Genomic DNA, 71472 nt, shown 5'->3' with positions numbered 1-71472 from the left:
TGTTTCTCCTGCACCCCACCCTCTGTGGTCACCATCCCTGGTGAGGAATCCCAGCTCTCTGGTAGGAAAGGGAAGGGCTGGAGAAAGCCATCGTCCTCTGTGAGTCTGTCCTTATTTTTACTGGTAATAATTGCTATGGACTGAATGTTTGTGTCCCCCTCAAACTCATATTTTGAAGCCTGCACCCAGGGTGGTGGTGTTGGAGGTGGGGCTTGGAAAGGTGATTAGGTTGTGAGGGTGGAGCCCCGTGGATGGGGTTAGTGACTAGTGTCCCTATAAAGGCGGCCCTTCTGCCACGTGAGGACACACGCAGAGGCCAGCAAGCAGGAAGGGTCCTTACGGCCCCAGGCCAGCACCCTGGCCTTGGACTTCAGCCTCGGGCATGGAGAGAAATAAATGTCTGTCATTTATGAGTGGCCCAGTCTGTGGTAATCTGTTAAAGCAGCCCCAACAGACCGAGGCAATCATCTAAAGATCTGGTGTTCTTTGGGAGCAAGAAACACAGCACTGAGTGTCGTGTGACTGGTGCTCATTGACATGGCACTCGGTGACGTGATGAAGCTCCTGCTTCACTCCACGTGGATGTGGTTGATACTCAGCTGCAGATTCGCTATAAGTGGTGTTTCTGTCACGAAAACTGCCTGCAGCCCTGTGCCCTGTGTGGTTCGTAGCAGTCGCTGGATCTGCTTGTTCCTGCTCTTCGGTTGGCCTAAGATGCTTGAGGCCGCGTCTGAGCAAATATGGGGACGGAAGACACCCCTGTTTGACTCCGTGTGGGAACTGGTTCCCTTGCATGTGACTGAGGGGCGTCAAGGGACTCCTGTTTGGGGACGAGAGGAGGGAGGAGGTGAGGTGGGGCATCGGATGGGCTCACACACCTCACCTGGGCCTGGCCTCTTTTCCAGGTCCTAGGAGGACGGGAGCTTGGATGATTTGTCTGATAAGAATTCCAGGAGTCAAAGGCTGACCCCAGAGAGGTTATTTTTTCCTTGGGGATAAACGACCTCATGGTTATTCAGGCACAGTTGATGAAGGGAATTTGCAGAGATGCTCAGCTGCATTCCTGAAAACCTCTAGTTGTCAACGGGACAGGTGTACACCTCCATCATTAAAAGAAAGGAGGTGGTGGCATTTCTGCAGAATCTGCTGTTTGTAACGTGCCTGGTGCACCTTCCACGGCTGCTGTTATTGTCCCCACTGTTTTCTCAGGAGTAAACAGACTCGGTGGCCCCGCAGTAGGTGGTGCGTCCAAGGCACATACTGAGGTCATCAAAACTAAATCCACGTTAATTCCACCAGCCTCGCTGTTGGCTTTTGTCTGAGCCACACCCTCCCTGAGAAGACAATCCGGAGCGCAAGGTACCAGGACTCACTGAGAAGGCTCTTAGATTCAGGGTTCCCTGTATGTGACCATATCATAGCCTTTCTCAAGGGACCATATTGGCCTTTTGGGTGCTGTCCAGCAGACTCTGGCCCCACCCACTGAATGCCAGTGGTCTCTGATGAGGATCAAGCCTACCCCAGGGAGAAAACCCCAAGGCATCCTGCCCTACATACCAATCTACATCACCCTCCTGGAAGCATAGGACATCCTGATCTGATCCGACCTGATTCCTATCCAAAGTTATATGAATCAGTACCTTAAGCCTGAGGGTGATAGAGAACAAATTAATCCATTCCTTCCTATCCTAGCTCTAATATATAAATTTTACATGGGCGCTGGTTGACCACTTAAGTCATTAGCACGGTCGCCAAACTCCAAGACTCCCCTGACAGGTTTGTTTTCCTAAGACTGGCTTGGAATCCCTCCCTATGGCTCCTGACCACACTCTGAACCTCGGGAAAGTCCCAATTTGGACTCCGGTTCAAGGAAAGTACGAAACTCTAAACTTTGGTTGAGTAGGGGAACCCCTTCTTGGGAGAACGGCTCTAGGACACAATTGGGTAGAATGTCCCCCAGACTGGCGGAAAATTCCTCACTGTTTTTCTCTATTCTTTTATCTCTGGAACCATTCATCAGGCACCTGTTACTGCCAGGCATAACAGGGAAGGTATACAAGGGATGCAATGCAGGGGGACGCCCCCATCACCCCTTGCTATAGGAACCCCACAGGAGGAACAATGGGTAGGACGCTGCCCTAGGTTCAGGGGGGATTTTCAAGGTAATGGACCCTTTTCTTTCATCTCTCTTCATGTTACAGTGGCCATTTTGGGCTCCATTTGAGCTTTGCAACCAAGAAACAGAGAAATCTTTAAAGAGTCAAAACTTCCACCCCTGGGAACCCCTCCACTCTGGTTTCTGGGCCTGATCATCCTGGCGACCACAAGTGGGGTACCCGCTCTTGGCCGTTGACTTATTGAGTATTTGAGGCCCCTACTGAGTCGGTTATGAGGGTAGGAGACCTGTGACTCATTCTGTGAACTGTCCTGCCAGGGGTGTGTGCCCTGGCATGGGAACTGTTGTGTGACCCTCGTCTTGATCACCCTCGGGAAGAGGCTGTGAGGGCGAGGCTTGATCTCTTCTTCTCCTTTCTTTGTCTCTCTAGTTCATCACCTCCTCTGTTCTCACCAAGTCGGGGTTAAGTTCAGACTGGACCTGAGCAGAACCTGGACCTTCTGTAAAACTGAAAGCTTAAACCTTTTGCCATGGACTTAACTCTCAGCTCCAGCATTAGGAGCCCTGGCCCCCAGCCAGCTCCAGGCCTTTGCCTCCTGCTTCCTGGCTCGCCTTGTGCTGGCTCAGGGACTGAGTGCCCCAGCTGAGCGGGACTTGACTAAATCTTGTAACGGTATTGATGCCCTCAGTCAGGCTCTGAACCCTTCTCCAGCTGCTGTCAGGCAGACACTGGCTTTACTGGTATGGGGAACGCCCCAAGCATCCGCGAAGGCTCACCCCTGGGGTGCATTTTAATTAATTGGAAACACTTTCAACTGGATGGGTTATGCCCCGGAAACTCCATCTTGGAGAAAACTTGAGGGGTTTCTTTGTGCCTTTATGATGCAGTTGGACCTATAATGTCATTCGAGTCACAACCCAGTTTCTGAGAAACCAAGAGCAACTGTCCTTGGGAAATCCTCGTAAGACTGGAAAAGCAGCTCTGGAGGCCGTTCAGGTTCCACCCATTTCCCTCATCTCAAAGAGCTTGCAAACCTTCTGGGCAATATCTAGCCCATCACTAATTCCTAAGACTGGGGCGGGGGGGGGGGGGGGGGGGGGGGAAGAAAAAGCCAAAAAAACGGCCATAAGAGTATCTGCACCAAAAATCTACCATCTTGAGTGTCTTCTCCACAAATATTAGTAAAAGGCTCAAAGCAAAATTTGGATTCATAACTAGTGAGCTTTGTATCACTGTGCTTGATTCATGGCAGTAATTTTAAAACAACAGCTCTGGAGATTCTGTGTATGTGTGTCTGTAGGTATGTTATATGTGTGTGATATTTTACCTCTGGATGGTGTGGCCAAAATCAAGAGCTCTGTTTAATTGGCCTAAAGTAAACACTTAGGTAAATTCTAAATGTGATAAAAATTAACCCAATGTCTTTTAAGTTAACGTGAATGTGAGCTAACCTTTGATAAATGAAAGCTTGTTTAAATTGTTGGTTTGATTGAAATAGTCTTGTCCTCAGAGTTGTCGGTATTTGGACATGATGCAGACGTGCAGCCTGGGTTTACTAGTCAAATAAGCTTACGTTGTCTGTTAGAAATTCATCAGCAAAATAATAGCTTTAAATCATGGCTAATTTTGTCTAACCTCTTGTGAAGTTTTCGTGGGTAATATGAAGATAATTGCTGGAAACAAATGATTTAGATAGATGAGAATGGGTAAGAGTTTGTGGGTACAATAATTATGTTTTATGGTCTGTATACTTGGGGAAAAAACAGCTTCCAAATACTTTTCGGTAACTTAAAACTTTAGAATTTTGCCAAGTTAAGTTAAATGATAAAAATCTGTTGAGTATCTGGATCATTTTTTGATAGGATGGAACACTGAAACAATATTGCTAAGTGTATCTAAGTTTATCTACTTTTGGCTTTTTATTGCAGAGAGGCTAATGGTTGTCTGGGTCTATTAGCAAACATGCCTGTGTTTTATTACTGTGATGTAGCATGTTTCCTAGAAATTATGAAAAAAGTTTAGAATGCTGATATAAAAGGTGGTTCATAATTGCTTAGTTTTTAAGTTTTTACTAGGGTCTGTAAGGGTTTAAAAATTCCAATTAATATATGTAATTAAAGCTACTGGAAATTAATAAGGAAAACAGCTCTGTATTCAAGGAAAGTAAGAATGTATGTTTTCAGTAAAAAGGGTATAAAGAATGAAAGTATTTTTGTTTGCTGGGTTAGAAAAGATAAATTTGTCTTAAAGTACTAGAAGGGAAGAAAGAAATCAGGGGAAAAATTCTGAATGCAAAAAGAAAGTAGTAGAAGGTTTGTGAAAGAGAAATTCAGAAAGGTCAAGTTATGCCTGGTCAAGTTGGCTAAGATTAAAGTAAATCCAATTAAATAAATGAGTTTTTTTAAAAAGGATTTTAATTTTCCTTTTTCTCCCCAAAGCCCCCTGGTACATAGTTGTATATTTTTTAGTTGTGGGTCCTTCTAGTTGTGGCATATGGGACGCTGCCTCAACATGGCTTGAAGAGCAGTGCCATGTCCGCGCCCAGGATCCGAGCCAGTGAAACCCTGGGCCGCCAAAGTGGAGTGCATGAACTTAACCACTCGGCCACAGGGCTGGCCCTTAAATGAGTTTTGATATTAAAAATAAGCTGGTGCAAAAATTAAAATTTAGTTCTCTCTCAAAAGGATAATTTTCTTGAGCTTTTGGCCTGCTCTAACCCTACCTAAAACACAGAAAACCTGTGTTTTGCTAAAATAATTTCCTAGATTCAGAAAGAAAGAGGTCTCTTAAGACTTTTTTACCATTTTAACTGCTCTTGACTGGTTCTGTTGTCACTTTGAATAGATACCTGAGCAGTGTTTCACAGTGAGCATTGTTTGCTATTTGAACGAGTGTTTTAAAAGCTTTTGATATTTTTGACAAACTTCTCCCTCCAAAAAAAAATTCAAATCCTGAATGAAGACTTTCTTTTGACCTGGTAGAAGGAAGAAAATTTCTCTGAGGATTTTCAGAGGGACACTGAGACCTCTCAGAGAAATTTGCTCTCTCTTCCTATAAGGAGGAAAATACTAAACTAATTAGGCTTATTTGGTCTATTAACTTACATGGGAAGCATTGTCAAATAAGTGGTGATAAACTTTCTTAGGTGGTATTATGTGGGTGAATGCTATTGATATAAATGTTTTAAAATTATATAGCATTCCTAAAATTCTGATCTGTGCTGGTTGTCAACCATAATTTTAGTTATTGTCTAGAGGTGTTGTATGTTGCAGAAGTACCCAAGTTTCTTTGTCAATTGCCCTTTTGAGTTTTTTGTCATTTGCAGATAGTTGGTGTTTTACTCTGATGCTTTTTGCTTTTGCAAATATGTTTCGTCTTCAGAGAAATTCATGGAAAGAATTCTGACACAGGATTCTAGAATACAGGTTTCTGATAAACTTTCAGATGATAAAACTGAACTGGGTGAGAAATTACAGAATGCTAATGGAGAAACTGATGACCTCATAAAACTGCTAACAGAAGATTAAGATCAAGAACCAATTACACAGGACTGTATTAACTGATGAGGATGCTTATAATTTTTATGACTTTTGTTTGAAATAGTGTTGATTTTTTGATGTTTTGTTTTGTTTTCTCAGATTTAAGGAAATCTTTTTCTCTTTTCTCTTATGCTAACTACGACTTATAGCAATTTGGTGAAATTATACCTTTGTGAGCAGAACTGAAACATTTATCTTTTTCTCCCTACCTGATCCTTCCAAAATTTGGAAACTCTTTGTGAGTGAGTATGGTTATTTTGTGGCAATCTAGTTATTTGCATAAGTTCAATAAGAATCTGTTCTCCTTATAACAGGACACATTGGTTATCCTACCAAGGCTTTGACTGGAATGTCATATTTGAGAGAAACATACAGGCTCAGATATGACAAGACAGACTTTCAGGAACAAAGATTGGACTCTCCGGAATAAAGCCACTTGGAAATATGGGCCTGGTACCTTGTTTACAGAGATTCTGCCAATCTTACCTGGTAAGTAAGGAAGCTTGCTTATCTGGCAGGTGCAAGGAACCTCGAAATATTTTGGGGGACCTTGAGAAGAGAGGAATCCACCCAAATCTGGAGGTACTGCAGGCAGAATCTGATGGCAAGTCCTTGGCTTGGCTTTTCTGGCCTCAAGAGGCTTTCAAGTTCCATCTGAGATTCCTCACAAAAAGATTTCAGCAAAGAAGATTTAAAAGAGCGTGTATGATCAATTGTTATTCTTGCTGCACTTACGTAAATAATTGGACCAAGTTTTATTGAAACTACACTTATCTTGCAAACCAGTTAATCTTAATTTGACTATCTTTATAAAAACGAGGGTGATTTTAGAGAGAAAAATTATGTCTCAGTGGAAACTATAGTACACATTCATGGATATTAGATTCTAGCTCTTCTCTTCTACAAGATTCATTTATTACTAATAATAATGTCTTCTTGTGGCCATCTGTCTCTGACACCTGGGAGCTCCCTGGCTGCAATCAAAGCTTTTCCTTCAACTTTATTTCCCAAATAACAACTAGATTTGCCTTGTCACAGGTGGATCGTAAACAACAAGTTCCAAAGGTAAAGTCCCCAACGTATCAATACACACCAGATGGACTATATAAAATTTGGGATGAATATATTTGGCTCACTCTTACTAGTGGTCAACTCAGTCAAAAGGCCACTCCATGTTGGGGAACAAAGCGATCACACCTGTGATACGTGACCTAATAGCACCCAACCTATGGGACAAACTTCCCCTTACATGTGTTCTCATATCATAGCCTTAAAAATACTGATTGGTTTGGGACTGACTTGGATAGATGGCCCAGCATACGTTGGTTAGCCCCTAATGGCACTCAGTGGTTATGTGGCTCCAACTTATGGCCTTGGCTGCCACCTGGATGGATTGTACGATGCTCCCTAGGCTTCATCTAGATGCAAGGTAGAACAACATTTACTATATCTCCTCCTGCTAACCTACCCAACCTGCAACAGCGCTGGACCCGCTCTGTCTTCCACTGGTATGACCACCTTGCCTCAATTTTCCTTCCCCAATTAGGAATTGAAAGTGTCATCTGGCACATGGAAGCTCTAAACAAATTTACTATGAAGGCATTAAATGATACGCAGCATAGCCTTTCGCTGCTGGATTTAGAAGTGTCCCAAATGCGTAAGGCAGTCCTCCAAAACTGAATGGCACTGGATGTCCTGACGGCAGCACAGGGGGCACTTGTGCCATTATAAAAACTGAATGTGGTCAAAATATCTCTAGCTTCCTATCTGACATGAGCCACCAAATTAAATCCACGTCTGACTCTCCCCTATCCCTAAATGCTCAGTTGGACTCCTGGTCAGGTCCAGGTTTCTGGACTACTATCAAAGCCTTATTCATTGGGTTAGTCACATTGCTTGTATTTATTATAATTTGTTGTCTATTTCATAGTTTGTCTTCCGCATGTTAACAAAGTTTCGCCTCCTGGATCACTTCTCATCAAATGATTCTCTCATCTCTAGAGGGTCTGTACACCTTGTCAGCCTTCAACTCCACCGGCGCAGGCTTCCAGTCCACTGAACCTTCTATGTGTACCTCTATGGCCCCATTCAGGGACAGCTCCATGACCTAATACAGCCGGAATTAGTTACAGAAGATTGACCATCATCCATATCCCCAAAGGATTTTGGGGCCAAATGGGTTTGGGGGGGTTTATGATGAGGATCAAGGCTTTCCCAGGGAGAGAAGCCCAAGGCGTCCTGCCCTACATACTGATCTACATCATGGCATAGGACATCCTGACCTGATCTGACCTGATTCCTATCCAAAGTTATAGGACCACCCAATAACCAGACCCTACCTGCAATGATACCATTTTAACAATTTTTTTCCTGATCTTTCCTTTGTCTTGTGAAGAAATAACTCACATACCAACGCCTTATAAATTTAGCCCTGCCCTCAACCCATTGCAGCTCTTACTGCCCATGGGTCCTGTCCCCATGCTAGTCTCTGAATAAAGGAGCACTACTACCAGACCTTGAGAGTCCAAGAAATCTTTCTCTCAACTCCTCGGCTCGCCAAGCCCACATCAGTCTCCTCATCCTCAGCCTGATGATTACAAAAGTCCCCACTGATGCAGGCTCGGGGAGCCGAGGAGTCGAAAGAAAGATTTCTTGGACTCTCAAGGTCTGGCAGTAGTGCTCCTTTATTCAGAGAATAGTGTGGAATAGCATGGGGACAGGACCCATGGGCAGTCAGAGCTGCCGCAAACATGGGTTGAGGGTAGGGCTAAATTTAAGGCATAAGTATGTGAGTTATCTCTTTATGAGACAAAAGAAAGAATATATAAAAAGAGTTGTTAAAATGGTATCAGGGTAGGTGGGGTCTGGTTACTGGGTGGTCCTATAACTTTTAGATAAGAATCAAACCAGATTAAGTAAATGGCTAAAGCCACCACCTTAAATATTATCCTCAGCTAAAGACAAAGGAAGATGTTGCCGGGCGAGGGGGAGGGGGGTGGGTGTTAGTTACATGAGGTTACCAGACAGGAAGCAACTTAAGTCCTTGCCTTTCCCATTAAGAGTTTCCCGAGATAAGGCCATCCCCCTTCTTCCTGGTGCAGAGAGGGAGGCATGGAGACTTCCTTCACAAATGCAAATGTCTCTCATCAAAGGGCAAGCAAATCCCACTCCTCAGAGCCTCCTTCCTGTCTTCAGTTTTTAAAAGTAACCAGCCCAAAATAATCCTCATCACCCACTGTCACGAGTGGTCACTTAGCCCTCATCTCCACCTCAGATGCTGCAGGTAGTGAGCGTCCTTTGTCTGGAGGGAAATTTTTTCCCACTCCTGATTGCTTCCAGGTGGGTGGAGCCCCATCTTGCAGGCTCCCCCACCCTGGCCTCTTACGTCCATGCAAATAATCCATAACCAAGCTATAAATCAAAATTGGGGTGAGTTTATCATGAGCCAGAGTGAGGATCATAACCCTGGAAGGCCTTAGAAGGCCTCCAGAGAAGCACGAGTTTCACTACAGGCTTAAGGCTTAAGGCTAAAAAAGAACAAAGAACATACATTAAACACACCCAGGATGCATTTTCAAAGACGTATTCAGTTGCAAATTAGCATATCAACGTGACCCTGATGCCAGGAGAGAGACTAATCCAGGAGTCATGAATAGGGCGTCAGGAATAGGGCGTTACCAATAGGGCGTAGGAGGGGATGTCTGCATTCTTATCCTCGGAGAGGATTCTTTACTTTAGTGGTTAAGCAGATATCAAACGTGTGTTTGACAGGCTGTAAGTCAGCCTTTTTCGTTCAAGCTGAATCAGTTTTGAACCCAAATAGTTACCCCACATGCCTCAACTTGTGACAATCTCTTGCCACTTACTTCTTCCCCCTGGAGACCAGGAGAGGCTTAGCTGGTGGGTGAGTTTGGAAATGGTGCTTGCTCATCTGGCCTCTGCACCTCGTGCTCTTGGGAGGGGCCCTTCTCCAGGGAAAGTGAGCTCCCAGATCCCTCTCCTGGGAGGGCAGCTGGATCAGCACAGGCGTCCTGGAAGGTGAGTCTGTTGGATGCGGAGCCACCTCCTTCAACCCTGCTTTGTCAGTGACGGACGTGCTGTCCCGGTTCCATCTACGACTTGTTTCTAATTTGTCCAGAACCATGTGCAGAAAAGCATGTATTAAAAGATGTTTCTCAAAAAAGTATAAAGTATCAAAGAATTTATTTAACTCTTTGGTTAATAAGAGAGCCGTTAAGGTATTGAAAACTGGCTTGAAGGAGAATCCAATCAGGGATGTTGAAATACATTCATTAAAAGATGAAAGACTGGTCGATTGGCACCCAGAGGGCAAGGATCACTGCATCTTCGCCAGACAAATTCTTTTGCATTTCTACAGACGAGAGGCATTTGCATCACTATCAGTTTCTACAAGCAAAGGGATGCAAAATTGCTCAAATACAAGGAGAACTCCGGAGGGAAGTTAGACAGGGCACCAGTAACCTGTTTTACACCATTTTGAGTTCTTTCTCAACGTTCCCTGACAGATGTTTATTTTGGGGGGGTTGTCCCACACCTGGGACTGTGAGAGCCATGAGGGCTGTGGATGTGGAAGTCTGCCACCAATGAGACTCGGTTCTTTAGCAGGAGTCAGAGCCCGTGCTGCCCCTCTGGGGTGTCTTGAGCCCTGCCCCGCCCCTCTCCTGGATCACTCCCTGCTCTGCTGCTCTGCCCCCTCTCGCCTCGGGGGGCTTGGCCAAGGTCCTCCATGATGCGGGGTTGGTGAGCCGAGGAGTCGAAAGAAAGATTTCTTAGACTCTTAAGATCTGGCAGTAGTGCTCTTTTATTTAGAGAATAGTGTAGCATGGGGACAGGACCCATGGGCAGTCAGAGCTCCTGCTGCTGCCCCGAGTTGAGGGTTAGGGCTAAATTTAAGGCATAGGTATATGATTCATTTCTTTACAAGACAAAGGAAAGAACATGAAAAAAAGTTAAAATGGTATCAGTGCAGGTGGGGTCTGGTCATTGGGTGATCCCATGACTTTTAGACAAGAATCAAATCGGATTAAGTAAAGGTTGGAAAGGTTAGACACCACCACCCTAAACCAGTTACATGAGATTGCTAGACAGCAACCAACTTAAGTTCTTGCCTTCCCCATTAAGAGCTTCTAGGGACAAGGTCATCTCTCCTCTTCTTCCTGGTACAGAGAGGGAGGCACGTTTTACAGGTAGAGATTTACCTTACAAATGTAAATGTGTCCCAACAAGGGCAAGTTCCATTCCCCAGAGCCTCCTTCCCTGTCCCAGTTTATCAAAAGCAATCAGCCCAAAACAATCCCGATGCCAGAGACATATCCTGGGGTGGCCAATTTCGGGTCCCTACAAGGTCACCCCCCTTCCTTCACAAACGCAAATGTCTCTCAGAAGGGCAAGCAAAATTCCAGTCCTCGGAGCCTGCTTCTCATCTGTAGTTTTAAAAGTAACCAGCCTAAAATCCTCATCATAAACCATTTTAAAATTAAGCAGCCTAAAAATCCTCATCACTCCAGGTACTTTTCTTCTCTCTATGTCCACCACCTGCTCCTCCTGAGTTTAAGCCCCACTCCCCACCACTCCTGGACCTTGAGGCACGTGCTAGAAGGATGGGCAACGGGCTTTTCCACTCTGCCGTTTAATCTTCCTCAACAGGCTGACAAGTAAAAATGGCAAGCAATAGGATATATTGGAGTATATGAGGAAGCCATTTGGTATAAACCTAATTTGGCCTGACTTTGTTTTTCCTAAAGGGCCTGACTGTGGCCATTGAGCATGCATTGTATATCTGCTTAGACATTTTGATTTAAAGGTGCAACTTCCCTCCCCCTCCCAATGTTGGTATCGCCTTAAAGATTAAGCATCTTTCTTTAGGCTGGGAACTGATTGCACCACTCATCTGTGACCGCCCAGCTTGAGGCAACAGACTTGCCACCCTGCTGTGTTCACCGAGACTGCAGGCCTATCTGCTGTTTCCATCAATTGCTGTGCTGACAGAGCAGCCTCGAGACTATTGTAAAAGGGACATTTCAATCATATGTGAAACATACTCTTTGAGGGTATATAACCACCCTGTATACCCCCCCACTTCCTTGGAGTGCTCTGTTCCTTTGTGGAAAGACTCTCCCGGGTTATAATCCTCAGATTTAAGCTCAGAATAAACTCTCCTAAATTTTCATTTATAGTTTGGTTATGGATTATTTTCGTCGACACCTCCCATCTGGCTGCCACGGGGTTCCCTGAGGTTCCCAAGCTGGCTAGACACCCCCAACTCCCCTCTGGCTCCTGTGACCTCAGGAAGTTGGAGGACTCCATGCTGTCCTCATCCCAGGCCCCTGTCTCTTCCCCTGGGTTGGTTCTGCTTCACGAAGGCCCAGACCCCAAACCCGGCGCCACAACTTCTCCATGCCCAGGAGCTCACACACACACCGTTTTGTGAGGGTCGGTGACCCCACTGGAGGTGGGGGCGGGTGGGCAGACGGGGGCGTTCACATAGCAGAGCAGTGAGAAGCGGCAGGCTGTGTGAGGGACGCACCTGTGCCTGCCTAACCTTTGCTGCCGGCTCAGGGTTGGTTCTGTAAAGACACAGGGCTTCCAGACAAGGGGGCAAACCTTCGTCTCCTGCAAAATGCGGGCCACCAAATCTGGCTGTTGGCAGCTCTGCTCCCTCATCCTCCTCTCCTCCTCGGGGGAGATGCCCCGTGCTCTGGGTCCCTGTGCCCTGCAACAGGACCTCTACCGGCTGGGCCGTGACCCTTTGGAGGAGAAAGGTCGTTGGGTCCTCTGGGCACGCTAGTGGCAGAAACTGCGGTCCACAGGCCTGGCCACCAGACCCTCTAGGCTGATATGAGGTAAGCAGTTTTTTCTATTTTTTAACTGAAACAGTTAAAAAACAAGAAGGCAGGATTTCTACACCAGTAAGACGTTCTTGCAGAATTGTAAACATTACACAGCTTTGCTCCCTGCCCTTCTAGGAAAGGGCAGAGAACGAGGAAACAGCCCGCCAAGGACAGACCGCGGCAGATCCATCTGTTCTTCATGACACGGGGAGCCCCTCCTGATGTCACGGGACCCCAGAGATGGCTCCCGGGGCGTCTCCTGACCCCTCCACGAGGGCCTGCGAGGCCTCAGACTTCCCAGCTCCCCCTCTGGGTCCCAGTTCATGGGCTGAGCCGGGCTCCTGGTCTGTGTCCTCACATCTGGCCGCCTTGGCTCTTGGCTCTGTCAAGGCCCCCAAGGGCTCTTTTCCCCCAAACTGAGAAGGAATCCACGTGCAGTCACAGACTCCGTCTTACACTTGGAGCGAGAGTCCGACACCGTCCGCTGCGTCTTCCCAATGACTGCCCTGTCGTTTCATTCCGTGGGGTCTAGACACTAGTCCTCGCCTGACCCCACTTTCAGAGTCTCGGCAGTGTAGGGACTCCCATGATTTGGGGGCATCTGACTCAGTGTTTCCTGCCCCTTGAAACCCCTTCTGTGCCCCCAGGAAGCAGAAGGTGGGACTTCCCACTTCCCATTCTGTCCCATGGCGTATCCTTGTTGACTTTTATTGTTTTTGGATCCCTCTGAGTTATGGTCACGTTGGCTTTTTGAGCAGCCGGCACTCTCTGCCACACCCCTGTTGAGGATTTTGTTTAAAGAGTGGGAGAAGGAGGACCCTGCCACCTGGGCCTCCTAGGGACCCGTTGTCATGAAGTTGTGGATTCTGATTGTTTGTCCCTGGAAACCAGACTCAAAGTCAACTCAAAACAGACTTTTAAGGGGCTGGCCTGGTGGTGTAGTGGTTAATTTTGCTTGCTCTGCTTCAGTGGCCTGGCGTTCGCAGGTTCGGATCCCGGGTGCAGGCCTAGCACCACTCATCAAGCTGTGCTGTGGCAGCGTCCCACATAACGGAGAGGGAGATGGGCACAGATGTCAGCTCAGGGCCAATCTTCCTCACACACACACACACACACACACACAGACTTTTAAGGCAGCACACAGAAGTGTACGGAAAAGAGAGAGGGGGCCGCTGAGCTGCGTCAAGGCCTTCACACCCGGGACCTCTCTGCTGGGACCAGAACCGTCCTGGGGATGGACCACCTGGTGTGTGCCCACCTGATTGTCAGGTTGGCCTCCCTTTCGGTTTGCATTTCCCGTTGCCAGTGACATCAGGCAATTTTTCATCTGCTTGTTGGCCACTTGCATTTCCTTCTTTGAATTACATATTTATATCTTGTCTTGAGTTTGAAGTGTTTTCACTGGTTTGTAAGAGTTGTAAAAAATAGGTATGACTGACATCGCCCCTTCCCATGCTCCATAGGTATTGTTTCCAGTCTCTCACTTGTCTCTAATTTTGATTTTCTTTCCTTTTGCTGTGCCATATTTTTTTTTTTGATCTTCAGATGTAGTTAAATTCAGTCACTTTTTATGGGCTTTTTCATTTTCTTTTCATAGTTCTTAAATCTGTGAGAAAACACTTCTGGTTCAGCTTGGGGAGATTGCTGACCTTTGAGAAACCAAACCAGGGAGGGGCGACAGGCCCCAAGAAGTTCACAGCCAGACCGGAGCCTGCTCTACGCTCTATAGATAACCAGAGTGAGGGGGGGATGGGAGGCCTTGGGAGTCAGCCCCAGGCCCTGGGGAACCAGCCTCGCCTGCTGGGGGAGGCACCACCACTCCCCTGAGCTGCAAACCTGCCTCCAGGTTGGTCCCACTCTGCTGTACCATCTCAGACCAGCAGTGACTGTGGTAGGGGCACATGATCTCCCTGCTGGGAGGGGCTCAGCCGTAACCATGGGGCAGAATGAGCATGAGGGAGGGGATACCAGCCCCCTGGAAGCCCCCTGTGTGACTGGCCCACTCCACTTCCCAGAGCCCAGCCTCCCAGTGCCCTCTGTGCACGTCCCACCTGGATCCTGAGTGACCAGTGATGCCCACCACCGCCCGCTCCCCCTAGGCTGTGCATGCCTCCCCAGAGGGGGCAGGGGACGTCTGGGCAGCACGGAGGCAACCCCGAGACTTTGTGCCGCCCCTGCAGCACTGGGGATGCAGAGGGAATGGGCGCTGGGAACGGGACCCTAACATGCCACGTGCATCTGTCAGCTCGACAAGGAGGCTGTGAGGATGCTGTCGGGGAGCAGCTGCATATGGGAACCCAAACGCCACCACCAAAGGGAGGCACAGGGTGTCCCGGGGACATCTCACCTGGAGCACCTGGGTGGAGCCCAGCCCCCACAGATGTGAATGCAGGTCTGTGCTCTCGCATCGGCTCCTTGGCCACACGCATCCTTGGTGAAGCAGCTTCTGCTAGTGGTGGGTCTAAGACGGGGAGCCCACGGGTGGAGTGAAGATGACCGACTGGGCCACGGTCTCCAGCCCAGGACCCAGAGCCACTGTTCTGTCTCAAAGTCATGAGACCCCGCCCACAGCCCAGGGCCCCTGCTGCTGGGGGAATCGCTCCTGGGATGGGGGCAGCAGGGACCCCGAGATGCTGAGGGTCCCCCAGAGGTCCAGAGGGGCGGGATGGCGCTATCAGAGAGGCTGATGCGGCTCCGTCTCCACCCAGCCCCCGGCCTCGGAAGCTCCTGGTACCAGTGTTCTCTGCCCCACTGGCCGCGTCTGGACATTCCAGCCACTTTGTCATCAGGACCTTCCTCCCCTGGAGCTTCAGGGTAGCTCACGTCCACAGCCACCTCTTCTTACCTCCGTAGTCAACGGGAGCCGCTGCGAAGGGGCTTCTGGACTCACTGGCTGTGCCCTCGCCCTCGGCCCTCCCCTGGGTGCACGGGAGCTGACCCGGCGTCCTCTGGCCTCTTGGCACTGAGGTCGTTCTTCCCATGAAGGACCTGTGACGAATCCGCCCCTGGAGCTGCTCTGGGCGTTTGTGTCCCTGACGTGTCTGAGGTCTGAAGGCCCTTCCTGAGCAAGCTTTTCCCAAAATAAATAAGAGGAGGTGAGCCATCCAGCAGGCAGCAGAGAGGTGTGGCTCCCCCGCCACTGGGCCACGTGTCTGTGGACGGGGCTCTGCCCACCTCACGCCAACCGAGTCACGGGGAATGGAGTCCCCACGAAGGTGAGGATGCGACTTGCTGCCTGCTGGGTCTCCAGCACCTCCAGGAGGGCCGGCAAACAGGAGGCGCCTCACAGACCTTTGCTGACTAACTGTAAAGGCCTGGCGCACAGTAGGAGGTCAAGGAGGATAAGGTCTGGTGGTTCTGAATGCTTATTCTCCCATCACTCTGGCCAGGGCCCATTCTTCCCTCTTCTGTCACCTGCTCCCTGGGCTTGAGGACGCAGAGCCAGCAGGGACCCCTGGACCCGGCAGACGGCTCACAGGCCTCAGGCCTGATGCAGGCCCCGTTGGTTGGTGTGGCCATTGGTGTTGGTTTCTTCCTGCTCTGGCCTGACTCTGGCTCAGCAGTGGCCCCTCAGAGCAGCGGACCCCCGGGGCATAGGGGGTGCAGGCACGGCTTCTGGGGACTCAGCTGTGAGTGGACAGCCCCTTTGTTTACTTAGGCCAGGTTGTGGGCACTTGGCGCTGACCGTCCTCAGCAAATGTGGCCACACACCAGCTTCCCTGCTGCCGGCTGGTCCCCCCACAGCGCTGAGCGAGGGGACCGTCACATGGGTGAAAGATGACATCGCCTCTGCCGACCATCGCCAGGCACTGTCATGCGTTGCAGCCCCAGGAGGGGAGCACAGCTGCAGAAACGGCTCAGCAGAGGGAAGTGAGGGAAGCAATGGGGCTGTGGGGTGGCCCTCATGTGGAATGTGTTCTCTCTGGCCTCTGCCTCTTACCAGACAGGAGCCAGGCTTCCTGACACAGACACAGCAGGGAGACGAGGCAGGACTCAGGCGATGGGACGACCCCTCAGCTGCCAGCCCTGGTGTTGTCTCCCCCGCTCCCACCCCACCCTGGGCTTCGCCTGCAAAAGGTCCCTGCTCCCCCTTCCTGAATGACTTCCGGAAGAAGGAAAGAACAGGAGTGGTGACCCCTCCTCGAAGAGGCTCCTGAAGGGCTGCGTCACCGTGAGAGCATCCTTAAGGCACTCGGGCGGAGCACGGAAGCAGAGCAGGGGCTGCCCGAGTGCAAGGTCCTAGGGCGAGCACACGGCACCCTGCGCCATGCCCTGAGTGGGGGCAGCCCAGGAGAGGTGCCTGGGCCTCAGTGGCAGGAGCCTGCAGCTCAGGGAGGAAGGAAGCTGCTGGTGATGGAGTGTGGCCACATGGGGCCACATGGGCGAGGGTGGGCACTGCGAGGGGGACGCCACGCAGTGGGTGGGTCTCTGGAGCTGCAGACCAGCCTCGCCGTGCAGAGGGCCTGGAGTAGCCTCTTCCCATGTGCAGAAAGGAGCTGATCTGAGAGGCCGGTCAGCCAGGCCCTACCTCAGGTGTGGTCCTTCAGTCTGGCCGGATGGGCAGGTTCAAGCACTCGACGGGTGGGGAATATGCTTGAGGTCAGCCGCACAGCACGTGGGGAAGCTGCGCCGCCCCTCTGCATTCTCCCCACGGCCCACAGGCTCACCCCGTACCTCCCAGGGTCCCGCTGCAGCTCCGGCCTGGGTCAGCCAGGCTCCATCCTCCTGGGCCTCTGTCCTAGCGGGCGGCCATGGTGGGCTGTGTAAACTCTCCATCATTTCCTCTTCGTAAGAGGGGTGCCCCATGGCTCTGATCTCCAGAGCTGTAGTGGGGATTCACGGGGTACCCATGGCATCTTATGTGCTCAGGGGGATGTGGGCAGGCTTCTGGTGAGTGTGCAGACAACGTGGTTGCTGTTCCCACGTGAATTTCCTCACAGCACCTGGGGGACATCAGTGTCCTTCCCAGGAAGACCGAGGACATGCTGCCGTGTTGGACCCTGGAGAGCTGCAGTGGGAAGGAGAAGGTGCCGGCATTTCAATGCGCTCTCTCCCCACAGTGGGCTCAGACATCCACAGGACAACGTGATCCGTCTGCATGGTTGTTCCTCAGGGCTGTGCTCCTGCTCCAGGTGTGAGTCAGCATCTCACAGAGGATGGAGACCCCCACGCAGGGGACATCCACACTAGCAAAGTTCTTCAGGCCAGCCATTGGACGTGCCCGCTGCCGGGGGCCATGATCACAGCCTCGTGGGTCACGGAGCCGGCTGCCGGGAGCCCCTCACCAGGGGAGCACGCCACCAGCGTCTGTGTGCAGGCCAGCGAGGCGTCTCCACCACCACCGCCCCAGCCCTCCGTGGAGGCCGACAATCCCTAACGAGGGGTGAGGCTGGGACTCAAACCACGCTCACATCTTGGGGAGCTGGGGGTGCTGCCCCCTCGATTCCTGCCGGATATCAGAAACCTGAACAGGAGTCAGGAACCTCGAACACTCGGTGGGGTTGGGCCCCATGACAGGATGCTGATGGAAAGGCGGCCACAATGTGCCCACATGTGCAGGTCTGCTGCCCACTCCAGTGTGCAAGAGAGAGACCCAGGGGGCTGTCCATGCTCCTGCAGTGGACAGGACCGGGTGCAGAGTCTCAGGGCAGACCCTCGCAGAGGGCGGAGAGCAGATGAACGTGCTCTCAGTGTGCCCACCTGCCACCAGCTGGTTCCCTGTCAAGCCCCAGGTGGGGCATTCACGGCAAGGCTCTCTGTGCAGGCTCTGGGCCGGGTCTGGAGGTCAGGAGCTGGCTCAGTGGCAGCGTGCCCATTCCCTGTGGCTGAGCCTGACTCCCCAGAGTTAAGGAGCTTGAGACGGGAGGAAAGGCCCTGGGCCAAGGCCGTCGGGGAAGAGAACGCCGCCCTGGGCCTGCGCCTCCGGGACGCCTCTGCGCTCCCGGCTCCGCTGTCTGCTGCTCCTGTGTTTCTGGGAGGATGAATAAGGCTGGGAGTGTCCGGCCACAGCCACGGAAACACGACCCTGGCGGCCAGTGGGGCATTTGAGCCCCACCCTGCGCCTTCGCTCCAGCATACAGACCTGGTGCCCAGGTGGGCACGGCTTGGTCCCTGTCCTCGGGGAGCCGGGGTCTCGCAGGGCGGCAGGAGCGCGAGCATGGTACTAACGCTGCTGTGCCAAGTGCCCTCCTGTGAGGGCTCGCATAGGAGGCGGGCAGGTCAGTGGGCTGGGGCCATGGTGCTGGCCCCTTGGACTGGACGCTAGTCACCTGGCGTCCGCCGATGCACGGCTCTGGGGCTGGAGTCCAAGCTCAGTTGTCAGGCGCCAGGCTCCTCGGAGGAGGTGTGGGAGACTGTGCCAGCCTCTCTCCTTGGCGTGAGGACGGCCGTCTCCTGTGTCTTCACATCCCCTTGCCTCTGTGCACCCTTCTCTCTTCACGTGACGTTCTTTCTATAGGGACACCCGTCCTATAGCTTTAGGGCCACCCTAATGACCTCCTCGTAACTCGACCTCTGGAAAGACCCATCTCTGAACACAGTCACATTCATAGGAACTGGGGTTAGGACTCTGACATACAAGTTTGGGGTACACCATCCAACCCCTGACCCAGCTGGTGAGGAAACAGAGAAGGAGGCTCTAGGGTGAGTCATGGGGGGCAGGCCTGAGGAGCAGACGGTCAGCGCTGGCAGACCTGGGGGCGGCCTCCAGTGGCCTGAGTGCCATCAAGGAGTTCCTGAGGCCGGGGTGTCTCGCCGCCCCCAGTGTCCCCACAGGCGACTTCCCCAGGTCGCGCTGGAACACGCCTGACCAGCCCTCACAGGCTGGTCATGCTGCCCCAAGGACATGGGAATGGCACCCAGGGGAGCAGACCAGCCAGGGCGATTTCTCTCAGGCCCTCCACACCCCTTGGCCCTGAGGCCTGGAACTGACGCCTCCAAGGGAGGGATGAGGGCGGCGGTGTCAGGCAGAAAGGTCAAGGTGGGGGCCCTGAACTTCTGGGTTCCTGGTTGGATCTCACTTCAAAATAGCCGTGAACTCAGCATCTTTCAGATGCTGCAGGGAGCAGGAAGCAGGGGGCTGGGTGGGGTGTGAGGTCTGGTCCACAGAGGCCTCCAGTCAGGAAGCTGCCACCAGTTCACAGGGAGGGGATGTGTCACTTGGCCCTGTGAGGAGTACCCCAGCCAGGGCCCCTTACCAGCGTCCACGTGGCCCTGAGTCAACAGGGGCCATGCTAGAATTCGGGTTCTGACTCAGCCCTTGTGGGGTGAGCCGATGTGGGCCTTTCCCCAGGCTCCTGGGGACAAAGCTCACAGGTCAGGTACTGGGGCTTGTCAACCTCAACACTCCTCGGTGACACTGGGGTTGGGGGGTCCAGGCAGCCCAGGCAAATCAGCCACGAATGGAGAGGAAACACATGGCCTCCAGTAAGACACTGGGGTTCCCAGTCGCCCACCAGAGGACCCCTATGGGACAGTCAACCCTGGCAAGGGACAGCCTCCCTGGGGATGTCCCCTTGGCCCACGCCTGGGGGTCCATGACTCAGAGGAGAGTGGTTTTGCTAAAATCAGTCATCGTAAAAAACCCTGGAGAACATACATGCAAATTTCCAAAAATAATAAAATAAACCAAGCCATATTCCTCCACCCAGAGAACACTGCCAGCCACCGATTTTACTGGTTTTTAAGTAAAATCTTTGAACAAGATCCTGCTGTCCATTCTACTTTCCAACTTGCAGTTTCCTCCCCAAGATGAATGAGAGCGTCTCTCCGGGCCGTCAAACGTGGGTCTGCACACGGTGTTTACGGGCAGCTTTACAACATGGTGCTGGAAATGAAGCTCACGATTTGAGACAGAGCTTCAACTGTCGTTACTGGTCCTCACTCTTTGATTTTCCTTTTTCTCTGTTGGGGGGTCAACACGTCCTAACTGATCTCCACTTGAAACCATGTCTGAGAAAGAAACCTGCCCGGAATGCACCTTGAAATCTCGGGGAAAACCCTGCTTGCAGCGCCACCGCGTGGCATGTGGAGTCAAGGACGAGAAGCAAGCTTGGGTCTGCTGTTTCTAGAAAACCAGCCAACAGCGTGGCCAGGACCAGTAGCCACCTGTACCCCGAGCTTGTTCCCTCCTGTGGTCCCAACAAGGAGCTGATATTACCTGGGGGCTTGTTTTTCAATATGCTGGTTGCTGAAAGCCTGTCGTCTGGACGAGTCTTGGGTGCGCCCCCCCATCTCCTCCATGAGCCTCTGTTCCCTTGGCTCAGCCTCCATCACAAGGACCCACAAACAACCCCCGGGGTGGCCTCAGAGGCCCTCAAAGCTCAGCTCCTGGGTCGAGCAGAGGGAGGATAAAATGACTAGGTGAGTGCTTAGCGGCTGAAGAGAACCCTGGGACAGTGGGCAGAGCAAGAGCTTCTGCAGAATCTTCCAGAACCGCTGGCAAAAGAGAAGACAACCCACAGAAGGGGAAGTGTGACCGATAGGCAAAACTGCTCACCCGCCCTGGTCGGGAAATGACTGAAGGAGACCGTTTCTCACGCCCGCCGACAGGCTACACCGGATAGCAGGAGGAAGCCCAGCGTTGGGGTGCAGATCGAGGGGCCACTTAGCTCGGGTTTGTGTCAGTGTCCCCACATCACGTTTGGTTGAACGTAGATTTTACAGGAAATCATGTAAAAAAACAAGGCAACTTCTGACCCTGGAGTTTTGATGGGAAACGGGTGTTTGAGATTTTAATTGGTTTGTTCCTCTCTCTCCAACAGCCGGAAGGATCCTTGAACGTACAGGAATGAATTGCACCACCGCTGGCGCCAGGGCACCTCCCGCCCCGTCTCCCCCTGCTGGCCTCCCCCCGTCGGCTATCCCCACTCCTCTGGCCTGGGGGTGAATCATAATTAGCATGAATTAGTATAATTTTTCTAGAGAGGAATTTGGGAATATGTATCAAAAGTTTTAAAAGTGCATACCTTCCGGCCTAGAATAATTCCACTTTAGGACTCTGTGGGGAGGGATGGGCGGGGCAAGCTATTGGCCAGTCACCAAAATGCAGCCGCAGCCGGTTCCTGGGAGCTGGGAGGGCGTGCACAGCTTTAAATTGCAGAAGCGAGCCAACAAATAAAGAGGAGCGTGTGACAGAGACCCTTCCATCCTGGCTGTACACAAAGGGGTCCCCTTGAAACCAGGAACGAAGACGTTAAAAATCTCTCCTGGGCTGGGAAAAGGAAAGAACTCTGAGACGAGCTTTGCTAACGCAGCAGTGCACAATAGCTGTTGTTTACACGAGCCAGGTTTTCTGTCCTTCCTCTTGTGTGAGGGAGCCGTTCCCTGGAAAGTCAAGGTCCAGACGTCAAGATTCAGCCTCACAAGGCCAAAGGCAGGCTGAAGACGAGAACTACCGGTTAATCCAGACAGCAGAGGAAAAGGAAATGCGGCCTGGGCAGTGCTGGCCAGGGGAGTGGTGCCCCCAGCAAGGCCACATGCTCCCCAAACCCTACGACCACGCACAAGCTCCCCTCCACCTACCAGCATGCACACACTCCCCTCCCCCACCTACGACCCCAGATAAAAACCCCTACTTCCTTCCCTTGGGCAGGTGGATCTGAGTTCAAACTCCCATCTCTTTGTTCCTTTTGATGGTAGGCCTCTTGCCTTGCCACAAGCCTGGTGTTTCCGCTTTTTCTTTACTGGCCCTCCTGCGTGGAGGTAAAGGACCCTGTGTTTGGGCTGGTAGCAGCCTCAGGGGCTGTTGTCCTGGCCTCTGGCTCCAGGACAGTGCCCTGCCCGGCTGCCTCTTTGGGGCCAGCATGACTCTTTCCTCCATTCCTTGAAAGGAAGTCTTGCTGCTTTCACCTCTTGTCCTAATTATAAATTAATAAACGCAGTCTTTGGGATTTTGGGATGCATATAAATGTGAACAGAAAAGACTAAAACTTACCAGTAATGCCATCCCCCAGAAAGAGGAGGGTTAGGATCCGACTGGTCGAGTGGCCTCCCACAGCGCTGTCCACCGTCCCCTTGTGGAGCAAACCCTTGTGGTCTCCATTGTGTCCTTGTGGAGACTGGTAAGGCCCCGCCTTCTCTTTACCTGTTCTCCTTCTGGCACAGGCGTGATTTTGCAAATCCAGCCTCAGAAGTTGCCCTGGTGTCAAATGAGGAATACATATTTAACCCAGCCCACCCCCCCACCCCAACCCCGCAGTACCAACAGTGATCCCTCTGTAACAGTGCCAGCCAGCTTTCTGGAACTCTCTTTAAAACTTTCTATTTTTCCCCCAAAGTGAAATATATGAGCTTTCTCAGTGCCCCTTCCTTGTCTAAGGAGAAGCTCCCCGCACACACAGCCATGCATGGCTGGGCCCACAAGACCCTGTTCCCAGAGGACGCCCACTCTGTGCAATAAAACCCGACTATGAGACCACAAAAAAGAGTGAGATTTGTTTTGTTTATGACTGTAGAAGCAAAAATTCTAAATAATTCTGATATGAACGTTGACACAATAACTCTGAGCAGCGTTATTGCAAATCAGACCAGGCCCTGTGTTGAAAAGACTTCCCTTTCGCTTCCGACTGTTGTCAGCCGTGTTGTAACTGCAGCACAGACGGACCTTGCCCACCCCTCCCCGACTAGCAGTCCCCGTGTCCCTTGCCCCCCCAAACATGCCACCATGACGTCCCAGAGACATCTGTGTACAGCCGAGTTGGGGCGCGGTGGGCAGGGTGTGACACTGGGATGTGAGGTGTCGTGCTGACATACGTGTGAGCGCGTGTTTGCACAGATCTAGAGAAAGATGAGGTGGGACACAGCCATCTGCACAGATGCCTCAGCCGGGTGGCGCTGAGGGTGCCTCGCTCAAATGTGGCTCTGAATTGCTCGGCTGGTTACAATGTGTCTATAGTGCTTGTTTCATTTCGGAAAAATGCAATAAAATAGTTTTTTTCTAACAAGCAATAATCTCAGAGGGCTTTCCTTCTCTCTCCTGCCTCCATCCTTGTCTCCTTCCATCCGTCCCTCCCTTCCTGGTGATGCGCCTCACCTGGCATTAGTACTCTTCCCCCTTACATGAGTGTCAATAACCTAAAAAGCCACACGACCCAGCACAGACCAGATCGTGGAATGTGTCAGGGCTGGAATGGGAGGCTGGGCCTTTCTCGGCCTGGTCCTGGGATTCCTCGGGGGGTCCTGTCTTTGCCGCCTCAGTGTCCTCATCGGTGCACCCCTGGAGTCAGCCCCCACCTCTCCAGGATGTCCCCGTCCACTCTCCCAGGGGCCGCCTGTCAATCCTGACTCTGCTAGGGCCGGAGGGCCCTCTGTCCACGGCCTTCCTTGCTCGAGGCCCGGCCGGGAGCCCCCTTCTTGAAGCCATAGGGGAGGGAGCCTTTCCTCTGTCCTCTTGGGTCCCCCGCTGGGTCTGCAAGATAAACTGAGCACAGACAGATTCCCAGGAGAACAGGCTCACACGTTTGTTTGCGTTAGCTTTACCAGGCTGGGGGCGAGCACATCATGGAAAGAAGAGAAACCCCCAAAGTAACGGCCAGGTTTGCAGGATTTTTTTCCATTTGGACAAAGGAGGATAAATTTCCGGGATTTTAGGAGACGAGGAAAGGGATGGCGAATTGTGGGATGGTGGGTGCGGGGAACTGGCGGAGGGCGCGGGCGAGGGGCCAGGCTCATCAGCAGCCCCTCCCTTGCCTCCATGCCCAGGTCGCTCTCCTCTGCCTGGTACCTGAAGTGGGGGCACCTTCACAGGGGAATTGATGATTTGCCATCTGGCAGACAGGACGCAGGGAGATCCTCTGTGTCTGCTTTTCCCAATTGCCTTCAGTTCAAAACAGTCCTTAGACCAGAGCAGCGTGTTTTGAGGCCACGTGCCCTGACCTCCTGCAAAGCCCATCCTGACGGGCGTCATGACCTGCAGCAGCCACTGCTCAATCGTCCCGGGCCAGCCGCTTCCCTGTTGGCTCCTGGGGGCGTGTTAACTGTTTGTTCTCACGGGCTTGTAGGGCCCGTAAGGGAGGCTGTCAAGGCCCCAGCTTTTCCTGCAGGAGGAGAGGAGGCCACCTCCCATACTCTGTGGTCTGGCTGGGACAGACACAGGCCCAGAGGGGATCAGGGCAGAAGCCGGGGGACAGCAAGCCTGGGGACCCTGACCAGGGAACCTCTCACCCCGGCCTCTTTCCTGTGTCCACGGCTGGGGACTGTGCCATCGGAGGTCAGACACCCGTCCTCAGGATGAGGAGCCTGCCAGCAGGAGGTGGAGGGGGTGGTGCCAGGACAGGGAAGGGAGCCCCCTGTGCCAAGCCCACCCCCAACGCCCACCCAGGCTCCCTGTGGTCAAGGCAGGTTCCCAGGCCCGTCCCTGAGTCCCATTCAGTCAGCGGGGGCCCAGGAAGCTGGGTTTTAACCAGGCCCAGGGACCCTGGTGGGATGTGCAGGGACCACCCTTCCAATAACAGAGAATTAGGCTGCTATGGGGGGCAAGGCCTGGTGCACCAACCTTCCCAGGCAGGATGGTGGCTGTCCTGCCACGAAAGGCAGGTTCTGTTTCCCTAGTTCGGACAGCCACAGAGCAGGCAGTGACTCTGTGCCCAGCCAGAAGCCTGGCCTTGGACCCGGGCCCCGTGCCGCAGCCAACACCCCCCTCTAGTGGACAGTGTCTGCGCTCCGGCGTCCAGGCTGGCTCTCCGGAGGGCGGGGGGAGATGGGGGGCAGTGGGGAGGACTGAGGTGCCCCAGCGTGCAGGACATTCCTGGGGGCTGCTGCCCGCCCTCCCTGTGAAGACGCCAGTCAGCGCAGAGGGAGTGCAGTCTCTGATCTTCCTCCCTCAGGCTCCAGGAAAGGCTGCCCTGAAGCTGATGCCAGCCCCAAGGGGACAGGGACAGGGACAGGCCCTGGGGTGGGGTGTGGGGCTGCCTTTGCTGGCTTTCCTGGCTCAGCCTTTGTCCCTCTACCAGAGCCCAGTCCTCCAGGGTGAGGGTGTCTGCCCTTGGAGGGTGTTTGTATGAGAGAACGGGTGGGGGCGTGAGGCAGTGTGCACATGCCTGTGCATACATGTGTGCAAGAACATGTGTGACTCGTCTGTGCGTGCACGTGTGTGCATGTGTGCACGTGTATTCACAGGTGTGTGTATCTGCATGCCTGTGTGTTGGAGAGAGGAACACAGAGGAGAGAGATGATGTTTTCCCATGTGTCTGCCCTCCACCCATCTTCCGTGGACAGGACTCGGGAAGGCCAACCCTGAGGTACGGGGGGACAGGGTGTGAACACACGGGACCGGGACGGCGTGTGTGTGAGGCACGGGGACCACAGTAGGCTCTGTGTTCAGCTGAGGCTCTTGTTAGGCCCTGGGAGGTCTCCCAGAGTGGAGAGAGTGAGCAGTGCTGGTGCCGGGCAGCCCAGGTGCAGTGCAGAGGCTGCCCCCCAGGCACAGACTGCGCGGTTCCTGGATTTCTGACGCGCCCTCTGCTCTGGCTTCAGTTCCCAGTTCCCGGTCAGCGCTGGCTGTGACTGAGCCCACGGCGCCCTCTGGTGCCGCTTCACTTCTGCGCACGGAGGCTGCTGCCTTCTCAGAGCCCAGCCAGACAACAGAGCTGGAGGAAGCAGCTTATCTGCGTCGGAGGCCAAGAGGGGAGGAGAGGAACACGCATGCACTTAGAGACGCCCCCAGAAGGGAAACAGACTGACCCACCGAGGCAGCAAGAGGCAGATCAGTAGCTAGAGTTATCAACAAATAAGTTCTTCGGTTGCCTAAGAGAATTCCAGCTGGGTTTCTCTCGGCCTCCCAGACATCGGGCCTGCAGGGCAGCACAGCGGCCCCTGGGAGGACTGGCCAGAGGCTGCCCTGACCAGCAAGTCCCAATGTGTGATGGGCTGCCCAGCCCTGACCACAGAGCGATAAGACTGGCTTGGTTAACTGCAGTGAGTGCCGTCCCGGCCAGGATGTGCAAATGGCCATGTGCACTGTCACTAACGTCCCCCTTCCCTCCTGCCTGCTCCCACGATGGAGGCCAGAAGAACCGACCCAGAACAAGGCTGACACTTGGGTTTGCCAGGCACTCTCCCCTGACCGCTCCTGCCCCGTCCGCAGAAACAGGCTCTGTGTCCCTTCAGAGGGCCCTGCCACCCTGTGCTCCCTTCAGGGGGCCCCACCACCTGCTGTGGCCCCTGGAGGGCAAAGGAGAGACCATCTGGGCAGCCAGTGGGCAGCCCGTGGCCGCTCTGCCCACGGCCCGGCTGGCTCTGTGGGGACGGGGGGGGGGGGGTTGGGGGGTTTCCCTCCAGTAACAGGATCATAGACCATCCCTCCTAAAGAGGATTGGACCCAACACACACCTCATTTATGAGCTCCTTACCTAGGGCCCCAAAGATATGGGAGGAGGGAGGGAGAGAGAGAAAGAGAGTTAGAGGGAGGGAGGGAGGGGGATGGATGGGAGAGGGAGAGAGAGAGGTTGAGAGGGTTCGGCTCTCACCTCCATCCTTGTCCTTTGCTCCCCGCAGACATTGTCGGCTCAGAGAGCGTTCTCCAGCTTCCACCCCATCCACCCTCCCACGTTCGTGTCCGCTGCCCACACCCACCCTGCCCCCAGGGCTGAGCTGTGGCCTCTGGACCTGGGCCACCTTCCCCACAGAGCCTGTCCACAGGTTCCTGCCCTTGTGCAGTATCGAGTGACTTCCTGGTCCCGTGGCCCTGGGAGATGACATTTTGTGGGCTCAGGAATTGTGACCGGGGACCATCAAGTACTGTCCCCAAAGTCCCCACATAAAGACCCAGGGCCCAGATGCAGCTCGGCCACATGAGAACCTCAGTGAGGGCAGCCTGGAGCCAAGCGGGGACCCTGGGGATGAAGGAAGGGGAGTGAGGTGCCCACAGCTGAAGGCCAGCACCGTCTCTGGCACGATGGCACATGGCTGACAGTTTGGGGCTTATTTTGCAAATAAAGACCCTCTCTTTTGCACATGCTCCTGGGTGTCTGCCTTCTGCGTGGCATCCAGCTCATGGCATCTTTCCTTCAAGCCACGTGAACAAACCGCTGCTGCTGCTGAGCACTGGGGAGCCTCGCTCTCAGCTGTGAAGAGTGGTGCTGCGCTGAGCTGCCAGCATGTGTCTGCTGTGGAGACGTGCACATGTTTGCTGGCACATACGGTGGCCGTCTGGATAATGACCCCAAAGCGGTCCGGGTCCTGAAACCTGTGAGTGCGTTTCCTCACGCGGCAAAGGGACTTCGCAGCTGGGACTAAGGAAAGGCTCTGGAGATGGGAAGCTTGCCCTGGCTCATCGCAATGGCCCCCGAATAGTGTCCCCCAAATTCATGTCCTTCCCAAACCTCAGAATGTGACCTTATTTGGAAATAATGTCCTTGCAGATGTAAATAATTAAGAGGGGGTCATACTGGAGCAGAGTGGACCCTAAACACAATATTGTAAGAAGACCCAGAGAGGAGATGCCACGTGAAGGCACAGATACAGAAACACAGAGAGGAAGGTTGTGGGCAGCTGGAGGCGGAGGACAGGGTGATGTGTCCACATGCCGAGGGACGGCCCGGAGGACCAGGAACCACCAGAAGCTGGGAGAGGCCTGGGACAGTGTCCCTCACAGCTTCGAGGGGACCGACTCTGTTGATACTTACAGATGTCAGAACTCTGGCCTCTGAAACCGTGAGAAGATGAATTCCTGTAGCTTTAAGGCACATGGTTGTGATAACCGTTACGGCAGCCACAGGGAGCTGATACAGCCTGGGAGGCAGTCCCAGGTGTCCTTAGAGGGGAGCAGAGGATGCCAAAGGCACTGTGACGATGGAGCAGAGAGACTGGAAGAGGCCACACTGCCAGCTTTGAAGATGGAGGAAGAGGCCGCGAGCCAAGGAATGTGGTCGCCTCCAGAAGCTGGAAAAGCATGGATGGGCTCTCCCCTGGAGCCTCGGGAGGGAGCCGCCTCACCAACACCCTGACTTAGCCCCGTGAGCCTGATTCCAGACTTCCGGGCCCAGAACTCTAATTGGTGTCCTTCGAAGCGCCCAGGTTTGGGGTCACTTGTTACAACAGCCCCAGGAAATGAACACAAGCTGGGGCCCTGCGCGTGCAATTGCTGGGTCTCGGGTCCGGGCATGGTCAGCTCTTGTCGGCTCTGCCAAGTTGTTTCCCCCACGGTTATGGGGTGTGAGTGCCGAGGCTTCTCCCAGCCTCTCCACGCCGCCCTTGCTGCGCCGGGGCTGCCCCCTCGCACATCCCTGATGCTGTGAAGGAGAGCGACTTGTGCATCTGCTGTCTGTTTGGACGGCCTCTCTTCTCAAGCGTCTGTTCAGGTCCTTCGCCCACTTTTCTGACATCTTTAAATCTCCTGGGGCTTATGTCCATTTTTTTATATTTCTGTGAAAATTCACTTCAATTTGGTGTTTTGGAACCATGTGTTTTTAAGAACAAACCATCAGGCGAATCCATCTTCTGTGCTACACATAACGTTACCCTAAAAAGAAAACAAAATCCTCACGGGATTCCCACTGCAGTTCCATCACCTCTCACCCGGCCTGCAGGTCCGGGGCACTCAGGCGTCTGCCCGCCTCTTGAAACCCTTCCTTATATCCCCTGGGTCCCCTTGGGGTCGCCTTTTCTCTCCCCAAACTAGTCAGCCCTTCACACGCCTTGGCTTTGGAGCAGACTGGCTCACCATGAGGAACCCTGGGCCCAGGGTAGGGGGCCCATGGTACTTTTAGGGCCACCTCCAAGATGCTTTAATTTGTTTTAGAATAAGGAAAAAAAAGAGCTGTTATGTCAAAACAAGGTTTTAATATGCCGTATGATGGGGCTGTCTTTAGATTGACGCGGTCAAAAATAAAACTTTAAGGTGCTTCTTATGTGGGAAGGGACTGCGGTGGGGGGGGGGCCTGACAGCTGTGCGTGGGATGTGCCCCCCACAGCGCTGCGCTCTGGTCCTTCGCCGGGCACCTCTCGCTCATCTCAGGTCTCAGCTTCCGTGTCTGTCCTGGGAGGGGCCTTCTTGAGTCCCCAGACCTGAGTTAAGTCTGTTTCCTGTGACGATAACGGAGCACCGCACACTGAGGCTTAAACCCACAGGTATGTGCCCTCTCCCCGATCCCGAGGCCCGAAGCCTGACCTTGGGGTGCTGGCCCCTCCCGTAGCCGTTGGTGGCTGCAGACAGTTGGTGGAGTTCCTCGCTGTGTCCTTGTCCCTCCTGTCTCTGCCTCTGTTTCCATGTGGCTGTTGTCCCTGATCTCTCCACCTTGTCCGCCTTCCCTGCGCGTTGCTGTCTCTGTTCACTTGCCTCATTTCGGGCACCAGCTGCGTTAGTTTGCTGGGGCTGCCGGAGGGAGCACCAGAGGCGGTGGCTTCCAGCAACAGGAATTGTCCAGGACCATGGTGCTGGTAGGGCCACCGTCCCTCTGCAGGACCCGGGCAGGATGGCCCTGCCTCTTCCAGCTCTGGCGCTGCCGGCCATCGTTGGCGTTCCCGGCTCATAGCTGCAGCCATCCCGTCTCTCCTCCGTCGCCACGTGGCCCTCTCCTCCGCAGTGTCTTCACATGGCCTTCTTGCACGGACACCAATCCTCCTGGCGGAGGGCAGTAGGACCCCATCTTAGCTTGACTACATCTGAAGGACCCTATTTCCAGGTGGGGTCACATTCACAGGTTCTGGGTAGACATGAATTTGGGGGAAGCTATTCAGCCCTGCACAGGCTCCCTCCCGCTGCTGTCTGCCGTGCTTCCTGTGTCGCCTGTACGGCCCCTGCCCCAGCGGGGAGCTCCCCTCACGGTGGAGGGGTCATCGTGTCTCAGTGCCCTGGATTCCACGGGGACCTGGGCATCCACATGTCTGTCTGCTGGGAGCTGCTTCCCAGCACTTGCTGTGGAGGCCGGCACGGCTGGGCCCTCAATCGGTTGTGGTTTGGACAAATAAATGGAGCTGGACCCCTCTCCCCCATGTGTGGCACACGAGCTTGGGCCCTGGGCAAGGAGGCCCCTTTACAGTCTGCTGGCTCAGGGGCCTCAGCCGCCTCTCCTCTTGGGTTACAGCGAGATGCTCCTATTTGAATGTATCTGGATTGAAATTTGTCCCTTTTGTTTCATAATTACCAGTCCCCAGGTCGCTGCTGTTCCCACGGCGTAGCGTTTGCGAGCACGTCTGTTAACGTCTGTGTTCTGGTGGCTGAGTACAGAGGCCTAAACGGTTAAACATCTAAAACCAATATACTCGGAGAATGGAAATCAAACCTTATTTTCTTTTAATTTCGGAGTTGTCTGTGGAAAGCTGACTTCAAAGACATTGAAATTGGGTAGGTAATTAATTCGCACGCACCTACAAGAGAGGAAAGAACGCACAAATTATTTGTAACATTTTGTAAGCACTGAAATTAATGTAGTGTGAATTTGTCATTTCTACCCAAAGTTACAGATTTTCTATATTATAATTTAATCTTTTTAATGTAAAGAGAATAGGAATTTTGCCCTTTCTGGCCTCTCGGGAAGCAAGAACTAGTGTATCTAATTATCTGAACACGCAGGGACATAAAGGAATAGCAAGCAGTGGAATTATAAATCGGCTGGAACAGCTCCGTGTTTTCTGATTAAACTCCCTTTCTGGAGCCCTTAGCAATCATGTCGCCCCTGTGTTCCTAGTAATTGCTTGTGTCAAAGCCCGGGCTCGTGTAAATGGGACCGAACGAGTTGCAATTTTAATTTAGAAGGAGATAACTGTGCGCAGCTCCCGCCGGCGTCCGGCACCGGGAGCCTGGCAGGAGCCGCGAGGGCAGAGGCCCCGGGCGGCAGGTTGACGGGGCGCTGGAGCCTCTCAGGCCACGGTGCTACGGCGGAGTTCCTCAAACAGAGAAATGCAATTTACCAACGCAAAACCCACCACCTGCTCTCCCCTACACTCATGCAGAGGAGGCCGTCTCGCTCTTCTCACAGCTCGAGGGTGGTGGATCTCTATGCTGGATCCCGGGTGGATCCTTGAATCTGAGAAACAAAACAAAATTCTGTTTTAAACTTTTAAAATGCCCCCAAAAGCCAGGGGAGCAGCCACTCCTTTTTCCTCAAGGAATCCCAGCTTCCTTGTGTTTTCCCCAGCACGGTAGTGGTTTTTTGTCTTTGAAGCGTCTTTTTACAGAAAGATGTTTGATGGCTTCCAAGCAGGACGCGCTGATTTAGTCATCAAGAGAAAAGTTGGACAAGAAACGCTCTTTGCTTCGGAAACCTCTCTCAGGGGGAGAAGGATTTGCAGTGAAGCCCCTTTTAGAAAGTGCTGGACTTACCCAGACAGACTGAGGGCCGCGCCGGCCACGCAGGGCACAGGGCCTGGGGACCGGCTTCCAGCACCTGCTCTGCGGCGAGCTACACGCGACCATCGCGTCCGTCCCTGCGGCTCTGACAGGGCCCTTGTGTTCAGGCAGAGAGGGAAGCCGCGCCACCCAGGTTCTGTCACCGGCTCCACAGAGCCCCGTTCCAGTTCCCCTCCACTCGCAGTTTCTTGCTGGCCTCTCCTTTTTGGCGAGTGAAAGGCCAGCTGTAAAGAAATCTGTCCAGACAAGGGAGGCAGAGTGTGGGGGGCAGGATATAGAGGATTTTTTCTTGTCGCCAAAGCCCCCCAGTACATAGTTGTATATTCTAGTTGTTTGTCCTTCTGGTTGTGGCATGTGGGATGCCGCCTCAGCATGGCTTCATGTGCAGTGCCATGTCTGCGCCCAGGATCCGAACCAGTGAAACCCTGGGCCTCTGAAGTCCAGCGTGAGAAGTCAACCACTCGGCCACGGGCCGGCCCCCCGGAGGACTTTAGATTTGACCTCCGTCTTAGCTCCAGCTGCCAAAACAGAACACCACAGGCCAGGCGGCTAACCAACATGTATTTCTCACTGTGCTGGAGGCTGCACGTCCATGGTCAGGGTGCCGGCATGGTGGGCTCCTGGCGAGAGCAGGTGGCTGCCTGCTGGTTGTGCCGGCGCCTGGCAGATGGAGCAAGCTCTGGTGTCTCTGCTTATAAAGGAGTTAATCCCATCGTATCAGGACCCCACTCTTAGGGCCTCAGTTGACCTTATTTACTTCCTAACTCCAAACACAGTCACACTGGGGCTTAGGGCTACACATGAGTCTAGGTGGGACACGATTCTGTCCATAGAAACTAAACAGCACGTTTAAGCGAAGGTGACAGGTGCATTGCTGGCTGCTGGCATTCAGGAATACACCTGGCTGTCCCCAGGCTGACCGAGGCTGGATGGGACGGTCTCCATCCCTGTTCTTTCCTCTCCCTGGCAAAGCCCCTCCCTGCAGGGGGCTGCCAGGGCTGCTCCTGCCCCAGCCAGGGTGACACATCAGATGGAGACGGGTCTTGCCACCCGGAGCACAGCGGAGGAGAGAACACACGTGCAGTCACCAGGAACAGGCCACGCTGGAGGAGGGCCTCTGAGGAGGAAAGGTGATCAGCAAATTATGAACAAGGTTGGTCCCCCTTTCAAAACACTCCATCTGCTGGGCTGACCCCGTGGCCGAGTGGTTAAGTTCGCGCACTCCGCTGCAGGCGACCCAGTGTTTCGTTGGTTCGAATCCTGGGCGCGGACATGGCACTGCTCATAAAACCACGCTGAGGCAGCATCCCACATGCCACAACTAGAAGGACCCACAACAAAGAATATACAACTATGTACTGGGGGTTTTGGGGAGAAAAAATGAAATAAAATAAAATCTTTAAAAAAAAACAAAAACACTCCATCTGCGGTCCACGTCCTCTGCCTGCTCACACACACTCTCCGTCTGGGAGGAGCACGCGTGCGGGAATGCAGGCAGAAGAACAGGAGCCATTTCCTCGGTTGGGGAAACTGAGGCTGAAAGGGCTGATTGGCATTCCAGGGGCCGGGGCAGGTTCCCATCAGGGCCTCAGCCACATGCCCCATTGCGCGTGCCTGTGCGTGCGTGTGCACGCGTGTGCGTGTGTGTGTACCATCCCTCCTATCAAGGAATAAGGTGGGAAACGTTGTTTGTATCAACCGCGGAGGTGGAAACACTGTGTGAATAACAGATTCAATGCTGAATTGAGGAGTAGGTTTTGTGTTTCCTCCCTGGGGTCATTGATTCTAACTTTAAGCTGTGACGTGTGCAGACGTAGGGAATGACTGTCCGCACCGGGGCGCCCTGCCGTTCCAAGGAGAAACCCCTCGCCCACGCCGGCCTATCATTACCACAACACCCCCTCGCCAGTCCTTTTCCACAACCTGCAGGGAGCTTCCACCCCTGGAAGTGAGATATTGACGGAAATTGGATTCTGAAACAACTAAGCCTTAAGGAGCTAAGAGATGCTGGCCATGAGAGATCAAAGGGCCATGTGGGTCTGCAAGCAAGATTCCTGGGGCCACGAGGAAGGGCGAGCTGGGTCCCCTCTTCAGTCAGCACCAGGACAGCCCTGCCCTCTGTGGAGGTTCCTGGTGCCCCCACAGCTCTGCTCTGTGCCTGTGCTGAAAACACCGCACACCCGGCCCTTTGGAGTGGCTGTGTGTCCGCCGCAGGCGCTCTGTGTTTCTCAGTGTCTGCTGGAGAGAATCTCCTAAGACAACCAGCTTTGTTTGTGGCACTTTGTTTCCAGAGTCCACAGGCCTCACACATCCTTTCTCTGAGATGCGGCTGACCAAGGGCGACAGCCTCAGGAAAGTGCTGGGTCCCTGAGCCGCCGTGTCTGCAGCGCTGTCACTTTACTCTTAGCCCGCTGCCCTTGGTCTCCATCTCAGGCTGGGCGTTTGCTCCGAGAATTCCCTAAAATCACAGATTCGTGGCCGAGTTGGCGGGGACCTTGGAGGCCCCAGGTCCAGCCCCTGCTGGGCGCCAGCTTCCTCTGGGCAGAGCTCCGACGAGAGGAGGCCGCTGGGCAGACGGCAACTTCTACCTGAGGGGAGCTCTCGTCCGTGTGCAGCTGCCCTCCGTGTCTTCTCCTGCTGCCCCCCGGGCCTGGCCTGCCCGGGGGTTTCTCTTTGCTTTGAGCCACCTGGCCCCCTGCTCTTTCCAAATTCTTGGAATCAGCTTTTCTTGTTCCCTGTACTGGTCTCCCAAGGCTGCCGAAACAGAGCAACACGACGGGACGGCTTAACCAGCAGACATTTCTTGTCTGTCGGTCCTGGAGGCTGGAAGTCCGGGATCCAGGTGTGGGCAGGGCTGGTTCCCTCTGAGGCCTCTCTGCGTGGAGACAGCTCTGTCCTCCCCGTGTCCTCACACATTCGTCCCTCTGTGTGTGTCTGTGTCCTGATCTCCTCTTCTTATAAGGACACCGGTCATCTTGGATCAGGTCCCACCCACATGACCTCGTTTTATCTTAATTCCCTCTTTAAAGGCCCTGTCTCCAGATACAGTCACTTTCTGAGGTTCTGGGGGTTCAGGCTTCAACATATAAATTTTGGGGGGGACGTAATTTAGCCCATAAAGTCCCCCTTGGATCTTAGCATCTTGCTGTTAAATGATCAATGTTCTCCCTGGAGCCAGGCACCGAAGCGTGGCTCCCCACAGCCAAGGACGCCCCTGCTCTGTGCCCGGGCCAGCCGGGGCCACACTGCGTGCTCTTCAGGGGGTGAAGTGGGTGGAGGAGGGAGTGACGGGGGAGGGGGGAGGCCGGGCCTGGGAGCAGCTTCCTCTGCTGGAGGCACGAAGAGCACAAGCTGGGTGCCCTCAGAGATGAGAGGGAGCGTCTTTCCTGGCTCCAAGACTGTCATTTGTCCCTGAGGCGTCTGTGAGCAAACAGCTGTAATGAACCGACCACAAGCACCCAGTGGAGGCCACACGCCCTTGTCCCAGGTGCTCGCCTCCCGGGTTAAACCCCGCAGTCAGGTGCTGGCACTGGCCTGCCCACTGCGTTGATCCATCACCCCGGCTGCTGTCACCAGCGGGCACCACCATTTGCCCCTACATGGATTGAATTCCTGCTGGTGCTCCCGGCACCCGGGATGGGATGAGAGAGAGCAGCAGGGATGGCTCCTAGTTCTCATTTCCACCCTTAAAGACGGCCGCAGGCGGGGCCCACCCGAGTGACAGGTGGACCCGTGTCATTTGAGTCCACACTCGCGTCCTACCAGGCCCGACCCAGCAGCCGTCAGACGCGGCCTCGCATGGAAAGTGTTTACAAGTCGCTACGAGCCGCTTCGTCACCACAGGCCTTGTGAATTGCCGTGTGGTCTGTCTCGAGCATGATTCCCGTTCTGCGCCTCTCGCCCCGTTTCCACCACAGTGATCTGTCTTAAGAAACCCCCAACTTCTTCCGGTGTCCGCCCTGACCTAACTTTCTGGCTTTTAGCTAAAACCATTTCTTATCAATCTCACCGCCTTCTCTATAGTCTTTACTGAAACCAACCCAGGGTGTTTGCGACACAGACGCTGGTCTGGCGATCCAGTCTAGACCACAGATGCCAGCATCTCGAGCGGAGATGAGAGTCGCCCTCTGTGGGCTGCATTGTGTTGCATCCTTCGTGTGGTTGGCATAAAGTGAGCTGGTGGGGCAGCTGCAGCCGCTGGGCAGAAAGCCCTGGAGCCCGAGGCCTGGGACCACCAGGGCAGCATTGACCCCGATGCTCCTGCGGGCCTGGTCTGGAAGGGTCCATACGGCTCAGCAGACGCTCAGAGGCCGCTGTTTCTGATCTCGGCCTCACAGGAGGTGCTAAATTACAGGGGAAGGCAGCCGGAGGGACGCCGTGGACTTGTGGCTCCAGGGCTATCAAGAGACAAGCTCACATCTTCTTTAAACACATGCGTGAGCTTTTCCCGATGTTTCCTGGTGGGGAGATCAAGGGATGAGAACACTGATGGGGTCAGTAGCAGGCAGCAAGGACACCCAGGTTCCCGTGTGTGACGCTCCCACTGGGCTCCCACTGAGCCAGAGGAAGTGATGCTGGTGGCGGAGGCCGGAGGACACCGTGGAACAGGGGACGCCAACACCCAGCAGTGTCCTTCAGGTTCCAGCGAGATGGGGGCACCAGGAAGCCCCCTACCTGAGCCCCCCGTGGCTGGGTCCTTCTCTCTCCAGCAGGGCCCCTGGGAGCCTCTGTGGTGTGTGCGCAGAGGGCTGCTGTGTGAACAAGAAACATACACACGTGTGTCACATCACCAAGATGGGGGACGCTGGTCTGAGAAATCCCACTCCAGGCGGGACAGTGCAGCTTGATGGGGAGGGTGGGAGCATGCAACCCTTACCCTTTTCTGAGTGCAGAGGCCAGGGGCTGAGAGGTGGGAGGTCAGCTCACGTGGGTTTGCTCAGGGCTTCCTGGTTTTAGCACTGAGTCCTGTGTCCCAGGAACTCTGGGTGCTCCTGGACAAACTGGGAAAAAGTGACCCCCTATTAGACATGAATTACCTGGTGGCTCCCAGGCCTCCGATTTTCCCATAGCTGCTATCCTTGGGGACCAGAACACTGCTCCCCGGTTCCAGCTGCAGCCGCAGTGGAGCAGGGAGACCTGGCGTGTGGTGGGCCTGCCACTCGGCTCCCCTGGGGGCTCAAACAGGCGCTGACAGAGCCGGACACCCCACTCTCCCACCCGCTGTCTGAGGTCCCAGCAACACAAACGGCCACGTCATTGTATCTCACGTTTGTTAGAGGCAAGAACATGAGTACTTTCCAATTTACCACACAGGCACTTAAAAAAAGATCTGGTGTGCTAAATTAATAGACTTTAAGGCTGGAAGTATGATAGATATGGAAAGGAATATTTCACAATGGCAAAAAGTTCAATTCTGTACAAAGATACAACAATCTTGAACTTGTGTGCATCTGATAATACAACATCCAAAGATAGAAAGCAAAAGTGGACAGAACTAAAAGGAAAATAGGCAAAATCACAGCCATTCTGGAGATTTCAAGGCATTTCTCTCAGTAAACTGATAGAAACAACAGACAAAAAGTCAATAAGGATAAAGAAGATCTGAACAGCACAATTAGCTAACTTGCCCGATGGAGAACATTGCCCCCAACCACCACAGAACACAACTTCTTCTTCTGCTTCTTTTTATTTTATTTTTTCTGGTGAGGAAGATTGTCCCTGAGCTGACATCTGTGTCAGTCTTCCTCTGTTTTGTATGTGGGACGCCACCATAACATGGCTTGATGAGTGGTGTGTAGGTCTGCACCCAGGATCCGAACCCACGAACCCCAGGCCACTGACGTGGAGGGTGAGAACTTAACCACTGTGCCACCAGGCCAGCCCCCATGCCTTCTTCTTAAGCCCCAAAGAAACATGGATTGAAGTAGACCATATTCTGTGCATAAGAAAGTCTCAAGAAATGTCAAGTAACAAAATATATTGTAACATATTCTCTGACCACCTGGAATTAAATTACAAATCAAAACTCAAAGACAGCTGAAAATCTGCCAAAACATGAAAATTAAGCAACACACTTCTAAACATCTCATTGGTTAATGAAGAAGGAACAAAAGGAATTAGAAAGTGTTTTGAACAGAACGATAACAAAATTATGACATTAAAACCCATGGAGTACAGCTAAGACTGTACCTAGTAAGAAACTCAGTTCTAAATGCATCTAATAGGAGAAAAAAGAACAAATTCAATAGTATAAGCTTCCATCTCAACCAACTAGAAAAAACCAAGGTAATAAATCCCTAGAAAGTAAAAGAAAGGATGGAATGAAGATCAAAGGAAAAATCAGTAAAATTAAAATATGTTTGCTCTGTAGAAAAATTCAACAAATCTGAAAGTTAGTTCTTTAAAAATATTAATACATTTAATAAACACCTAATAAGTACTGCTTAACATTTATCAAGAGCTGATAACACATGAAATCCATCCTAAGCACTTTTCACCTTTTACTCCATTTAATTCTCACAATGTTGTTGTAAGATAGTGGCCACCAGCCTCTTTACAGACGAAGCTGTGGCTCAGAGAGGCTGAGTAACTTGGCCAATGGCACAGGAAGCTGTGCGCCAAGGCCGCTGCTCCCAGACTCAGTAGGCACAGCTGTGGGTGGCTTCGGGCAGCTTCTCCAATGTAGGGTCACAGGGTGTGGTCACCCAATTCCCCTTTTGGCCTTTTTATTCTTTTTTCTTTTTTTAAAGATTGGCACCTAGGCTAACAACTGTTGCCAATCTTTTTTTTTTTTTCTTTTCCTGCTTTATTTCCCCAACCCCCCGGTACATAGTTGTATATCTTAGTTGCAGGTCCTTCTAGTTGTGGGATGTGGGACGCCGCCTCAACGTGGCCTGACGAGTGGTGCCATGTCCGCGCCCAGGATCCGAACCCTGGGCCGCTGCAGCGGAGTGCGCAAACTTAACCACTCGGCCATGGAGCCAGCCCCTGGCCTTTTTAAATGTAATGTTGGAGTCCGTCGCCGGCCGCACCCTGCAGTGCTGTCCGGGGCCGGGCGGAGGGCTGGTTAGGATGGGGCGAGGGCTGCCGTGCGTACGTCTCTGAGAGAGAGGCTGGGGCTTGTGGGTCCCTGCTTGGAAGGCGCCCCTCGGCACTCAGCAGGAGCTGTGAGAACAACGTGATTCATAATTTTAACGGTTGACGAGTGTGGTCACATCCCGGCTCCTCTCTGACTCCTCTGATTCATGAAGTTGGAGCCCGACGTCGGAACCGCGTCACTTTGGGTGTTGCGGCCTTGAAGCAAGTTATTTGGCTGATGGACAGTTTGCATCGGTGAAATACAAGTCACAGCCTACTTTGTAGATCAACTCCCCTCTCTGTTGGCAATTTTATTTTCATTGTAAGCTCTGGTTTTATTTATTTATGTGTAGGAAAGAAAAATTGGAGTTGAACAGATCGTGTCCCCATCATAGGGTTTTTTGGAATCCACCCTAACGGTGCCAGCATTCTGTTTCAGTGTGGCCTCATTGCTTCAGGAATCGCTTGCATTTTCTGTTGGCTTCGCTGGCACCCGTCACTGAGTTTTGCACGGCACACCCGGAATTAGGTGCCCCAGCCAGCACAGCATCTTTCTGTGAGCGCTGGCTGGGTCCTTCTGCCTAACAGAAGCTAAAACCTGCAGTGTTGGCAGAGAATTGACACCCAGAATTGACGACGACCTTGGCAGCTTTGGTCCAATAAACTGCTTGAATATCTGACAAATGAAAATGGCAAGCAATAAGATATATTGGAGTATACGAGGAAGCCATTTGGTATAAACCTAATTCGGCCTGACTTTGTTTTTTCCAAAAGGGCCTGACTGTGGCTGTTGAGCACGCGTTGCATATCTGCTTAGACATTTCCTATGGCCAGAACAAAGGCCCTTGAGATAAAGGTGCAACTTCCCCCCACATTGGCATTTCCTTAGGGATAAGCATCTTTCCTTAGGCTAGGAACTGATTGCTGCACTCACCTTTGACCACCCAGCTCACCTGTGACCACTCAGCTGGAGACAACAGACTGCCACCCTGCGGGGTTCACTGAGACAGAAGGCCTACCTGCTGTTTCCATCAATCGCTGTGCCGACAGAGCAGTCTTGCGACTATTGTAAAAGGGACATTTCAGTCCTACGTGAAACATCCTCTCTGGGGGTACATAACCACCCTGTGCACCCTACTTCTTTGGTGCCCTTTCTTCCTTTGGGAAGAAAGGCCCCGGGTTATAATCCTCAGATTTAAGCTCAGAATAAACTCACCCAAATTTTTGTTTATAGATTGGTTATGGATTACTTTCGTCGACATATCCTAACGTTTTATGGCACAGACAGGAGGTCTGTCTTATGAATTTCGAGAATTCTCCAGGATGTACAGAGATGGGCAGGCAGATGTAGTGTGTTGCACAACACAGGCCAGGGTTCAAATCTCCATTCGTCAGTCCTCCAGTCGTGCGGCTTTGAGAGGACCACTCAGTCTCCACGAGCTTCCATTTCCACACTCGTGACGTAGGAGCACATCTTTCGGGAACGATTTATGTAGAATATCTGCATAAGGAAGTCTAGATAAATAGCACCTCTGATTATTGGCAGGGTAAACAGAACTTCTAAAAATTCACTAAATACAGTTGCAAAAACCTCCATGGTTGAAACCTCATAATATAAATTCTTCAGTGAGTCAAGCTGCTGGTCTGCAGTTCCAGCAGTTGCTCTGGAAGGGACGAGAACAGACAGTCACTGCGTGGAGACGGGGCCCCGATGGAGAAGGCGTCTAGAATGTCAGACACTGTGGAGGAAGGCTGCTTACAGGGATGTCAGCATTTCTGCAGGAGGAGGCCCGGGGCAGAGCGGCTTCTGCTTGGAAACAGACTAAGGGCCTTTGGTTAGGAAAGACGGCCCAGGGCCTTGTAACAAACATGGAGACGGAAGCCATGGAGGGGAGCAACTCTGAGGAACGGCTTCAAGGGGCCTTCAGTGCTCTCCACCCCCAGGGCCGGGGGGTTTGGAGGTCCCCCTCCTGCAGGGGAAGAAAGGGGATTGTTTCTATAAAGGGCAGTGGGAGTACTGGGCGCAGGGCAGCACCAGGAGACAGAGAAGAAGACACCCGCAGTGGACATCTTCCTCTTGTTGGGAGGGGCTCACGTCTAACGTTTCCCCGTTCTGTGCTGTGGACCCCCCACCCTGAAAGTTATGCCTCACTTTCAGGAAGCATCTACCACACACAGGCAGTGTGGCCAGGGTGACTAGACACAACGGGACTCCGGCGGGAGAGTGAGGCACTGACCAAGAGAAGGAGCCCTCCTGTGTCTTCGGAAACCTCGGGTGGGCTCTGAAAACGATGCTGTCCTACTTTCTCTGTTAAAGGAAAAGCTGACACTGGCAGGCTGGTGCTAGGAGAGATACTCTGGTGTCCTGTGCTCAGTGGGGTGGGAATTCTCACAAAACAGTAGATCCTACAGACGTTGAAAACAGAGAAGTGGATATTGGAATAACTTTATGACAGTAAGTTCACCAGCCTGGATGAAACAGACAAATTCCTTGAAAGACACAAACCACCGGAGCTCACTCAGAAGAAAACAGAGAACCTAAATAGTCCTAGATATAAAGAAGAACATGAACTTGCAGTTAAAAATGTTCCCATAAGGAGAGGCCGGCCTGGTGGTGTCGTGGTTAAGTTCGCATACTCTGCTTTGGTGGCCCGGGGTTTGCAGGTTTGAATCCCGGGCGTGGACCCACACACCGCTCATCAAGCCATGCTGTGGCAGTGTCCCACATACAAAGCAGAGGAAGATTGGCATGGATGTTAGCTCAGGGATGATCTTCCTCACCAAAAAAAAGAAAACTTCCCATAAGGAAAACTCCAGGCCCAGATGGTTTGACTCGTGAATTCTACCCAACACTTAAGAAAGAAGTAATACCAATTCTGCACAAACTCTTCGGAAATGGGAAGGGAAAGAGTCCTGCCCGGCAGTTTGTGAAGCCAGCATTACCTTGAAACCCAAACCAGACAAAGACATTATAGGTTAAAAAACTACGATGCCGTATTCCTCATGAATATAGGTGGAAACTTGTAAACAAATTTTAGAAAATTGAGCCCAACAATATTCTACAAGGAATTTGACCTAAAACCCCAAATCTGCCCTTGTATTTTCAGAGTCTTTGGAAGCTTGCCAGGGTGGACCTGTGATTATTTATTTGTCTTTCCAGCCTTGTGGTGGGCAGCCTCTAACACGGCTCTCAACCCTCGGGCATGGACCCTCTGGTGGATCCCTTGCCGGGAGTGTGGGTGGGGCCCACGGACTCACATCTGACAAAAAGCACACGACAATGTGATGGGATGTCACCTGCAAGGTTATGCTGCGTAAAGACGGTGGCGGCCCCTCTCTGGCTCTGCCCGTCATGAGCTGTCTACTGGCGTGTCCCCAGGCCAGGGTCTGAGGGTGGCCCCCAGCCCACAGTCCAGCAGGGGATCTGAAGCCGCCAACCGCTTCGTGACTGTGCTGGGCTGGGGGGAGGGCACATGCCTGCCTCCCTCGGTGGAGCCGTCCCCTGAGGCCAAAGCCCCTGCTGATACCTTGATTGCGTTCTTGAGAGACACCCAGGGCCAGAGGGCTCCCACCCACAGAAACTGGGAGGTAATGAACTTGTGTTAAGTGGCCAGCTTTGAGGGCGATTTGTTGTGTAGCCACCGATAGCTAACACAATCTGAGCAAAGTGAGATATGGAACATCTGACCTATAACCTGGTGGCAGCTTGTTTCGTGCCTTTGGGGCCTAAGCTGAACCGACGTCCTTTTTCTCTCAACCCAGGGGCCTCCCAAGAAGCCACAAGCAGCCTCTGTCTCCCTCACTCGGGGTCAGGTCACTCCTCCTCTCGGATCCCCCTTCCCTCACTCAGACGATGCTGCACAGACTGACCGTCCTCACTCTCCTGCTGGGCAGGGTCCTGACCTCACTCGCACCCTGGCATCGGGGCCAGGTCGCCCTGCAGGCACGGAAAGCACGCGTCGGTGACCCTGGCTTCAGCTTCAGAGCATGCCTTTGCTGTGTGCTTACGTACCAGCCAGTTCTCCAGAGAAACAGCCGTAGGAGATGAGCACTGTGTGATTTATTTCAAGGAATTGGCTTAAGTGATGGTGGCGGCCGGCTGGCACGTCTGAAATCCAGGAAACCTTGGTATTTGGTCTAAAGACCTTCCCTTCATTGGATGAGGTCCAACACATGGCTGAGGGTAAACTCCATTACTTAAAGCCGACTGACTGTAGCCGTAACACCTGGATCGAGCGTGGCTGAGTCACTGGGCACCACGGTCTGGCCGACTGGCACAGAGTCCCCATAACTCATCTTCAATATTTAGGGGTGTCCTTACCTTGTGCCCCTAGGTTGTGATGCCAGAAATAGCCGAGAAAAATAATTTTCCCTCGTTCCACGTTTTGACGGGCACAGTTTTGGAAGTTTCAGGGCAGGCCTAGGGACATGTGGAGGGGCGGGGACGAGTGCCCCTTGTCCTCCCGTGGAGGGAGCTCGGGCCAACAGCTGCTGCCGGGCTTCCAGGCCCAGCTCACGCCCGCAGGGCCCCTGACGGGCTGACAGGCTGCACAGGTCACCCTCCCTTTCCCTTCCTGTCAGTTCTGTTGCCCGCTCTGGACCGCGGACACCAGAACTGCCCCTTGCCAGCCGTCTGGTCTCACCGCAGCTCACGGCCCCCCGCAAAGGCTCTGAACCTCCACCTGCACTTTGCCCGCTACACCTGTTCATGTGCCCAGTGGCCGTGGGTTCCTGGTGCCCAGAGGGCCTCACAGACACCTCCGCCGGCTGCCACCTCCCAGGCCCCACACTTCCGGAATCTACATTTCTCAGCTGGGCAGCTGGTCTGCAGGAGGACCTGAGAGGTGAGGACACTGGGGCTTCCCCTGGTCACATCTGAGTTTGGGGTTTGGGGTACATGATCATGGTGCCTAGTTTGGGGCTGGCCTGCTCTGCTGCCCACGCCTGCCTGCTCTCACTGACCCCTGGGAGCAGCGGGCCAAACTCCCTCTCCAGCCTGTTCATTCTCATTTCTTTCCCTGGGACTTTTTAGAGCCTCTTCCTTGGTACGAGAGTGTAGCTCTTGCACCCACTTTCTATGTCTGCCGTGTGATCTGGCGCACAACTGAGACAGCGAGGGCACAACATTGTCTCTGTTGTCACCAGATTTCGAGAGATGAGAACTTGGCACTGTAAGAGCAACTGCCTGCCCTAAATCCAAGGGACGGGGGCCGCCTGCATGCCACCCTGTGCCTGCAGCCCCTGGGCTCTGGGCTCCCATCCTCCTCACTGTCCCCGCCTCTCCCTGTTCCTCTATCGCAGGAGCTTTCCAGGGAAGGGCATCTTCCCTCCAGGGAAATAAAGACCGCACCACAGGGCCTCTGCTGTGACCGCCATCCTCAGGGAAGGAGCAGAGGTGGCCATAGACCTGCAGCGCCAGCAGGCTCAGAATCCTGACGGGGAGCCTCACCGGGTGTGGGGAATAAATCACAATGCAAGAGACAGAGGCCAGTGAGGGAACAGAAGGAATTCTACCCGAGTTCAGGCTTGCTGGGCCTTCCCAACCCAGCCAGTGTTTAAATTTCAGCTAACCCCCCCAATCCTTTCTCAATAGCTCACGGTCCTCAGGAAGGACTCCAGGCAGGTTGATGGGGGTCACCTTCGCTCACGAGAAATGTACCTTTGGTGACCGGGAATGAGAGGGAGATGCTGCTCAGGCCACTGGACTGTCACCTCTGCTGGTAGAAACTCTCAGGTCTCCAGGCCAGACAAAGGCCGCGAGAGTGCAGGTTCTCACAGAGGCCAGGGGGCAGGTGAGGGCTCAGGTGTTCTCCACGTCCAAGGACGCCGAGTCTGGATGGCAGGGCCGCTCCCAGATTGAGTGCTTGGCGTGCCAGCATCCTAGGCAGAGTGTCGGCAGAGGGACTGCAGGCTGGGGCCTTGGCGAAATGGCTGGTTGTCTTCTTCGATTACATTGTGTTTTGCCCACTGTGTCTTGTCAGAGTGTGGTGTGTTCCGTTAACGAGAATTACACTGTACCACCCTGTGCCACACTGTGGCACATTCTGTTACGTTCTATCACATTGTATATTACTCTATTGAATAGGATCCCATACAGGATTGGATGAGGTGACCAGTAAAATCCCTTCAAATTAGGAGTCCAAGAGTTGATGAGTTTCCTGCTTTCATGACTGAGATCTTGAAATACCATTTCATCCTGAACTGCTGGACTTGTGTTTTATTTCTCCGAGGAAAGCAGGCATAAAAATACCCAGCTGAGATACTTGTCTGTGTGGCACACCTGTGTCTGCCTTGAGTTCTTCTCTCCTTCATGGACTAGATACAACTGTTACCGATGTGTTAATGGGCCCCTCTGCATTGTTGCTTTGATCAAAGAGCATGACGCTATCGACAGATTCACTGAGAGAATGATTCCAACCTAGCATGGCTTACAGTAGTTATTTCCTAAAACACTGCCATGTTATACTGTGGTGTTATTTTTAACACTTTTTCAATCCACAATAAAAATGGATATTGACTGAGCTCTTTCTGAATCAGCTTATTCAATCCCCAGACTCGTGGAGACATAGAGGGGCTGCCTTCGTGCTGCGGGGAGAGGCTGAGAAGTGGACCTAAGTCAGCCGTGGGTGGTGGCAGGCAGCGACTCCTGCATCTGGCCTTCTCACTGCAGAGTGTGCCCTAGGGCCACTCCCCGATGCGGCCTCGCCACGGCTCCACGGCACTGGTTACTCCAAGCGTCCCCTCCGTAGTACGAGGCCCACAAAGTGGGGGCGCTTCCTCCTATTTTGTTCATGCCTGTGCCTCCTGTGGGGCTTGGCCAATTCCTCTTACACACTGAGGGCCGCACTAACACCCAGTAGCGAATGCAGGAATGAATGAATGAAGGTCAGGGGAGCTGCTGCGTGGTTCCCATGCAAGTTGAGTTGCATAAGGTGGCCCCCGGCATTCCATCTAGTTCAAGCTGATGGTGCTGAGCACAGGTCTGCAGGGGAGGGGGTGGCTTCAAGCCAGGAGAGAGCAGGTGTCCCTCATGGGGGGGCCTAGCGTCTGCACCGAGGGCTGGAGGGCCCTGTGAGGCCCTGGTGGGCACCTGACAGTGGGTAGAAAGGGAGCCTTTCACAAGAGTACGAGAGGTTGGTGTGAAGCTGGCGCTGTCCTGTAGGGTCTGAGAAAGGGGTGTCGAGGGCCTGGGGGTAGGCTTTGGTTCGCCCCCAACATGGCTCTGTCCTACTCCTACACTTTACAGACCAGGAGCCCGAGACCCACACAGGTGCTGGGATGTGCCTTGGGTCAAAGGGGACAGCAGTGGCTGAGCTGCGGATGGACACATGGCCCAGTCCCGCCTCTGAGCTCAGGGGCTGCTCCCTTCTGCTTCCCAGGACCCACTGAGAGTCCAGGCCAGAGCCAGGGGGAGAAGCCCCTCCATTCCCTCAGGGGGTCCGTCACTGGGCCGGTGGCCGTGGTTTGGGAGCTGCTGGCTGGATGGGGAAGGTGAGATGTGTCCATGTGTCCATGACCAGCACAGAGCCAGTGGGCAGTGCCACCAGAGGACTGGGGCTCATGTGTTTTGGGGGGAAGCCCCAGCTGTGACCAAGGGGTACACAACAAGGGCTGGCTGGCACAGGACCGCCTCCCCACTCGCGCCCCAGAGGGGAGGCTGAGAGCCCTGGGAGGGTGGGGAAGGGTCAGCAGGGAAGGAAGGAATGGAAGGGAGCAGAGAGAAGACGTCTGCATGTGGCAAGAGGCAAGATAAGCAAGATCCAGGGAAAGAGAGGCCGTGGCAGAAGGAAGTCCGCAGGGTGGAAATCGCTCTTGCTGAGAGAGGAGGTGGGGGGCGCGCTGCAGAGGGAGGCCCAGGGAACACTTCCCCTGAGGCCCAGGCCCGAGAGGGAGATGTACATGAGAAGGGTGCTGCAAGGCCCAGGGGAGGCTTGAGGGCAGGAAGGGTGAGCCCTCCGGAACGGGGTGCGGGGAGGAGCAGAGGGGGTCAGAGCCGAGGAGGAGAGAGGGCCTGGGGGCCTTGCGAGAATGGCCCCAGCCAGGCCAGGCTCTGAGGGCAGGAGGGGAGGGACCCCAGGGCAGGGCTGCGCAGGGGTGCAGGTGGCCGTGGTGGTACGAGGCTGCACATCTGGGTCATGTGACTTAGGGGAGAATGATAAAATCTTTTTTTTTTTTGAGGAAGATTAGCCCTGAGCTAACATCTGCTGCCAATCCTTTTTGCTGAGGAAGACTGGCCCTGAGCGAACATCCATGCCCATCTTCCTCTACTTTACATGTGGGACGCCTGCCACAGCATGGCTTGATGAGCAGTGCTGAGTCCGCACCTGGGATCCAAACCAGTGAACCCCGGGCCGCTGAAGCAGAACGTGTGAACTTAATCGCTGTGCCACCAGGCCAGCACCTAAACAGAAAGCGCGAGGAGCAGGACTTCAGAGACTTCGGAAGCCCCCATTCCCAGGACTCCGGGGGACTGCTCAGCGACAGCACCTCCCAGAACCAGCCGGAAGCTCCTTTCCCTCCATGTGTCTCCGCAGAATTCTCCTCCCGCAGTCCACTCTGCTTCTCACAGGCCCCCTCCGTCTTCACCCAGACCCTGGACCAGGCCCAGCTGCCCGGCCAGTGCGCTGGGGCACCAGATCCAGGACTGGGTGTCGCTGAGAGATGCTTGCCTGGTCTCGTCCGGGAGATGCTCCTGGCTGGTTCTGAAGTCCCTGGGCAGGTGCACCTATCTCGGGCCCACTGGGGCGTGATGGACGCTTGTCCTCACCCCTCAGTGGACAGCCCTCTCTGTTCCGGCACCAGCCCAGCTCACTGGTGTGCACGGTGGGGTGGGGAGGGGACAGGAGGGGGACCCAGCTGTCCCAGTGTGAGAGGTGTTCTGGGACGTCTTTGAAGAGCTGGTCCCCTTGGGGGGCAGGGCTCAGAGGGAGAGGCGCCTCATCAGTGCCACAGGCCTTGGTGACTGGGAGACCTGAGCTTCTGTGAATGCCCCGGGGAGCACGGGCTGCTCCTGACCTGGCGGCCAGGGAGTGCAGGCCATGTCGGGGCGGGCATCAGAAAGGTCTCCCGTGGGGCCCTCGGCTTGCGGGGCTGAGGGGCGCCTTACACGGTGGAAATGGGTTGCTCTGGGTCTCGCTGCCACTTGCGACGCAGCTGAGGATATGCATGTGGGCTAGTCCAGTGCTGCTCTGACCAGCTGGGCAACCCTGGGCAGGCTGGGTGACCTGCCTGTGCCCCAGATGATAACAGCAGTAACTGCTTTTTCCAATGGTTATGGAGCTTGAACCAGTTAGTATGGAGGCCCAGGGGAGGGGTTCTCTGTTGACCTGCCGAAGTGAGGACCCCCGGAGTGTGGCCCAGGGCCAGGTGCTGGGGGGGACACCAGTTGCAGGATTTGGGGGTCTTTTACATTGGGAACCGTGATCTCTTCACTCCACCAAGAGAGGTTTTCCAAGGGGGATGTCTAACCCTCCTGGTGCCACTCACCCTCACTGAGGAGGGAGAGCGGGGGGAGGGGTGAGCTGGTGGCTGGGGTCTGGCTGAGGGACCCTGCAGCCAGGGCCAGGGGTGGACCCCTGTGACAGCATCTTGTACCCTGAGCCAGAGGTCTCCTTCTAAGGGAGCTTTTCTGGGGGCGGGGTGGGTGGGTGCAAAGGGGCTGCGGCAGGAGAAGAGCTGGGTGCTGGCCCCCCAGGTCAGGCCGTGCAGGGCCACCTCCAAGAAGGAGTCAGCCTGCAGGCCTTTCTTGCTACCGCAGAGGTGGGCGGTCGGTGGCGCCGGGCGCCTGTTCCCGCGTGGCAGTTCGTCCCGGTCCTTGCCTAGCCCAGACCAGGAGGGGCCAGGCAGAGGGGCCCTCCCTTCCGGGCTCCTTTGTAACCTGCTGTAAGATGTGAGCAGAACCCCAGCCGGCCATGCCTCCCCCCGACCCGCCACCGTCCCTGCGTGGTGCGTTCCCGGCGCCCGCCCGGCGGTGGCGCTGTTGCCCTGGGAACGGGGCGACCCCGCGACCGCCCAACTTTGGGGGTCTGGCTTCCAGCAGGGACAGAACCCCGGGCGCACGGGGGACGGACGGGGCTTTGGGGCGGGAGCGGCCGGAGCGCCGGCGGACTAGCTGACCTGCCGACCCCGCCCCGGCGCCGCCGGAGCAGGGGGCAGGGTGACCGGGCGCGGGGTCCGGGTCGGGGGTCGCTCAGCCCTTCCTGCTCCCCCCCTACAATCCCCCTCCCGCCTGGGCTCTGGGCTGCTCGGCTGCAGAGGGCGGGGGCCCTGCTCTGCCCCTCTCGGCATCAGCCCTCGGGGGGCTGTGTCCCAGACCCGCCCTGGGTCATCTTCCTGGGGGCTCCTTCGGACACCCGGCCTCAGGCCTGGTGGCTGCCAGGGACAGGGGGACAGGTGCGACCCCCTCTCTGGGGAGAGATGGCGGAGGGGCCGGGACACACACTCAGCCAACGGCAGCTCATGGGGCGAGAGGGCTCGGGGAGGGCCCCGGAGCATCCGGCTCTGGGGAGGGGGCTGCAGAAGCAGCTGCCCTTCCTTAGGACCCGGGCTGCAGGCCTGGGGACGTGAAGGTGGATCCTCCCTCGGCTCCACGTCTGTGTGGTGGCTTCGTGTGTCCGAAGCTTGCTCTGAAGTGGCTCCATGGAGGGGCTGTGGGGACAACACTCCCTCAGTGCCTGCAAGCTGGTGACAGGTCCACAGTGTTTGAAAGCCGGGTGTGCCGAGTGTATAGTGTTTGGCTTAGTTTTCTTTCCTGGAGAATGTTAAACATGTTACTTCCTTTTCCTGGTGTTTACAGCATTGTTGTTAAAATCCTGATGATAATCTGAGGATCTTTCCCTTAAAGTCACTCCCTCTGCTTGTCTAGACGACCAACAGATTGTTTCTCTGAAAAAAGGTCTTTAGGTTTCGAAGAACATGTCCTCATCATGGTCGTTCTGGGTCAGCAGCCTCAGACGCATGGTGTGATCTTCCAATGGGCTATTTCCAATCTTTCAAAACATTCTTTCCGGTGCTCTCTTTTAACTGCAGTCGTTAGAATTCATTCTGCTCTTTCCATCCGGGCCCCTTCCCCAGCTCACTGAGATATGATTGATGTATAGCATTGAGTCTAAGGTGTACAATGTGATGATTTGATATATGTGTGTATCGCAAAATGATCACCACAATAAGGTTAGTGAGCACATCTGTTGCCTCACGTAGTCGCAGTTTTTTCTGTGTGGTGAGAACTTTTAAGACCTCTCTTAGTGAGTTTGAAGCGTGCAATCCAGCATGGTTAACCAGTCACCGGGCCGAACGTGGCATGCCTGGACTCAGACATCTTATTACTGGAACTTTGTGCCCTTTGACCAACTGCTCCCCATTTCCTCCCCTCCCCTCATTTGGTTTTGGACTCCTGTCGTCCACATGTTGGGTTTTCTTTGCCTATCTTCAATATTTGCCATGTTGCTTTGAATTCTTTAGATCTCTTCCTTCATGTATTTTTATTATTAACATGTTCCTCCTTTTCAGTTTCTAATTCTCTTGAGTCGTTGTCTAGTTTACTTATTCATCCTTGGGTTTCTTGTTTATTCTTGTGTTCTGGCTTATTCTTCATTGTCTGAAAGGATGTTTTCCTCTTATTTCTAATTATATCCTAGGTAATATGGGCTCATTTCTGAATTTTCCTAGTTTTGAATGATCTTGTCCTCATATTTTATATCACTTATCTGTTGCAATCAGCTTTTTTTTTTCTTTTGGTGAGGAAGATTCAGCCTGAGCTAACATCTGTTGCCAGTCTTCCTCTTTTTGTATGCGAGCTGCTGGCATAGCAGGGCCGCTGACAGAAGTGTGTTGTAGGTCCACGCCTGGGAACCAAACCCGGGCTGCTGAAGCAGCAGACACTGAGCGTAACCACCAGGCCCCCGGGTTGGCCCCCACTCAGCTTGTTCTGAAGTTAGTGGATTGCAATTTTGGTCTGCTCTGTGGACACGTCTTTCTGCATGTTCTCATTGTCTGCAGGGGTACTATTCTGCTCTTTTTTCCTCTTCTCGTAGTGACTTGGTACAGGATTTGACCTTGATCCTCTTCTGCTCCTTTTTTATGTAGAACTGATTTTTCTAAACTTTTAAAAGGAAATGTCTTCAGAACAGCTTTTCTAACTCCACAGAGTTCCTGCTCCTGTTTTCTTGTAGCTAAGAAAAAAAAATCACAGGGCCTGAGGTCTCATGACTCTGTTCCCCTCTCCTTTATCTTTTTTCTGACCCTATTTTTCCTTTGTCTCTATTGGGGCCACAGCATGGGGCCCTGTCCTGCCAGGGAGCTCAGGGGTCTCTTTTCTTGTGAGCAAACGCTACTTCTTTCGCAGTCTAAGATTTGCTTCTGATTCTCACAGTATTCCCTTCCAAAAGTACATTTTGATTCTCGGCCTCGAGTGCCGTGTCACGCTTGTTTTGTTGCAGAATCCTGTCATAGACCCATGTGCCTTATCGCTGGGGCTCCCCCCGCCCCGAGCACACACCGATTTCTTTGGCTCTGCCTTTGGGAGACAGTCTGGTCGTGTTTCCTTCCACGTCTTCCCTTGTGAGAAGGGTGTTTGAGTTCTCCTGCCCGGTCTGAGCTCAGGATGCTATTTGTGCACATAAGCGTGTGCACGTGCAGCAGCCCAGGAAGAGGGGGCAGGAGCTGAGGTTACAGGGGCGTTCAGCTGGCGGACTTCATCTCTGGGGCTTTTCCTTGTGTGGTGGGTGGAGGCCAGCTCTCCTCGGCTGACTCCGGGAAGCCGTGCACCTGTTTCTAACTTCCTCTGGAGCTGCCCTCTGGCTCCACGGGATCCCCCTTCCCCGCCACACTCTGTTCACACCCACCCTCTCTGTTCAGATGCTCTCCAGTCTGTTGGCCTGAGGCATCGAGCCTCCTTGCCTGTCCTTGGGTCCAGTCCTCATTTTCACAAATGGCCAGGCGTTTTAAGGATCTAACCAGCACACGCTGGATTTTCAAGAAGGAACATTCTGGACCGAGTTATAACATCCTTGAATCTGGGTCAACATACTTTCAAGTTCCTGGGTACCACTTCTTACTTACTTTACTTGTTGGAGTTTTCCTTGCTTACGTGTGTGTGTTTTTAATATTGTATTTTCAATTAGTATGTGGTGGTGACTCGGTTCCTGAGTTCAAGCAGCCAATTAGCTGAGAAGTTGGTTTTACGTCTTCATTTATTTAAAAGATGCTCTATATTATAACTAATTGTATTAAGGAAATTCATACAAAGCCTAGTGAAGCCAGTAGACATCATACAGCCACATCTTTTGGGAAAATACCACCGTATTAATGGGGCTTATTTACCGAAATAAGCCATGAAATAATTTCAATCAGCTTTCATGTTGCCTTTTTTTAAAATAAACTTTTATTTTGGAATAATTTTAAGTGTACAGAAAAGTTTCAAAGGGAGTACAAGGTGCTCCCGTCTACCCCTCGTCTCCATGCCCCATTCTTATTCCTGGCCGGGACGCACTTGTCACACAGGGAGCCAGACTTGACGCATCACTGTTATTATTGGCTGAGATCCAGAGTTTATCCTGATTTCACCAGTTTTTCTATAATGTCTATTTATTTATTTATTTTTTGGTTCTAGGATCTAATCCAGAATGCCACGCTGTGTTTAGAATTTTTATTATTTTTGACATGGTATTCTATGAAAGCATTCTGTAGCCGGCCAGTTAGCAAGGATTTTGCAGAAGAAGAAATCAAGCCCATCTGGGGGCCTTGCTGCAGTCCTGGATGCAGCTCTGAGCACATTGTGGCCCTGCTGGTCCCCTTCTGAGCCTGCGCTCCTGACGGGTCGCAAGGATTTTCCTTCTTCGGAGAACAGTGGATATTCGTACGATGAACTAAACCTGTGCAAGATGTCCTTCTTCCCAGAAGCTGTTTGCAGGTTTGCCTGAGGGAAATGAACCGCGAGGCAATCGCCCACATTGAAGGGTCTTTGCATGACCTCTGCCCTTCTTAGGTAACACATGCCCCCCTCATCTGCGTAGGGAAGCCTTGTCCTCTGTTCAAGCCACTACATGGGCTCTGCTTGGAGTTCAGGATTAAGCTTAAGGATTGAGTCCTGGCCATCAGCCACTCTCAGCCTGAGAAAGGTGATGAGACAGGACTCACCTTCACCCCTGAGCCCCAGTGTCCACCGTCCACCTGAGTAAGCAGAGCCGATCTAGGCAGGAGGCTGAGAGCTCCGCAGGCTCGCCTGGTGTGGCTGCCCCCTGCAAGGAGTGGGAAGGAGACAGTGCATGGAAACTGCAGCCAGTTCCTACTGATCTCAAGATGAAGAGGGCCTTTGACCCAGGACACATAGTCACATGGGCAGTTCAAAAGGTAAGATGTAGGCGCCTCCTTTAAAAATTTATTATCTCAAGTGATATCTAACAGCAGGAAGGATGCTTAACGGGCTCAGAGCATGAAAGAAAAAGTGAAGTTTGTTAAAGACAGTAAAAGAGTTGGAATGATGACATAGTGCAATCAATTTTTAATGCCTCTACTAAAAGAAAAGAAATGCAGACAATAAATAATGCCGAATGCAGCTTGTCACATAAGTCTGTGGCTCCTACACAGATGTGCTCACCCCGTCCACCCACCAGCCCGATGTCCTGGGTGTCCAGTCCACCACTGATGGCTTGTTTGTAACAGGAGGAGGTCCTGGAGATGACAATTAATCTATTTAGAGATGAGAAGTCTGGACGACACAGCACTTGAAACATTCATGACGTGCTTTTCATATTTCCAGATCCATTGTTGTCAGTTGCATGATTAGTTGTGACACTGTTAACTCTGGAAGAAGAGTTTGCATGATTTGTTTATGAGAAAAAGAAGTATTCTGTTTGGAGAGCCTTAATGTGCTCTGCTCAGGGCCTCTCTCCTAAACATCACCTCTATTTCCCAAATACTGGAGGACAAAGCACTTTCTTTTCCAATTTGGAAGCAAGACAGGACTTACTCCTTTCTGAATGTGTTCTCCCTCCCTGAGATCAGTGGAATGGTCCGAGGAGTGACCATCAGGGCTTTCTGGGGTCCATAGAGCTCTGATTCCTGAGGGATGGAGGGCAGATGGGGCGAGGCGCTGGCACATGGGCACACATGGGGAGGACAGTAGGCTCTCCTGCAGCCCTTTGGGGCTCCTCCCTTGTGCAAGATTTGGCTCCACATCAGTGTTGTAACGGGGCCGAGAGACAGTTCTGTGTCTGGTATGGAGAGATAGAGACAGAGGCATTCGTTGCTGTTATTCAATGAATTACCCAAGCGTGGCCTGTGTGGTTAGAAAAGAAGCTTTGAATTCTTCTGTAACGTTGCCCAGCAGTGCCATGGACCCAAGCTGCAAGATTTTCTTGATTTCATGCTCCGGCAGCAGGCACAGGTTTTGGCACCGGCACCAAGCGCACCAGCTACTGCCCAGCCAGGCTCCAGTGTTCATGGGTTGCACGGGAGGTAATTTCCGTTTTCAGGAGCCAACAATACGCTGGAGAAATTCAGGGAGGCCAGTGAGTTCCGTGTATTGAGCTTCTGTTAAAACGACAGCTCTAGAGACTGTTGGGGTTCCGTGGATGTTGGGCCCCCGTCTTCCCTATTCCAGCAGTGCAATTTCACGTGCCCCAGCATAGTGGTCTGGGTGGCCCTGTTAGAGGAGCGTCTGCCCCAACATCAAAGCCCTGAGATGCTCTAGGAACCAGGGCAGATCATTTCCAGGAAGGAAGTCATAACTCAACTTACTCCAGAGCAGTTTTAGTCTTATCATTCTTTCCTTTATTGGTGTCCGTCAAATAGGTTTCCTCTGGTTATTTTATTAATTATTTTACGTCCAGGCCGTGAAGAAGATCACCTGAGCTCTCACCATATTTCTCTTGGTTTACTCCAGTGCTGTGCTTGTAAATACTCAGCAACTGGATTTCTGGGAGAAATGACCCCGATTTGCATGCTTGCCGATTGCTGTGGTGTAAACGCCCCCTGTGGCTGGTCTCAAGCTGCCACCATGATGTCCCTGAGCGGGGAGCTGCCAGGAGGTGTGCTGGGTGCCTCTCATGAGCCAGACAGCCGGTGGCACGACGTCACGCCTCCCGTCAGACAACCACTCAGACTGCCGGCTAATGGAAGTCCTGCCAGACTGCAGGCCCTGAGGGACGTGCAAACTTTTCTTTTCTTTTCTTTTCTTTTTGCTGAGGAAGATTGTTGCTGAGCTGACATCTGTGCCCATCTTCCTCTATTTTGTATGTTGGACGCTGCCACAGCATGGCTTGATGAGCGGTATGTAGGTCTGCATCTGGGATCCAAACCTGTGAGCCCCCGGCCGAGGAAGCGGAGAGCATGAACCCAACTGCTACACCACTGTGCTGGCCCCCACCTTTTCTTTTTTATGGTTATGTGTTGGGCTTTATTTTTCCAAGAGCGGGCTGACCCTAGAAAATGTGACTGGGTCCACTCGAGTCAGCATCGTCCTTGGTTTGGAGGGATATCCCGCACTGGTGAGGGAGGATTTGTTATTTTCATATGCCGAGAAATATATACTTTTTCTTGGTTCACCCACTGTCATTGAAACACATTTATTAAACAACGTGATGGGTTGTAAGGAACCTGGTGTTAGGAGTCACGCTCACCAGGAAAGTCCGAGCTCTACTGACCTTGAGAACATTACATGAAGTAAGACCCCAGCCTACGAATGCCTGCCTCTGATGGTGTTGTGAAGGTTAAATAAGGTCATATATAAAGCTCCTAGCCCAGGGCCTGGCGCACACTCCGTGCCCTGTAAGAGCTAGTTTGCGTCTACCATCTGCTTTCTTCCTAAGGGAACTGGGAACTGGTTGCAGAAATCATTCAGAGCATCGAACATGAAATGTGAACTCCCCTCCATTTGCAGGGAAGTGATGGCCATGGGGGTGCCCAGGGGAGCACCTGTCACCGTGTGACAGGTTGAGTGGCTCAGTGGGGCAGGTGCAGAGCTCATGGCTCAGAGTGGGCAGCAGCTCTACCCGGGGCTGTAGGGGTCACGTCTACCAGAAGGTGATGTGAGCAACAGGTCGTGAAGAATGGGTGACGTTTGCCATATGCTCAGGGAGGACTATGCCACGATAGTTTGAGGTTTATTTTTCAGAGACGTCTTTGGGATTTGGGGTATATATTATAAATGTCCACACAAAAATCCATTTGTTTCCATTTCTTTAACATTTAAGTAGGCAATAATAAGTTTAGGTACGAATTCCTCAAATTCCAAATGTTAAACCAATATTGAGATGAGGAGATGGTGTTTCATTTTTCTGAGATGTATTTTTCGTCACTCCAAATGCTACAGCACACTGCGATATGAAGTCAGCAACAAGGCGGCCCAGCCCGAACGCTTGAAGCTGGTAAAGAGGACGGAAGCCCGATGTGTTCCCGACTCTGTCACCCCTTTCCTTGGGGACACCGCTGATTCATCCCCCTGCCTCTTGCTGACTCGTGGCTCTTCCACGTCGACTCTGTCACCCCTTTCCTTGGGGACACCGCTGATTCATCCCCCTGCCTCTTGCTGACATGTGGCTCTTCCACGTTGCCTACCTCTGTGTAGGGGTCACGTCTGGGTTTCTCGTTCTCAGGCTTGGGCATTTCCACCCACTCGTTTCCCTTTCTCCTCTGCCAGCCTGCCCATCACCTCCGTAACTTTAGGGAAGTTTTTCCGTCTCTCAGTCCGCTCCTCTGAACGTCATCCGACACAGGATTTGTAGTCAGAAAAGCTGGTGTGGGGTTTGGCGTTGCCACAGAATCTTATCCAAATCTCAGTTTCTTCACCCATGAGAGAGAGACTAGAATCTCTAACTGCAGGGAGCTTTTGTGGAAACCAAAACAAAAAATGGAGGCATAAACTTAAAAGTTCGATGTAAGTGTTACTTACTATCAATTCTGCCATTTTAGACCATAAGAACGAGCCAAGAATCTCACCCCCTTTTTTGATTAAAATTCTGAACTAACTAGGGAAAAATGTCCTTTCTCAATCCCTCTCTCATTATACCTGACTAATCTGGAAACCCACATCTCTGTACAACCAAGCTATAGAGAAAAAGGCCCATAAAATTCAGAAATTGGAATGATTAATCACGGATTATAAAATGACAAATTAAGAACCAGCTTGGAAATATTTGCAGGATCAGGGAAGTTTTAAAAATGACATAGCTGATTTGTAAGAGAATTAAATAGAACTTCCAACAAAATATTAAAAACCTGAAAAAACCCTCAATAGATGAATTTAACAGAAAATTAACACAGCTGAAAAGAGAACTGGTGAGTTGTAAAATAGGCCCCAAATAGAAAAATTTAAAAAGGAAACTATAGAATAGGTAAGTTTCACCAGATGATTTAGAAAATAACAGATTTGTTTAATCAAAGTTTCTCAAGAGGGCTAAGAGGAAATGGAGCAGAGAAAATATGTGAAGAGATGATGGGTTGGGATTTCCCATAATTGATTGGAGATACCAACCTAGAAATTTAAGAATCTCAATTACTCTTAAGAACATTCAAGCGAGAGCAAATCCATATTTATACACATCATAATGAAACTACAAAACAACAAAGACTGAGAAATATTAAAAGGCATCAGAAAAACAAACAGACTTATATGTTCAGTGTTCTTTGAGTCCTTGAACATATTTATGAGAGCTCTTTTTGAGTGGTCGTCTGCTAATGCCACCATCTTTGTCATTTCTGGGTCTGTTGCAGAGAACAACCGTGAGAACGACGGTCGGCCAGAATAGCACCGGGCTGGCACAAACTCACGCTCTGACCAGGCAGAGTAGAAATACCATCTTAAATGCTTGGGACTTTCAATAAAGACCCCAGAAAGGCACACCTTAGTAGCAGGGCTGAACTAGATCTAGGGGGAAGGCTGCTCTCTATCCCACTCTTCAGAGCCTAAAATAAACCTTCAAAGATCTACTTGGTCCACAAGTAAATTAAGTTCCTTCTGGAGGAAAAATCCTCAGCACTAACTAATGGAAGACAACAAGATCCAGCTGCTCAGTTACATAATAATAATGATGCCTAGCACCCAATAGAAAACTACTCGACAGGCAAAGGATCAGGGACATTTGACTCAGGAGAAAAAGATCCTGAAATGACAGACGTGATGAAAATAGCAAACAAGCATTTTAAAATAGCTCTTATAAATATGTCCATGGAGTTAAAGAAAACTGCACATAATGAATACAGAATAGAAACCATAAAAAGAACCAGATTAATATTCTAGGGCTGAAAAACACAATATCTGAAATTAAAAAAATCACTAGATGGGCTTAAGAGTGGATAGAAACTGCAGAAGAAAAGTGAACTTGAAGCCTGATCAGTAGAAAGGCTGAAAAAAAAGCAGCTCTTTTTGGCTTGTGGGTTATATCAAGAGGCATAACATATGTGTAATTGGAATACCAGAAAAAGAAGAAGGGCAGAAAAATATTTGAATAAATAATGACTGACATTTCTAGAAACTTGGTGAAAAATGTAAACCCACAGGTCACAAGGAAACTCAAAGAACAAATAAAATCACACCAAGGTGTGTTTTAATCAAATTACTGACAACGGATTATAAAGAGAGAAAAATCTTGAAAGTAGTAGCTCAGGGTAGGGGGACATATGAAGTACAGAGTGACAAAGACAAAAATCATGGCAACTTTCTCATCAGAAACAATGAAAGACAGAAGACAATGGAATACCAACTTTGAAGTGCTAATTTAAAAAATCATTCTATGATTCCATATCAGGGTAAAATTTTCTTATGGAAATGAGGAAAAATAAAACCAGTAGCAGATCAGCTTTTATTTTTAGCAAAGCTGGTAATAAAGTAATTGTTAAAGTTGTTTCTTCAAGGTAAAGAAAAGTGATATCAGATTGAAACATCTGCTTGAAGGAATGAAGACCACAAGGAATAGCAAGTATGTGGATTAATGAAAAAATGTTTTTAATTTTTCATTTATTAAAAGAATGACTGACAATTTAGAGCAAAAACAATGACAATGTATTGTGTAATGTATAGCATATGTGGAAGTATAATGTTTGCCAATATTAGTACAAAAGACAGAAAGAGAGAAGTGGAAGTATATTGTTACAATATTTTTATACGTGCACTGGTACAATGTTTCATAAAGGTAAATCATGATAAAGATATATTGAAACCATAGAGCAAACACCATGAAAATGAGATGAAGAGTAACCACCAAATCAACAGGACATGAAACAAAACACTAAGAAATACTCAATCCATGAGATCACAGAAAAGAGAAGAAACAAGGAACAGATGGGAAAAATACAAAATTCATGGCAAGATTTTGGACTTAAATCCAACCACATGAGTAGTTAATTAAATAAACTAAGTTAGCCAAACTAAACACATCCATTTAAATGAAGATATTGTCAAACTGGATAAAAGAATGCTGCCTACGAGAAAAAATTTTTGAACATAAAAGGATAGAAAATGTTATATTATTCAAATACATTATAAGCAAGCTGCAGTAGCAATATTAATATCATGAAAATGGAGAACATTTCAGGGCTGGCCCCGTGGCCCAGTGGTTAAGTTCGCGCGCTCTGCTGCAGGCGGCCCAGTATTTCATTGGTTCGAATCCTGGGCGCGGACATGGCACTGCTCATCAAACCACGCTGAGGCAGCGTCCCACATGCCACAACTAGAAGGACCCACAGCTAAGAATATACAACTATGTACCGGGGGGCACTTTGGGGAGAAAAAGGAAAAAAATAAAATCTTTAAAAAAAAAAAGAAAATGAAGAACATTTCAATAAAAAGTGACAATTATAAATATGTGTGTATCTAATAACTGAGTCTCAAAATACACGAGACATGAATTTATAGAAACTAAAGGAGAATAGGCAAATATACAATTGTAGTTGGAGATTCAACACTCTTCTCTCAGTAACTGACAAATCGAGTAGGTTGAAATCAGTAAACGGAGAAGACTGGAACAAGATTAGCAATGAACTCGATCTCACGGACGTTTATAGAACATCACACCCGACAAGAGCAGAATTCATTCTTTTCAGGTCCTTACGAACATTTACCCAGTAGACCACGTGCGGGGGCATGAAACGGGTTTCAATACATTTAAGTGGATTGAAATTACACAGTGTATGTTCTCTGGCTACAAAATAATTAAATTAGAAATCAATAACAAGTAGACATTGGGAAATACTCAAATCTTTGACAACTAAATAACACATTTCTAAGTAAGCATTGTTTCAGTGACAAAATCTCAAGGGACATTAGAAAACATTTTGAATGAGTGATAATGAGAAGGCAACATATCAGACTTCATGGTATTCCACAAAGCAGTGCCTAGAGGAATGTTTATGACATTAAATACCCAGATTAGAAAAAGGAGAAAGATTTGAAATCCATCCTCTAAGCTTCCACCTGAAGAATCAAGTAGAGGAAACAAATTGAACTGAAAGCAGAAGGAAGGAAATAATCCAGGTAAAATCAGAAACCAGTAACAGAAAAGCAGACAAAGTCAGCGGGAATGGAGGTTGGTTCTTTGAAAAGGTCAATAAAATGATAAAGCTCTAGACAAACTGATCAAGAAAAAAAAAGATGGGAAACACAAATTACCAATCTCTGGAACAAAAAAGGGGCCATCACTACAGATCTTACAGGAATCAACCTGATAATAAGGAAACATTATGAAAAATTAAGACAATAAACTCAACAACTTAGATGAAATGGACCAATTTACTGCAAGGCACAAATGACCAAAACTGACACGAGGAGGAAGAGAAAATCTGCATACTCTTGCAATTCTTTAGAAGTTAAAAAATGACACGTGTGTGTGCACTTTCCAGGGGTTTTTATTTTCTGTAATTTTCAGTCGTCTCCTGTTTCTCAGGGCAGCAATAATAATCTTGGCCATGATTCTTTCTGCAGATGCTTAAATTCAGACCCTACCTGTCTTGTTTCAGATTTTCCCCTTTGTATGAATCACAACTTAAATTTAAGCCCAGGTGTGTTAGATCTATAGTGCTGCCCGGTGAAAACTTACTCTTTCTAGCAGTGTTGGATTAAACAAAACTGTCATTCTCCCTTCCCAGCATCAGATGTAAGAGATCCTAAAAATTCACTTCCAGGTGTGTCCAGGAAAACGAAACAAAGCCAGCTTACATCCCCAACACTGTGACTTTTGCCCTGAGGGCATCTTGGCCTGTAGGAACAGCCGGGGAAAGTTACAGTAGGGCCTAAGTCTCCTTTGATCCATTTACCACAATCTTTTAAAACCTGACAAAGAGTGAGGGGCACAGCAGGGGGGGCCAGAGGAGTATGCTCCAGCACGAAAGAGGAAGGCGAGTCCACCTGCACAGGCCATTAGTCCAGTCTCAGGAAACGCAGGTGCAAATGCACCCGGCACACATCCCAGGGCCCCTTGCTGGAGTGCTCCTCTCACCCTGAGCTCCACAAAACTTGCAGGTGAGTGCCTTGGGACATCCCCATCCTGTCCTAATAGTTCACTTCACTGTTTGCTTTTTTCTTTGCCATTTGCAGAGGTGTTTTCAGTTCATTTTGTGACTCTCCCAGGAGCAGAAGGAAACCGTGTGCAGCGGCTCCCCGGTGGATGGCGATTTTGCACACGGCTTTCCTGGGGGGCACCCTGCACATTCCACAGGAAGTTTAACCTGTCAGACTTCATTAGCAATGCCTCCTTTAAGCTCTGGATGCTTCCAGGGCCTCTTATGACAAGCTTGGTTGAAGCAGGCTCTTTGCTGTGACGCTTCACATCCTAAACACTCTGTTTTCCTTAAGCACTGTGTACGAGCGACCAAGGCAAGAGAATGTCCGGTGGAGAGAAATGTGGGCTGCGGGAAATAGAATATTGCAGCAACTGTGCAGACCTTCTAGCCCGAGTGCTCGTGTGTGAGCACCTGTGTGCGTGTGTGTGTGTGTGCACGCGTATGTGGTGCGTGTTATGTGCAAATCTCAGCGCAGAGCCAGAAATAAGCAATTCAATTACATGAGTTATTTTCTCCATCAGAAAAAGTTGTGGGTGTTGAGATACACATGACACCCACAGATGCCACATTATCATGCTGGTACCCCACACCCACGCAGCCCACAGGCTGTTTGTGAGGAGGCATAGTTGGTCCCCATAGTGTCACTCCAGTGGCATCCCTGAGCACGCCCAACTTCCAGAGATCACCTGTGTTCACCTAGGACCTGCACAGCTGAGCCCTGTCTGCTGCCTCCAGGCCAAGGTGGGAGCAGGTGATGGCCTGGACTGGAGAGGTCGGGATGGCATCACTGTGATCTGGAAAGCTCACCTGAGCAGCAGGGGGCAGGTGGTGAGCAGTCAGGCCCTGGGGCAGCCTCCTGGAGGGGTGGAACAGACTGGGGCAGTTGCTCCTTCCTCTCCATGGGCCAGCAGAGACACGTGGAAGAGGACAGAGGGCTCAGCCTCCCTGAGGAAGCAGGGTCTGGAGGAGGTGAGAATGATGTGGGGTCCCCAAGTGGGCTGCAGAGCTGTGGCGTGTGGCCGTTGGATGCATGATGGCCGAGGATGCAAGGGGCCGTTTGCCTTTACCAGATGCCAGGAGAGCTGCCCTGCAGCTGAGCCGACTGTGGGAAGAGCCTCCCAAGGACAAGACTGTGAGGCCCCACGTGTGATCTGAAGATGCTCCGGATAGGAAACGGGGCCAGACCTGTTCTGGGACAGGGTGAGAGTGCTGTGTGGCTGGTGGACCCAAGGGAGCCGGGGCAGGAGTGGGGGCAGGTGTGAGGGTCCTCAGTTGGCAGTTCAGCGGTCATGCGGCCCCTTACCAAGGCGGGCTGAGCCCACCCTGGTCCTGACCCCAAGGTCTCTGCCCTGACCCCACACTCCACAGCCAGGGTGGAAACCTCTACCCGGCTGGCTTTTCTTTCTCCCTTGGACCCAAAGCACTCTAACCGGTCAATATGTGCGGAGGGGAGGGAGGCGAAGCTGGCCGGGAGCGCCGCTGGCTGGTGCGGGCACGCTGAAGCCGCATGTGCCATTTCCAGGCTGGGGCCTGCCCTCCGGGGAGCCCGACTCTGTGATGGCATCCTCTCAGACAGTCTCGAGGTGAAGCTCCTGTCTTATAAATAATCCACCAACCGTCTCTTCTGCTTCATCACTCCAGCCAGAGCCAGAGAGGGGAAGTTTCTAACAGGAGAGGAGTTTAATCAGACGCAAACAACCCAAGAGGCGATATCCGCCCGGAAGCTTTTAGAGTCCAGATTCCTGGGGCCGCCCCGGGGCCGGAGGGGGCCTGGGGACCTGCATTCCTTCCGGGTCCTCCAGGTGACACGGTTGTGGAGCCACATTCTACAGCCCCTAAATCACACCAAGGATTTTTTCTGCCCAGGGTCACAGTGTGGCTTACTCGCCTCCACTTATCACACTTCAGGGGGACCAAAGGCAGCGCTTGAATGTGACTAAGACCCCCGAGGGCCCCCTTCCCCCTGTTGTCACATGACCACTGCTTGCTGCTTTGAGACTGTCTCTTAGAGAGAATGTCTGAGACTTTGTGAAGATTTGCAGCCAGAGAAAGCAAAACATGGCTCTGGAAAGGCTTGGGGTCTTGAGCACAAAGTTGGCTGGAAACCGTGGGTCATTCATTTTGATTACAAAGGGACTTGGGAACGTGCCGGGTCCACACAGTCCATGTGGCGTCCTTGCATTTAGGGCAGACTGAATGGGATCAAATGACCTCCAGCGCTCGGTGAAGGAGGCTCCTCATGTCCTGATTGCCTCTGGCTCGAATGTTGTCCTCTGGGTCCTCTCTGTCCTTCATTACCTGGAAACTTCTCTCAGAACGAAGTTGACGAGACATTGTGCTATAGGATGAACCTGCATCCTAACCTGGAGAGGCCTCCAGTTTGGGGTGTAGATCTGCTCCCCCAAACCTCTCAAACTACCTGTGTCAGCATCACAGGCCTACAGGCCGTGGCGACCCAGGGTGACACAGGCCCTCACTCCAGGAGGCCCGCCATTCCAGTGGCTTTCTGGGCCCTTCAGCAAGGCTGGTCCTCAGGTCTCAGGTTCTCACCTGCTGAGGCCCCTTCCCCCTCCTTCCTCCACACACAGCTGCTCAGGCCCGCCAGCCACACATTTTACAGGGGCCACCCCCAAGGATGCCCAAGGTGTGTCCTCCCATTCTTTCTTCCAAGGTGAAGCATTGCAGGACTTCTGGAAAATGAGTCAGCCTTTCTTACGACTCCCAGGGGCTGCATGTTTTCTTTCATATTTTCCTCGTCCTGTTGGCTTTCTACCAAACACAGAGAGGCAGTCATACAACCTCAAAGAGCCCAGTGTGAGAAGGAAGCGGGGCGTGGAAATGGCGTCTCAATGGGTCAGATTTCCCTAAAGACTTAGGCCCTCACATGTATTTATTTTTCTCAGGATTTCACAAACGGTGAAAACATCCCCAGATGTGGGAATGACCTCTTCTCGTCGTGTGGACAGTGACGCCAGCTTTGCTCTCCCTCACTCTGACCCTGACGTGGGCCTTGGTGTGACATTTTGTCACTGAGTGCGTGGAGGAGTCTGTGTGCACCAAGGCTGGGGAGGGAGGGGCGCTGCCTTGTTCTAACTGCAGGTGGATTTACCATGAAGCTAATCACATTCAAGCTTTGGGACCCCCACTTGCACGGCGCCTTCGAAGGCCAGCCCTAAAATGTTCTATTCATAATTTTCAATGCTTTATCTTAAGAGGGCCCCCCCAAATAGATAAGCTGCAGGCCCTGAGAAACTTGGGCCCACCCCTGGATCCAGAGATCCTCAAGGCAACGAGGTTGAGATCAGAGCATTGCACCTGCCGTGCTCTATCACAGCTTTTAAACGGGTGCTTCACAGATGCCAACGATGCTCTCTGGGACCCTGGCTCCTCTGCTGCCCTGAAGACCGTGACACCCTCTGCCTGCAGTGAGGCTGGGCATCCTCTACTCACGAAGGCTGCACGATGTGGTCCTGGTCTTTCCCCTCTCTCCTCCATAATCCTTCCCTAGCCTCACAGAGGACTCGTGGGTGGCCATCTCCCGCCCCCATCTTTATACTGAGCCTTTGGCACATGTATCTAACTGGCTATTTAACTGCTCAAAGACACCTGAAAATGAGCATGTCCGTAACCCTCCCAGAAGAGTGCTTACCAGTCGAGACAACCCTCAGTCTCTCTCTTGAAATCATCGGGTTCCCAGGAAACAGATCACCAACTTTTGTCAATCCAGTATCCAACTTACGCGTCAGTAGACTGTCAACCCACTGAGGTAAGTGGTGGAAAGAGCACAGGCCAAGACTGACTGGAGGAGAGAAGACACAGATCACCAGTCACGGGAGGAGACGGGGGACATTGCTACAGAGCCTACAAATATTATGGGGATAATAATGGAATACTATGAACAACTCTGTTTCTAAACTCTCTCCAGTGGTCCTTTAGTCCACAGGAACTATTTCCCCATCTTCATGTCAGCACCACGTTGAATTAATTACTGTAGATTTATAGTAAGTCTCCAAATCGAACGGTTTAAGACCACCAACCTTGTCCATCTTCTCCAAGATGGTCTTGCTTTGCTAGGTGCTTTGCATTTCCACATAAATTATAGAATCAGCTTGTCAACTTCTACAAAAGAACTTGCGGGAATATTGATTGAAATTTCATTAAATCTATAGAGAAATTTAGGGAAAACTTAGCATCTTAGGGAAAACTTAGCATCTTACCTTTATTTTAGTTTTTAAATCCGTAAACGTGTTATATTTTTCTGTTTATTTAGGTCTTTTGTTTTAATGACCAAGTTGAGTTTATTCCAGGAATGCAAGAATATTTCAGCATTAGAAAACTAAGTTTCAACATTAACAGATTAAAAGTCTTCAAGATCCTACAATCATATAAAACAGAGAAAAGCATTTGATAAAATTAAGCCGTTTATAAAAATTCTTGGCAAACTAGGAAGAGGAGGGAACTTCCTGAATGTGATACAGGAAAAAGGGTATTTTTCTGATACTTACAGCAAACATGCCACCTGCAAGAATGAGTTGAAAGCATTCCCTTTAAGTCAGAAACCTGAGAAGTGTGCTCACTACCCCGTCTCTGTTCAAAGAAGTACTGGGTTTCCTAGCCTGTGCAATAAGAAAAAATAAAAAGAAATAAATGGTACAAAACGGTTGGAAAGAAAGAAACAAAATGGCCATTAAACAGTTGTAGACCGTGTGATTGTTAACCTAGAAAATCTAAGAGATTCTACAGACCACAGTTAAAACCATTGAGAGGACTCACGCTCAGGACAGTTTTCCGTGGGCCGATTGCATTTCTGGATGCTTTTCAAATAGGGGCACTGACTGCCGCTTTGTTCGGAACTATATATTTTATATATATATATATATTTTACAAGTCTTTATTATTATTACTATTATCTGTGTTGAGTTCACTTTGGTTTATAACATTGTATAAATGTCAGGTGGGTATCATTGTATTTCGACTTCTTATAGCCTGCATTGTGTTCACCTATTTAGGGCTTCTTAATGTCGTGCAGATGTTTTGTTATTTTAAGCGTACAGGTTTTGCACATATGTGATATATTTTGATGCTGTTGGTGTTGTTTTATTTCCATTTTCTAATTACTTTGTTGGTAGCATGTAGAAATATTAGTAAATGAATTTTGCATTTTGGCCTTATATCCAGTGACCTTGTAAATTTATTTAATTCTAATATTTTGTAGACTATTTTAGATTTTTATGTACATAAACATACGTGAATAATGGCAGTTTTGCTACTTTCCAACTTTACATCATTTATGTGTGTATTTCTTTGTTTAAATGTGTACTTTGTCTTATTTTCCTGGATGGGACCCAGAGAGCAGTTTCTAATGGAAGTGGTGAGAGCAGACACGCTTGTCTGTTCCTGACCTCGGGGGGAAAGTGTTCAATATTTCACCATTAAGTCTGATGTTAGCTGCTGGTGTGTGTGTGTGCATATGTGTGCGTGTGTGTGTGTGCATGCGTGTGTGCGAATGTGTGCGCGTGTGTGTGCTGTGTGTCTGTGTGCGCGTGTGTGCATGTGTGTGCGTGTGTGTGCATATGCGTGTGTGCGTGTGTGTGTGTGTGTGGTGTGTGTCTGTGTGCGCGTGTGCGTGTGTGTGTGCGTGTGTGCGTGTGTGTGTGGTGTGTGCGTGTGTGCGTGTGTGCGTATGTGTGCGTGTGTGCGTGTGTGTGTCTGTGTGCGCGTGTGTGCGTATGTGTGCGTGTGTGCGTGTGTGTGTGTGTGCGTGTGTGTGTGTGTGTGTGTGGTGTGTGCGTGTGTGCGTGTGTGCGTGTGTGTGTGTGCGTGTGTGTGTGTGTGCGTGTGTGTGCGTGTGTGCGTGTGTGTGTGGGTGTGGTGTGTGTGCGTGTGTGCGTGTGTGTGTGCGTGTGTGTGTGGTTTGTGTGGTGTGTGTGCGTGTGTGTGGTGTGTGTGCGTGTGTGCGTGTGTGTGTGCGTGTGTGCGTGTGTGTGTGTGGGTGCGTGTGTGCGTGTGTGCGTGTGTGTGTGCGTGTGTGCGTGTGTGTGTGTGTGTGCGTGTGTGTGTGTGGTTTGTGTGGTGTGTGTGCGTGTGTGTGGTGTGTGTGCGTGTGTGCGTGTGTGTGTGTGGGTGCGTGTGTGTGTGTGGGTGCGTGTGTGCGTGTGTGTGGGTGTGGTGTGTGTGCGTGTGTGTGTGCGGGTGTGGTGTGTGTGCGTGTGTGTGTGTGTGTGCGTGTGTGTGTGCGGGTGTGGTGTGTGTGCGTGTGTGCGTGTGTGTGCGTGTGTGCGTGTGTATGTGCGTGTGTGCGTGTGCGTGTGTGTGTGTGTGTGTGTGTGTGCGTGTGTGTGTGCGTGTGTGTGTGCGTGTGTGTGTGCGTGTGTGTGTGTGTGTGCGTGTGTGTGCGTGTGTGTGTGTGTGTGTGCGTGTGTGTGTGTGTGTGTGCGTGTGTGCGTGTGTGTGTGTGCGTGTGTGCGTGTGTGTGTGTGTGCGTGTGTGTGTGTGTGTGTGTGTGTAAGGTACTCTTTCATTAATGAAGTGCCTTCTATCCCTAGTTTGCTATGGATTCCAACGTGAGCTGGTATTGAGTTTTGTCTTTCTGCATCTATGGACATACTTTTATGGTTTTCCTCCTTTATTTTGTGAATGTGAATAATTTTTGTTTATATTCCTAACATTATATTGTAAAAATTTTCAAACATAAAAAACCGGAAAGGATTGTACAGTGCACTGCCTAGATTATGTGTCTGTATTTGGCGAATCCCATGTATATCCATCTCTCTATCCCATCCATCAGTTTATTGCTGATTTTGGTGTATTTCACAGTAGGCTGACATCAGTACACTCGATTCTTAAATGTCTCTGCGTGGATGTCGCTAAGTAGAGTTGGATATTTGTGTACATCTAGCTTTGTTTTGAACGAAGTGCACCATCTGATAAGTTTTGACAGATGCATATACCTGCGTGGTGCAAACCTCTGTTGAGAGACGAAGCACTCCCACCGTCCCAGAAAGTTCTCTTGTGCTCCGTCCTGGTCAACACCCGCCCCTCCCCCGTGCAACCAGGGTTCAGATTTACTTCTCCATCAGGCGGTTTAGCTTGTTCTGAAACTCTACTTACATAGCATCAAATAGCACGTACTTTTGGGTTTGGCTGCTGTCACTCGAGATGATGTTTTTTTAGATTTATCTGTGCAGTTGTGATTATTACTGATTCATTCTTTTTCATTGCTGAGTAGTATTCCTTGTCTGAATATATTAATTTGTTTATTCATTCTCCTGTCGACAGACACCAAGACTATTTCCTGTTATGAATGAAGCTACCATGAACATTCTTGGACACCTCTTTTTGTGAATTTATTCTGTCATTGTTCTTTGGTGAAAATCTAGCAGTGGATTCCTGGGTCAAAGGTTGTTGTATGTTTGTTTTTATAAGATATGATCTGACCCTTCCAAAAGGGTTGTTTCGTCTTGCATTCCTGCCTACTCCCTTTGCTCCTCATCCTCATGGACATTTGGTGTTGCCAACTGTTTTCATTTTAATTCTGAAGGGTGACCTGTTGTGGTTGGGATTTGCACATCCTGAGGTGTAGTGATACTGGGAGTTATCTCATGTGCTGTTCCCCATTCTTATGTTCTTTAGGGAAATGTATGCTCAACTGTTTGCCGGTTTTTACTGGGGTCTTTGTCCTTATGTTATTAAGTTGCAGAAGAAGTTCATTCTTCATATATTCTGAATATCAATTTGTTGCCAAATAGGTTTTGTGAGTTTTTTCTCCCCAAATATGATTTGACTACCCAATTGAAAGTTTTGAATTTTGATGATCTCTAGTTATCAGGTTCTAATGGTTACTGTTTCCTGTTCTCTGTCTCAGGAGCTTGGCCCAGCCCCAGGTGGGGAAGGTGTTCTGCTCTGTTCTCTTCGAGAAGCTTTGTGGCTTACATTTTCACGCTTAGGTCTGTGGTCCATCTTGAGTTAATTCTTGCGTAGCTGCGAGGTCAGGCTGAGGTTCATGATGTTTGTGTGGATACCCACTTGTCCCAGAATGACATGTTGAAGGAGTGTTATTTCCCCTTCAGATGATGCTGGTCCATTGTTGACAGTCAGTGCACATGGGAGCGTGGGTCTGCTTCTGTGTGCTGTCCTCTGCTCCGTGGACTGTCGGCCGCTCTCTGCCCACCAGACTCTCTTCATCTCTGCAGGCTTCACTAAGCCTCTCAGGCAGGTGGTGTAGCCCTTGAACTTGGTGCTTCTCTTTCATTACTTTGGCTATTCTGGTTCTTTTGCTTTTTTAAGTATGCATTTTGTAATTAGTGTGTCAATTTCTACAGAAGTTTGGAAGTTTGAAAGGGTTGTATTTATTTTTTAATAGCCATCCTAATTATGTTGAATTTTCTGACCCAGACCATGCTCTATCTCTCCATTTATTTGTCTTCTTGATTTTGTCTCAGAAATGCTTTATAGTTTTCAATGTGGAAGTCTTGTATATTAAAAAACCTGCATGTTCCTAGTATTTCATGTTTTTTGATGATACTGTAAATGGAAAATCTAAAGTTTTATTTTCCACTTGTTTGCTGCTCTCATGTAGAAGCACAGTTGGTTTTTGTATATTGACCTTGTATCCTCCAAACTTAATAAATTCACCTGTAACTTTTAACGGTTGTTTTAAAGAATAGTGCAAGGTTGAGTAGAAACGGTGCAGGCGAACACCCTGCCTTGTTTCTGATCTTAGTTGGGGAGAATTTTATCAAATGCCTTTCATTTTACTGCTGAAGCAATGCATTTTTGTTCTATTCTGGGGTGTCAATATGGTGAATTAAATCATCTGAATCTTGAGTGTTAAACATCTTGCATTTCTAGTATAAAACCTCTTGATCATGGTGTGTTGCCATTAAACGCTGCTGCTAAATAAACCCCACTCAGTATGTCCTTTGCATTTTGCTGGCTTTGATTTGGGATTTTTGGATCTATGTTCATGGGAGATACTGATCTGTAGTTTTCCTTCCTTATGATACTCTTATCAGATTATTCTGTTAGGGTTATCCTGGCTTCATAAAATGAGTTGGAAGTGTTGCCTGTCTCTCCATCTTGTGAAAGTGTTTATATTTTATGGTTATTATTTCTGTTTTAATTGTTTGGAAGAATTTGCCAGTGAAATTTTCTGGATCTGGAGTAATTTTGTTCAAAAATTAAGTATTTAATATCTTTAGCAGATGTATCTATTCACATTTTCTATTTTTTGTGTGTCTCTTTTGGTAAGTGACTTTAAGTAATCTGTGTACTTCTAGGTTGCACAGTAAGTGTCAGAAACTTGTTCATAGCATCTTTTTACTAATTTAAAAATGTCTATAATGATATATGTTTCTTTTCTTTTCAAGGTTTCTAATTTGTGATTTCTCTTTTATTGTCCGTCCTTGATGAGTTTTATGAATTTTGTAAATCTTTTCAAAGGACCAATTTTTGACTCTTTATTTTTTCCTATCGTGCATCTGTTTTCTACATCATTGATTTGTACTACTAATTTTGCTATTTGCTTTCTTCTACTGTTTTCTTAGGGTTTATTTGCATGTGTTTTTTTCAGGGAAAAGCTTAAATACTTGAGTCTTATTTTTTCCTGTTTTTTAATATATGCCTTTAAAACTATAAATATGGGGCTGGCTCCACTGCCAAGTGGTTAAGTTCGCGCACTCTGCTGTGGCGGCCCAGGGTTTGGATCCTGGGCGCGGACATGGCACCGCTCGTCAGGCCACGTTGAGGCAGCGTCCCACATCCCACAACTAGAAGGACCTGCAACTAAGATATACAACTATGTACCGGGGGGTGGTTTGGGAAATAAAGCAGGGAAAAAAAAAAAAAAGGTTGGCAACAGTTGTTAGCTCAGGTGCCAATCCCTAAAAAAAAAAAAACTATAAATATGCCTTTCATATAGTACTTTAGCTGCATCACACAAGTGTCAATATGTCTTATTTCAATTATCTTTCAATTGAAGAGATATTCTAATTTTCACTGTGATTTCTTCTTTGACCCACGTGTTTCTGCTGTTCATTCCTGTTTCCTTACACCAAGCAGAGAACATACTCTCCATGGATCAAGTTCTTAGAGACAGCTTGAGACTT

This window comes from Equus asinus, chromosome 10 (assembly GCF_041296235.1).
Source record: "Equus asinus isolate D_3611 breed Donkey chromosome 10, EquAss-T2T_v2, whole genome shotgun sequence".
Classification (NCBI taxonomy): domain Eukaryota; kingdom Metazoa; phylum Chordata; class Mammalia; order Perissodactyla; family Equidae; genus Equus; species Equus asinus.
This window is presented reverse-complemented; position numbering follows the sequence as displayed.